Here is a 71,755-nt window from a genome sequence, read left to right as displayed (position 1 = left end):
TAGTGAAGGAAAGGTGTCTGGTTTCCGGAAAGCTCTAAAATTGATTGTGCTGGGGGTATGTTGTCATTATGCCGTGATTCTTTTTCTTCTTTTATTTATCTGCACCATTATCTTTGTTATCCCCTGTTCACCATAATCATCTTCTTCCGGTCTAGGATGATGCATGCTCATGAATTTGGTGCACCCATTCATGTTTTTTAAAACAAAAATTATTGTGCATAGAGTAATAGATTTGAACAAACCTGCCTAACTTTATTTAATATGTAGTTATTTCTTTTAGTTTCTTTAAGGTCACGGATGCTTTTAGGTCGAGGGTGTTCTTTGTCAGTGGTTGTCATTGACCTGCTTTTCTTGAATTTTAATTTCAATTCCAAAGGTGCAAATTGCCAATTTTACATAAAAGAATAATTTATATTAGATGCAAACGTGAGAGAGTACGGATAAATTTTGGGCATGGCATGGGGCAGAGTATTTTTTTTATTGAATCCATATTCTTGGGAATGAAACCTCAACTTAAGGGAGGATTTATTTGTCTATTACTTTTATGAAAACATGGATGTTGCTCACAACTCAAAGGTGGATCTTCTTATTTTTTTTTGTTTTTTAATGAAATCATGAGGTTTCATGATGCCACAACCTGCTAATTTATTATATGTGAAAGTCAATTTGGTATATATAATTACTGGAAAAATAAGCAGTAGGCAGTTTGTCTTTATTCTTTTGTAAATGTGATAAAAGAAAAAGGGATTTTCCTTAACTTTAACCTTCAAATTTCTAATGAGCTGGACAGTTTGAACCAGTCCACATTCACCGTGCTGCATTCAATGTTTTCTATTGTCAACAGAGTCAGTTCTATCACTAAAATTTTTGTTTTTACCATGGCATTATAGGGAAGTCTCGTGTTCCCTTTGATACTGAATTTATGAACATCGCAAAACTGATATTAACACAACCATAACAGCTTTGTTCATCATAGGCGTTAGTGTGTTTTACTTTTGGGATCCTATTGATGACAGAACCCTGGCTGCTTTAATTTTTATGCTGAAAGCCTAATAAAATGCATTCTGTTCATCATATTCACAAAAATATACAATAACTTTTATTTATTTTCCCATTACTTTATATTGTACTACGGTCTCTTGCACATGCACTATTTAACAAATATTTTATCAGTAATCCACCATTTCATTAAAATAGAAAAAAAGAAGTCCCTTAAGTCATGGCCTAGTGGCAGAACTTCAATAAATCCTATACCATGCCCTAAACTGAGTCTATTCATTTTATATCATACTAGGAATTATTCTCTAAATATACCAAATTGGTGATATGCAAATCAGTTTGCACGGGATAACAAGTTGTTTTTCTTATGAAGTTCTTCCACATGTATGTGTTTTAATTCATCAATAACATCATAAAAAGCTTGAAGTTATTTTTTGAGTCAACCAATCTGGTTACTTTCTTGCCATGTTCTAAATATATTTATTGTAGATTACTTTATGTTTACTTAAATTTGTAATGTAATTTATTTTTTCATCAATATGAATGTATAAATCTGTACTCTAGAAGGATCAATTTAAGCTAATTAGTGAATTGTTGGTCTTCCTGATTTGTTACACTTTTTTATACATTTTTTGTTAGGGTGTAGATCCATCAATAAGACCTGAAGTTTGGGAGTTTTTACTAGGTTGTTATACGCTGAGCAGCACTGCTGAGTATCGGAGAAGGTTGAGAGCGGCTAGGAGGTGTGGATCCTTCAATTTCCTTTTACATTTTTCCTCCAATTTTGGGATCTTGTATGATATTTTTCACATAATTAATATTGAATTTACTATCATTAGCCTGGAGTTTCACGACTCAGAACTTACTAAATTCAATCTTTCTATCATCGATGATTGTAACCATATGGTAATGCATGCATAGCTACCTTCCTTTGGCATCTGGTTACTATTTGGGTAACTGTGTCAATGTTTGGAAGTGGTATTTGGAAAATGACTTTGGCATCCAATGGTCATATGGTTTGTTTCAACTAGGGTAGCATCTTTCTGTATTCTTAGTATGCAATTATTATTTATGGACTTCCACAAGAATTTGTCCTTGCAGGGAGCATTATAGGGACCTGATTAAGCAATGCCAAACAATGCATTCAAGTATTGGAACTGGTTCATTGGCATATGTTGTTGGATCCAAAGTAATGGATGTGCGGACTTATTCCAAAGATGGCCGGAAATTACAGGATAATATAGAAGAATCTACTTGTTATGATAATAATGTTGAAGTAGGAAAATGTTATGATAGGAGCAATATCTGTACAGAGGAAGCAAAAGTAAGCCATTGGAATAGCTCAAATGATGGGGTCGAACTAGTTAGTTTGAGAGTCAGCACTGATAATGTAGCATATGATTCTTCTGGTCAACAAAACTCCAGTTCCCCAAAGTCAGGGAGAGAAGATGAGGAATTGGATTATGTAAGTGCCAGTAGTTTTGATTTTCCTCATTTATCTGTCACTGATATGTTTGAAAATAGTGGTAAATATCAGTCAGGCATAGAGCTCAGGGATAAGCTTCCTGTGCCAGAACAATCAATATTTGAAGATGAAAGTATGCATAGCTTTCGAATTAATAACAATGTAGATTTAGTTATTGAATCAAATAGCAAACAACCTCTTGCTACCTTACATCCCATGGACTCTGAAATTGGAATTGCTTCACCTGATGAGGAAGAGCCGGGACTTCTGTCTAAGAATCAAGTTTATCAAGCACAGATGGTAAATCAACTAAAAATATCAGATGTACCTCAGCCAGCAATGATACGATCCTCAATTTCTCAAGCTTGGCCTGTCAGTGAAGAGAGAGTATCAGAATGGCTTTGGACCTTGCATAGGATAGGTACCTAAGTTGTATAGTGTGTTTCCCTCTCCCCCCTAGTTAAACAAGGAGAGAGGTTTATCTTCTCTTTTTGGTGATATCATATATTTTGACCTTATCTTTTTTCTAATTCCTTTTCAGTTGTTGATGTTGTGAGGACTGATAGTCATCTTGAATTCTATGAGGACACGAGAAATTTAGCCAGAATGTCAGATATTCTTGCTGTCTATGCCTGGGTTGATCCTGCTACGGGGTATTGCCAAGGTTGTTATTTCCTTGGTATTTCTTGACTTCTTACCAATGATTCTGTTCTATTTTGTTCTATCAAGAGTCCTGTCACACTGACTCTGGATGCCAACACTTATTTTTTCACTGAATATTTGATTTTAGGTATGAGCGATTTGCTGTCTCCCTTTGTTGTAATCTTTGAGGATAATGCAGATGCATTTTGGTGTTTTGAGATGCTTTTAAGGAGAATGGTATTCACAAATATTGCTAAATTTCAACTATGTAAGTTAGTTTTGTGGTGACTGACTTGTTTTGTTTCACATATCTCCAGAGAGAAAATTTTCAAATGGAAGGCCCAACTAGAGTGTTGAAGCAATTGCGAGCCTTATGGAATATTCTTGAACTGTTAGACAAAGAAATGTTTGCCCACCTTTCGAAAATTGGAGCTGAAAGCCTTCATTTTGCATTTCGTATGTTGCTGGTTCTTTTTCGAAGAGAGTTGTCTTTCAATGAGGCTCTTTCAATGTGGGAGGTTTGTGATTAATGCCCCCCATATCTTCAAAATAGAACCAATTAATTCAATAGCTACTTCTCGGGGAACTACTTTTTTTACTTGCCTGCTTCTACTTCAACAGAAAGTCTAGAGATTATTGGATTACTGGAAAACATTGAAATGATTTTTAAATGTCAATAACGATATATATAGAGGAAGGATTAGTTTACATTGCTATATATTAAACTAACATTGATATAACTCAACGGTTTTTTATCGGATATATATATATATATATATATATATATATATATATATATATATATATATCAAAAGTAAGATAATATACTTTTAAAATATATAAAACATAAACATTCTTTCATTATATGCTTATAGTTGCGCCATTTTTAGAGAATTTGACAAAAGAATTAAATAAGAGGAAATAGACTTTGCATTGACAATGTAAAATAGTTTTGCATGGTCATCCAATTCTAAAAACATGTATGGTAAATTTGTTAACTTTTGCATTAAATTTTTTACATTGTTAGTGTATAAATATTACACTCATAATAATATATTATTACAACTCAAGGGTTGGATTTAATGAAAACTGTAGCGTTTATAGAGTTACTATAGCAGTTTTTGTAACTTGCAGCAAAGTAATTTGATTTGTTCTCTCATATTTATACAGTAAAGGGTATTTAGTAAGAATTATTTGTTATTGTGAAAAAAGAAAACTATAAATGTGGATTGTTAGATCCTATTGAAAGGTCAAAATTAATAGATAAATGAAATGACTTTTTTTAGGTGGCCATGTGCTCAGTAACTCACTTCTAATCTTGACTCTTCATGTATGATTGTATCACACAAATTTATAGTTGCCATTTTCCATCATAACCCAGAGTTCTCTCTTGATACATCCTTTCTCTGTGTGTGTATTTATAAGAATGTTGCCTATATTGTGCCATTTTCTAATGAGCCCTTTTCGATACATCAATGATTTAGTCCATCAATACATGATCAGAATATTCTCGTTTAGTGCAGATGATGTGGGCAGCTGACTTTGATGAATCCTTGGCTTATGACTTAGAAGAGAATTGCCTGGAAGCATTGGAATTACATCTTCCTGGAGACTCGAGCAATGATCTGAGAGAAGTAATTGCAGACAGTGGTGATGCTAGTGTGAAGGGTAGGTCACAGTCAAATCATAATGAAAATGACAACACAAAAGCTAGCTCACATTCAAGTCATGAAAGAACTTGTACCTCTGGATACAGCATCAAATTGAAGTTGTTCTCATCCCATTCCTTTTGTGGATTGGCAAGGAATATCTGGCAAAAAAATGATCGAGCAAAAATGAACAGTATTTCCTCTTCAATGAAAGAAAATAATGAGTTGGCCACATTCTGCGTTGCAGCAATTCTGGTTTTAAACCGCCAGAAGATCCTTCGAGAAACTCACTCCTTTGATGATATAATAAAGGCAGGTGCTTTAATCTTTAGTTTTTTTTATTATTCAGCATTTAATTACTGTTTCAAAATTTATAATTATTTTACCGTTCTTACATTGTCTTCTATTTTATGTTTTTAATGTTTGGTTTTGGGTACCTTTGTTTGGATTGTGGTTTTTGAAAATGTAAAGCTGAAACTGCACGGACTTCTATTTCTGGAAGCTTGTATTCTTCCATGGACTTTGTACCTTCATGACATTTGCAAACTAACTTGTAGAATAATTGCATATCAGTGTTATCATTTAATGATGTCTGTTGTACTCTGTTGAAGAAGGTTAAAGGAGCTTGTTGTACCTATTTGATGACTTTCTTGTCTTGCATCAACTTATACCTGGTTCTGGTGTTACTATATATTACTAAACCCCCTTTCTCAATATATTTGTAGGCTTAAAGAGCCTTTTAGTTCCCATGACTAAAAGGTTGTTTTGTTTTAATTCTCTTACTTTTTTTTTTCTTGTTTGGCCCTTGTCTTTAAGTGATGTTGTGTTTAACATAGATTAGAATACAGGCCAGATGATTAGAGGCTAAAATGAAAAAATTAAGAGGGCCAAAAAAAAACTTATATTATAGTGACCAAAAAGTTATTTTTTTCATTTCTTTTATCATTTCACCATGGTTTGTTTAGCTTATTTTATTGTATCCAATTTTATGTCCTTCTTTTTGTGATTTTCTGTAATCATTTCTCGAAAGTTGAAACAAATTTCTTTAAGTTCTTAAGGAGATCTGTTTTTAACTGTGTTTTCTTTCTCAACCAACATCTTTACTTTTTTTAATGAGATCTGCGTTCAAGTTCTATCTTAGTTTTCCTTCCTCAGGTGGTTCATTAAATTCATATATACAAATTTAATCATTATTGTGCGTTCTCTAACTTTATATAGCAAATTTATATTTCATAGATCTTCAATGACAAGATGCTAAAGATCAATGTGAAAAGATGCATAACAACTGCAATCAAACTCCAAAAGAAATATTTTAACAAGGTAAATCCTAAATTAGTTATGTTCCTCTATGTGCTACTCATAGTATAAGGTATTAACTGTTTTTGCGAACCTTGTATAATTTTTTATTTGGTGAGTGCTTAATCATTGTTTTACTTTGTTGGAGATTCTATATTTATTAGTGATATATGACCGAAATAATGTATTTAAGTAGAAGATATATCTTGCCTCATCAGCTTATTTTTGGATTTGAGTCAGGCATAAGTCCAAATTGTAAGACGGTATTAGTGCATCCTAGTAGTTGTTAGGTCTATCAGTTCATCAGTTATTGAATCATCTGTGTATGTTCAGTTTTGTGAATTTCACACTTGTCAATAAATAGTGTGAAAGAGTGAGTTGGGGATCTTACATTGATTAGTAATATGGAGAAAATAGTATATATATCAGTTTTGTGAATTTCACACTTGTAATATACAATCCATAGTGTGAGGTGTGAGCCGGGGATCTTACATTGATTAGTGATACGGAGAAAATAGCACATATAAGTGGTGGACAACTATTGTCTCCTGCATTAGCTTTTTTGGTTGAGTTAGTCCTAAGCCTGAATTCAAAGATAATCTTTTACGGATAAAAAAGTTTGGAAATATAGCTGGAGTTTGCTAGTCTGGTTCATTTCATGTTGATGCGTTGGGATTCCTGCTTTATTCACTACCAAATGCCTAAAGGAATACTTAACAAATGTATTTATCCTTATATATTTCTAATATTTAGTTTTTGAAATTAAAATTTCATCTCTCGATAGGTAATCAAGAAAATGAATTATGGTGAGGAGAAAGTGGACTAAGGTAATGTCGCCAATATCTTGGGACAGAAGCTCTGAATGACAAAAACTATCTCATGTATATTGCACTGCGATTCCAAATGGGAGTCTGGTGTTAAAACTTTAGTCATTACTTATCCACTTTGGATGGAAGACTTTGCAGCTTGAAGTGGTTTTGCTTTTGGAGGTTCATTCAGCTGCTGTATGTCATTGTCATCATTACTCTCTTTAATGAGGTAAATCAATTTGTTCTGCATCACGTTTTATTAGTTTGATTGACTATTGAAAGTTTCAATTTGATTCATGGACGGTCTTTACCAAGGTATTTCTATAGAGTGCTGCACTCAAAGTTCTCTTCCCTTGGAAATTTGACGAAAGGATTACTAATGTCCAAAAAATATTTTGTCGGGTAACAGCGAATACTTGAGGTATAATTATTACGGAATGAACAAAAGGAGAAATTCATTGTCAGTTTTCATCAAAAGCCACAAATAGGGAATCAAATAAAGGAGAAATGATCTATTTTATTTTTGTATGTGTATGCTGGTGTATCTGTACGTTGTTGCTTCTATTTCTTTAAAATTTATCCGTACTAAATTAAGACTGCGCAATGTAGAAGGTGTTGTTGCCTTTGTTGTTTCTGCCATATGGAGAAAATTGTGATCACTGTTAAAGGGGTTTTAGGACTTAATTTACTTATGTCATATCTTGTAAGGGATTATTTTTTTTTTTCTACGCACTTGTGTGTTTTTGTTGTTTGTAAATAATTTTATTTATAATTGATTCACGCATGCAACATGTCTTTTGGGGATGCACGGACTTCATTTCATTAGCACTGTTGATTACTCAGGAATGGTTTCAGATAATTGATTACTCGAATTTTCAATAGAAATTTGATTTTGGTTAATTTATTTTTAAGGTGTTACAACTGGTTATAAAATTGATCAAAGTGGAATACATGCAGCATACATATGCATACGTTTTTTTAATATTCCTATTTAGCTTTCATTGTCTATTAAGAGTTTCTTGTCTACATTTGGTTTTCCTTATATTGTATTAACATATTCTCTCTACTTTCCCCCTCTTGAAGTCACTGGAAAGAGCGAAAGGGAGCTTTTTCATCACTCTGGTTGCTCCCAGGTTAATCAATTTATATCATGGATAAGTGCACAGGTTATGCAAACAATTTATTTCTTTGAATTTTTGGTTCGACTCATTTCTGGAGAAAATTGTACAGAAGTTTTTTTACTATCCAGAGAATTTGGAGTACGGAAAAAACACACGCATACAAGTAGAAATAGAGGGTGGATGTCGTAGGAAGGATTGTTGTAAGATATGGGAACATGTAGTCAATTTTTGTGGTGGTTTTAATCAACAGAAAGGATTTATGTTTTATGCATGCTGTACGAAGAAGATTTTTTTAGTGAATTGAATTGCTGAAACTCACAAGTTATAAAAGACAAAGAGGGTATTATTCATGTATTATTCTTTACCTTCAAAACACAAACAAATCTGTTTATACTGGGCATATCTTGGTCCACTCTAATCATCCGATTTTGCCTCCTACTTATTTGTGTATCGGCAATTTTTGCGTATTTCACCTTGGTTTCCTGTTAAAACCTTGAAATTCCCCATTTTGTACATTGCTGTAGCAAAATTTTTCCGAAAATCTTCAAATCCCACGGCGAACTCCTCGGTTATCTGTTTAGTGTTATTACCATATAGTAATTGTTGATCAACTCCTAGGACAGCGTTGTTGGATAGGATTCTTCTGTAGTATGACTCTGTGAAGTTGTAATTTGATCCAGACTCTGGGTTTAGGTATACCAGAGGATCTGGCTGTCCCTTCTTCCTTGGCGGGCAAAGTTTTCTAAGTGAATCTAGTAGAGTGGCACTCATGCTTGGATCGGGTTTGCCGGACCCATTGTAGTTGTACAGGCGGTCAACAATGTAGCTACAATGTGTTCTACCCATTGTGTGTGCTCCTGTGTTGATTTGCAGCAGACACATTCATTCCAACCAAAAAATTAGAAACATTATAGTATGTAATTTCTAGTGGAATGTAGGTCTTCCTTACCTAGAAGTGTTGTCATGTGTACTTCGTTCAAGTTCCTCGATTTGAAATAGTCTAGAAGTTTCTGCAGCGAGATGGATGGTGATGGAAGGTCTACCGATGCAGCATCTGATGTACTGCTGCTGTCCTTTCTTCCTGTTAAAACTGGGTAAGAGGGTCCACCTGCCTGTTGACATCAGTCCTCAAATCTGTTACTTTTTCTACCGCTTAAATCTTAGCCCTTCCTTAATGAAGTGGCAAGTGGAAAGTAGACTAGTATGCTTCTATATAGAAGTGGGTGTTCAGAGAGTACCAGATGAACAGCATCTCTGGTGGCGAGGTGAAGTATATCAGCACAAGAGACTTTTCCAGGGCATCGTGATTCGAGAACATCTTTGATCTTGTCAATGACTACAAATCCTCCAAGCCCCCGGTTTTGTGGCGCTTTTTTCTCTGGATTTGGTCCTTCGTCAAGCAGAATAGACGCATCACATCCCTAGGCCACAAAATGTGATTTAAGGTATAGAAGGGGAAAAGGACAAAACCATCCTTTCGTCTGAAAGGTTTGTAAAACAAATCATGCATTACCTAACTGTCATCCTATGCTTCAAACTCTAATTTATTAAACTCCAACGACCTAAATGAACAAAATGATTTGATTATTTTGGACTTTTGACAACACTATCTTCCTATGCCTCCTGGTATATTAGTCAAAGTCTGGCTTTTTTGTTATCCCTGCCTAGATAGTCAGAATTCCGCTACTAAACTAGCAGGCTTTCCTTTGTGTTTGGAAAATTGAGGACTAGGAAAGAAAAATTACAATCAGTATCAGGATAAACAAAGTTAAGAGTACATACAGTGACAAAACAGTCGGAGTAAACCAAGCGGAGGAGCTTTGCCGTAATGCTTCTGTCTCTATCCCAAAACAGTTTAACTTGGTGACGGACATACTCCTCCGCGTAGAGGCATGTATTGGTGATCCTGTAATAATGCCACTTCAAATACGTCGGCGGAGGTTTCACCACTGCTGCGTCTGCCACCCCGTAACACATGGTCGCCACTGCAAAAACTACGAGTGGGAAGGCCACACGCATAGTTCTCTCCATTTTGGGTGAGTCCCACTTCCGGCTTACTCTTGTTCTTTGTATAACACTATTCTTGTTTGTTTGCGGTACTGCCACTAACATATTCCCTCTTGCTGCTTATATAGCACACCGTCACGGTGGCATAACCGACCCCAACATCATAGTGGACTATAAAATAATTAAACAAAATGATATAATTCATAGAATAATGGGTTTCTAATTCGATTTAGAAACAAATTTGAAATCTAATAATCCAAGCATTGCGGCACCGTGTGGCGGAAGAGTGAGGCATGGAGCTGTTCACATGCACCAAGGCGTTTTCAACATCCTTCATTCCTTCTAAAGCTATTTAATGCTCTGACGTGGGTAGTAAGGAACGTGCTTTGCATGTGACCACGACTTCGATTTGGGGTCTAATGGTTCTTTTGTTGATCCAATATTTCCTACAAATCGATAAAACTGCAGTTTTCTAAGTGAACGATGAGTATTGTTATGGATTCAAGATGCGGCATGTGCCATCTGGGTCTTATCTCATCGCAGTCAGCGTGGATCAGGTTAGTTCCATTATTTTTATTATGTTGAAACCACAAACATATGCACTGAATAAATTCCCAATGATCACTGAAACAAAGCAATAATATGCAAATTTTTGGTATTCCTAGTCAAATGGAAACAAAGAGAAGGTAAACGTAGCTTAGTTATTTCATGAATAATAATAATAATAATGGACTTGTTCCTTCGTTAAACATACTTTACGATGCTTGCCTTAATGCAACTTTGTTGTAAAGCTTTTGACTGTTTAATATAGTTGGATCACACATTGGGAGGTGATAAAAGTAAACATGAGGAGGAGAAATAAATACGTTAACATGTGAATTGGGCTATAATTTTCGTATAGGCAAAATAAGCAAAGTTAGAGGTGATTTTTGTCGGCAGGAAAAGAGAAGCGTTTTAGAAATTATAAAACGAGTTTAATTGCAGTTCAGCAGGCGAAAGCAAGCTTAACTAAAGAGGCTTTTAATTTATATGTCAAGTAAATATTACTTCACCTCATAACATTTCCATCGCATAAACGTTTAACTCAGCATGCAACCATTCCTTTTTCTTGTGAATGTTCTCTAAACACCGTGTTGTGACGATGATGAGTAGTATTAAAGCGACGTCGCAGCTTCCAATATGCAACGCTAGAGGTCAAACAAAACTCCGCAAATACTAACACGTCTTCAGTTTAAGTAAGAAGTCTGCTTGAGTGAACATCAAGTTAATTAGTTCGTAATAAAGCTTTTTGATTTTGTTGTAAAATTATTTATCTTTAAATCTCTTTTATTACATTTACTTTCATCTTCAGATGACTTAGGCGTAGAGAAGAGTATTACACTGCAATACTCATACGCATTTAAAAAGAAAATGCCTAGATTTATGTTTGACTAACACTAATGGATTTTGGCCAATAATTTTAAATAATAGTTTCAAATATTCTGATGTTTAATATTATTGCTAAGCTTCTTTTCCTCTACATACTGTACAACCCTAGGCTTTATACGTAGAAAAAAGTATATCCTTCTTGATTACTAATAACACTAAGTCATGTTTTTCCTCCCAAAGAGAGAAGTGTTAAAAGTTGCGAATTTAAGATGGAATTGCGAAAAAGGAGGCTACTTTGTCCCTATTAAGATCCCTCTATGACAAACAATTTTAATTTTCATTATGATATTCATTAAATTCTAATATGCTCATAATTATACTTATAATTGTCACTTCACTCAAACATATAATTATGAAAAATAATTATTGAAGATATGTCAAAATTAAGAAATAATCCTTAGATCCTTTGATGATCATATATATATATATATATATTAAATAGTAAAATATTTATAATTATTTTAAACTTGGATGCTATCTTTGTGATCAAATAACATTAAAGAAATAACATTAAAGTTTTGTTGCTGTTACAGTTGGGTGTTGTTGTTGTATATCCACTCATGCACTGCTATCAATTTCACCATAAGGCTTACTCAAGATCATAATAACTAAATATTAGAGATTCAAAGAATCAATTAAAATATAATATTTGTTTATTAAACATTCAATAAAATAATTTTAAAATTTTTTATTAGAATCTATTAAATATAAAACGTAAATATTATATATCTTAAATTCATAACTGAATTTTATATTTTATATAAATTTTATATAAATATTTTTGTATTTAGAAACGAATAGTTGAATCAGTTAATTAAAATTATTTCAACGTTGGATATACATGTAATAACATATCAGCACACAATAGTATTGTTTGTGATGATGATTATATTTATTTATTTTTTAAGTTTAAGGATGAAATTATATTAAAATTTAAGATAATGACTATATTTAATTTTGCATAGTTTATCCGTTAATCAATTAAATGAAATATTCGTATTGGTAAAGTGGACAGACGGTTGAATGATACCATGATGTGTATATTTGCATCTTTCCAATTAAATTTAATAGTTTCAAACTGTACTTATTTTCATCGAGCGAAACTCTTGAATAAATATTATTGTTATGGTATTATATTGGAGTCCATATTTTCTACTGACTTTTTCTTTTTCTTTTTTTTGTTATTTTGTTGAACATTAAAATACATTGGATTAATATTTTAAATATTTTTTTATATATTTTAAAATATCAAAACTAATGATAATCAATGCATTAGAAATACATAAAAGAGAAACAACAAAAAAAATTCAGAGAATCCAAATCCATTATATTGTTTTTAATATAATCTCATTCTGAATCAGATATAATCTTTTACAAAGAAAATTATTTCTTTTTAATTTTCATGGGGAGTAATATCAACTTAAATCTCACAATTAAAAAATAAATTTTAAATTTTGCTTTTATTGTCTTCATTATAAACTATCAACAAACGTTTTAAAATTTTTGTTTTAGCTGCTAATAAAAAAATTGTTCAATTTTAGTCTTACATTTTTTTTTTGTCTACATGATCGTAATACTATTAAAAAATGATGTAATAATGATATTGATAGTCCACTCGTAAAAAAATAAAGCCCAAACTTTAAAAAAATGCACATGATTATTCGTCAAACGCCAATCTTATAAACAGATAAAATGTGATTGGAAGGGGTGAAATTTTACTATTAGGTCTAAAAACAAAACATGGAGAAAAAATTAGGTACCAAACACACACATGTATTAAACCCAGTTACAAGAAAACGGTGTTCACATTCTGCACAGTTATGGGTTTATATTTGTAAGGCACGTGAACCTTTTTCGTTAACGGACTTTAAAATTCCTTTTTTTTTTCTTTTCCAATTTGTTTTTTCGTTCTCATAGTTTCCATATCATCAAATGACCTTTTTGTCCTTGTCAATTTTGTTTATGTGTTGTGTCATAAAAAAGTTTAATGATAAAAATATTTTTAATTGTATAAATTAAAGGTAAAAATAGTTTTTAAATTATATAATTTGAAAATAAAAATAACTTTAAAATTATATAAAATGTAAAAAATAACTTTGATGTATCTAAAAGTAAAAGAACTTTCAGATTGTAAGTAATTTTATTTTTAAATTACACAATTCAGAAACATTTTTAAGAATAAAGGAGAATTTTCATATTTTTTGAACTTTTTGTCATCTCTTGGGCCAACTTGTTGGGCCGTTTTTTACCATAGGCCCATGACCTTAACCACCGCTAGCAAGGGTGGCACCGCCATTTATTTTAGACATCCATAGAACATTATGTATATAATTATACTTTTTCTGATTAATTTAAATTTCCCTAACAAAATCTTAAATTCAAAGTTCATGAATGAAAAAAAAATTATTAAAAATGTTATAATTCCAACAGAAATTAATTTTTAATAAAGTCAATAAATACTTCATTTAAAGTTAATGAAGTTGTTAATGTTGTAGGATTTGTATAACACGCGACATTTGTTTTATTAACTTAACATGTTATTATGCAGACGCTGCAAATACATTTTCTAATTTTATAAATATATATTTTTTAATTATGAAAAACACTCTGACCCAAACCAATAGAAAAATAACTTTATTATATCCTTTTCAATAATTGTGAAGAAAACGACTTCTCTTATTATTTTTTATTCAATGAACTCAAAAAGTGCCTTTATTTCCGTAATTTTGTTAATTATTATTTCAAAGAAAAAGGGTTTTGCTATGCAAAGCACCATGTCCCAATAAAAGAAACTTAAATTTACCAATTTTATTTTAACGAACCTTTAATTTTAATCCATAGAAATTCATTTCAATAGTTCATTTTGTTAGAAAAAAAAAGGTTTTTAACATTATAAATTAAGTTATAAAAATATGAATTGACCAAAAAAATTCCATAAATTATTTTGTTAAATTATCAATGTTTATCATTCATTGTGTAATATTTAATTACAAATGTAGTTTTAGGGGTTTGAATTGTTGAATGCAATGTAACGTTTTTTCTTAAATCCATTGATGAAATAGTGAATCTACTAAAAAATTGGATTCTTTTACAGTATTTATATTTTAATTCCAGTTTCTAAAAAAAAATTACTTTTTTAATACCATTAACAAAAGAAAGCAAAAAAGAAATGCCATTTCGATAAAAAGAATCTAGACAATATACTACTTTATAAAGTTAAAAGTTAAAGGAAAGATTTTGTAAAATTTAAAACCAAAATAAACAAACATTTATAATGCGATGAAGATTTATTCGGCAAAAGATTCGCCCGACAAATTATTACAAAATAAATGTCAAAAATAAATAATGTCTATTTCTTGTGGAAGTTTATTGATATGAACATTATTACATGGAATAATACTATAAAAATAATTCGTAAAAATAAAATCATTTAATTAAAAGTTTTAATATACAATATTTTATAAAAGCCGTCAAATTAATTTATATTTATGGTTTATTTCATCCTTTTTAAAATAATTTATTTTATTTCTTATATATATACACAATTTTTTTAGTTCTTATAATAAATTTTAAAACAGCATATCTAAAGGCAAATAACTAAAACAATTATTAAGTATAAAAACCAATAAATAAAGTTTGCATATTGATATAAAAGTGAAATGAATAATTAAAGATGAAATCTAGTTGTAATTAATGTTTAAAAAAGTGATTTAAAAATCTTACAAAGAAAGATATTAGTGAGATGCAAAAAGAAGAACAGGAGGGCAAAATTGTAATCGTCTGTGTAGCATGAGAAGTTCGTCCCGTACAAATTCTATGTATAGTGGCCCAGTGGGTAAGGAGTTGCAGAAAATCTTAATTCCTTAAAAGGCAACTTTTTTTCTTTTTTCTTCAATTTTTTTTTCAAAAAAAAAAAAAATAATACCCTCTCTCTCATCTCTCTGCAGTTTCATTCAATTCCGCCTTCAATCAAAACCCCTCTCTGCTTTCGCTCTCTTATCTCTCTCTTCCATTTCCTTTCTTCAATCTCACCACTATCGCTTTCACCTCTTTCTCTCTCTCTGGCTTCGATTTTGATTTTGGTTTTTTTTTTTTCCCCTTTTCGTTTGGGTCGATGGTGTTGGGCGTGTGACGGTAATTGGCGGGAATTAACTGTCAATTCCGATAGGCCATAGGTGGAAAGGTTGAAACTTGAGGCGTTTGAAGAAAAGGGGTTATCGTTTCGTCTTCGATGGCGAACCCATCTGGGAACCATCAAGAACACACGCACGTGTCGTCTTCTGCTCCAGAAACTTCAGGTGCGGCTCTCGCCATGAAGCACAACCCTGGCATCTCCCTCGATTGGACCGCCGAAGAACAAACCATTCTCGAAGATGGACTCTCCAAGTGAGTATATCTTTTTCTTTTGTTTTGTGTTTTATTTGAGTGTTGTTTTTTTTTTGGAGGAGATTGGGGGTGTTTTTTTGTCTTTTCTGTATGCAATTGCTAAATCTTATCTTTGTGGTTTCATATGATTGGAAGTGGGTTTTGATGGCTTTCTTTGCCGAGCTGTGCTTTCTAGACTATCTCAAGTTCATAAACAAATCGAACTCATTTTCCTTTTATAAAACGAGTTGAATGAGCTAATTTCTTCCCCTAGTCTAAACATTAATTGAGTTTAATATTTTAGCCTCAACTCAACTATGTTCCACTTTGTAGTTTTAATTAATTAAGATTTTCTTTTTTTATTATTCTGTCAAATTCAAAAAATTAAGTACTGAATCAAAAATATTATTGCTATTATAATTGCTACTGCTACTACTGCTGCTATTATTATTAATTATAAAAAAAAAAGACAAGCTAACAAGCCTAATTAATGTGAACTTAAAAGCTAAAGCTTGTTGGCAACGAGCCAAAATGCAAGCTGTCTCATGAATTCAGTTAACTGATTTCCAAGTCGACTCATGGATGATCCTTTCAAACTAAGTTTTCAGTTTGAGTCTAAGAGTATAAAAAAATCCTAAACCAATTTGGGATTTTGGTGGCTGTTCAGAGCCTCATTCATAAGATGTTTATATTGTATTTTTAATGTCATCATCTAGTAAATGCCTGCTCACTTTTGTTTACACAAAGATTTACTAGAAACTAGGACAATCAAAAACTGAATTGTGTCATATGCATCTGTGGAGATATCTTCTATAAATCGATACTTGACTCGTTGTGGTTGTGATGGCTATTTGAAATCATAACAACATAGGAAACTGACCTTTTGAAATTAATATTATTTTCAAAATCTTTATCAGTAGTGATATTTAATTATTTGCTTAAATAAAAAAGCTTGATTTTCTATGTACTTAGATTGTACGGTAAATTCTTTTTTGTTGTCGTCCTATTTGATTCCTTCCTTTGGATGAGAAAGTGTGCATTTGTGAAGTTTTATATGGGTAGTTTTAGTCATTAAATTAATGAAGATTCCAAATTTCTCCTCTTAGGTATGCCTCAGAATCCAACATAGTTCGCTATGCGAAGATTGCCCTACAGTTACAGCATAAAACAGTTCGTGATGTAGCACTGCGAGTCAGGTGGATGAATGTAAGTTAAATACTTGTTGGTTGCTGTCTAAGTTGTTTATGACATTCTGAAAACCTGTTCCCCCTAAGTTGATAAGAGTGCTGTTATATCAGGTATAAGCATATATCTATATGTATGTACATCAATTTCTTATCGGTTGGATCATATATCTACAAGGTTGGAGGCTATCACTTATCATGATTCTTTTTTAGAAGATTGCCATAAAAGTGTTCAAAGGTTTAATGAGGGTAGCTCATGCTTGTGCAAATTTCTTGTTTGATGGACACGTCAAAATCTATTCTTAGATTTGTTGTTGCATGATTGATATCAACTGGATATTGGAACTATACATTTATAAATTTGACCAGGTGTTGGCCTGTTATGCACTCCCTCGTGAGTTTTTCATGACCTGTTCTTCAGCTTAGATGAAAGATTCTTAATAAGCATTCTGAACTACGTAAGATACCTGGTCAAATTCTTCAGGACTAACCATAATTTTGCTTTTGTAAAGAAAAACGTCAGTGATGACTGGATCCACCATTAGCATGGTGTGAGATACCTTTTTTGATAAGTTCTTAAAGACTGATTGCTCCCCACCCTTTATATAATGCAAAAAGAAATAAAAAAGCTTACTGTTATTTTTGGGATTGCTTTATACTCAGTGTCTGTGATCACTTATTATAATGACTTTTATTTTTCATTTTCACGCAGAAGAAAGAAAATAGCAAGAGAAGGAAGGATGATCATAATTTAACTCGGAAAAGTAAAGATAAAAAGGTACTGCTTTCATTAATTGGATACTCTTATAATTATTGTATTAATTTTTAGATTGTTTTGTGTTCCACTCTTATGCATGCCTAAAGAGATGCCTTTTTAAATGTCTTCTTGTAATATATGAATATTGGTTGTGTTTAAACCTGTCTATGTGGGTGAATATATCCAATACTTGGTGCCTTATGCTTGCTCATGCTGGGATCCTGGGACTCCTAATTTCAAGTTTCAAAATATACATATTTAAGTAAGAAATTTGTCTTTAATAACCTATTTTTATGGTAAATTCTCTTGATAGTCTTTAGATTGGTTCATCCTCTTGTTATGTGGATCAAGAGCTTACGTCTGGACACTTGCTTCTGTAGATTGCTTATAACTGTTGAAAAGGCCTTTCCTTAGTTCATATAATGTATCCTACAAATCATCTCTTCTCCAGAGACTGGCCTTCTATTTTCATTTCATTTTCTCCTTGTATTATTTTTCTAAAAGCAAATGAAGACAAACTTTTAGAATTCATATGCAAGCATATACACTTCATTACAAATTATTAGTTATTATTTTATTTTTTTGTGTGGTGAGACAATTATCACGCTTTTGAAATTTGTGAAGATAATAAACTTATCTAGAAGCTCCTTTTCTCAGAAAGCTAAAGAGCACAAAAAGAAGCTTTGCTGCATGTCATGATAACAAAGTGATATAGTCCACTTCTTTTTACATAACATTGTTAGCTTCTGTGACAATAATATCCCCTATTTTCCAAATCTGAATATCCAAAATTATTTAAGCAGTAGGTATTCTTGCACCTTCTATTGCCGGATTTCTTGAAGTTTCATTTCCAAGGAGAAAATGTTGCATGAATGTTTCATATGGAATTTGAGTCTGCTTTCAGTGTGTTCCTTTTAAACGCGTGATGATTGCTCAACCAATTGATGGTTATTATTATTGTTTAAGTTTTGGAATAGACTGTTTATTGTATGTGTTAAATTTTCTAACCAGGAATAATATTGAATGTGATTTTGTCTCCTCATTTCTTTTACTCTTCAAATTAGGTGATAATTTAGCATCACGGATGTTTGAAATACTAGGAAAAGTGGAACAAAAGAAAAGTAAAAAGGAAGAAAGCTAACTAAGTGTCATTGGGTTTGTGAAATACTGGAAACACTAGGCTCTTTCTTTATTGTTTATATTAATGTTCAATCGGACTTTAGATGCTTAGCGAGTTATATCTGGTTTCCAGGAAAGGGTTTCTGATCCTGCAGTAAAGTCATCTAACTTTGCTGCTCGGTCCAATGTCTCTCCTTATGCTCCACCAATGATTACAATGGACAACGATGATGGCATCTCTTATACAGGTTCAGTATCTTAGTCTAATACCTTGTGAATTTTTTCATAGATTTGGATGTGGTGATTTGCACCATGCAAAGATGACAATGCAGGCTTCTATGCCTCAATGTCTTACAGGAACTTCTTTCACCTTTGAAAAATTTAGTGTACTCACTTTGTTTCTTTAAACGTTCAAACTTCTGTTTTTGAATTTGGATTTCTTTTTTCAGCAATTGGTGGTCCCACCGGTGAGCTATTAGAGCAAAATGCACAGGCCTTGAATCAAATCTCCACAAATCTTTCTGCTTTCCAGGTGAGTTGACAACAATTTTAACTGATTTTCCCTATTTTGTGGGGACAAGACCACCTGACTATAAATTGAATTTCTGAGTCAGACTTCTTATGAATGCTTTTGTATTCACTGTGTGGCTGTGGGTGTTGGGCAGTTTATTTTTTCCTAGCTCTCTTTTGACATTTTCTCTGCACACCCTTCTTTTAAATTCATTTCATTCTGGTCTTTCAATTCATTTTTGTGTTTTCTTATCTTCGTCAAGAATTCTAAGATCTAGGATGTTGTCAGAGGCACTGGGAGCCATATTTATGGTTTCTTCAATTATAAATTTAACGGCAATAAAACAAAGGGAAAATAGATATGAACAATTATATACTTCAGTTATTTTCTAATTTTATCACATTCAATATATATTTTGTTCAAGTGTTATCACACAAATGGATAACTGAAGCAACATTTATAAACCTGCCTTAATTCTGAAGGCAATATCACAGAATTAAGTTAAATACCAAATACAGAGAATGAAGTATTAATATCTTATATTAGCAGAGTGATAACAACATTTCTATGGTCCCCGAAAATTTCTCGTGTTTGTTGTTTCATATCTTGTGTTAATTTAATCAACAATCTAGCATGATTGGTGTTCTAGTTTTTATTTTTGGATCCGTAAATGGTGTTCTAGTTTATTGCTGTTGGAAACGGTTCCATTATAAGGGGTATTTTTTGTGGTTTTAAAGCTAACCTGGAGATGATTTTTGTTTCCAGGTACAGGAGAACATCAATCTTTTCTGCCAAACTAGAGACAACATCCTTAAAATTGTGAACGAGTGAGTTGTATTTTTTTTTTGGTTCTTTTCTATGTTTATTCTATTTGTAAGTGCTTTATTTGTTTCTCTTTTTATATTGCGGTCTATGAATGCTAGCTTGTCCTTTCCTATTTTGAGTATAAAGAATTTATAATCCAAAGTTGGCATTTTAATGAAAGGAACAAAGAATTATTTGAGTGTAATTTTGACTTTAGTGGATTTTGATTTTTGATGTTAAAAGCTTAGTATTTATGTGTTTTCAGGTTAAATGATTCACCAGAGGTGATGAAGCAAATGCCACCTCTTCCTGTGAAAGTGAATGAAGAGCTAGCCAATTCCATACTTCCAAGAACAGCTCTCCCTCCACAATCATCATAAACATTCATTGCATATTTCTACCTGCAATAACTTCCAAACGCCAATCAACTTCACCCAATATTTACTTTTGGAAAAAAGAGAAAGCAAGAATGAATAATTATTGTTGATAATCATCAAGTTGAATTAGTTTCAAAATAATTTTATTTTATTTTATTTTTCTAATGTTGGTTTCCCTGCTTTTTGTTCCCTTGTTGGCCTAACTTAGCTGTACTATAGGAATTATTTAGTATTCTTGGTATTAATTGAGTTAAATTTAGGTAATTAGGTCAATAAGCTGTGGTATAATTTTATTTATCGTTCGTTATTTCTGTGGGTACATTTCATTATGCATATTTCATTATATTCTTGTTAATAATGGTGTTTTATGAGGGTCGTTTATGAAATTAATAAATATAGGATTGTATTACAAATTATGTTGCTATTGTTTTTACCGTTGTATTAAATGATAAATAGTTTTAACAGATTCTCTTTCACATTTTGAATACGTGAAGTGTCGTTTTCTGGTGTTATAATTAATACATGGGGACATGGCAGAAAGTTGAATTGTGCAGTCAAATGCGTATTGTCAGGTACTTTCTGGCAACCTTGGAATGGCGGTGCTCGCTGGGGAATCACCATCACCCACATATTTATTCTTCTTCTTTTAATATATGCTCTAGGGGTTTTCTTTCTGCACCACCATGGGGTGTGAAATACACAATTAATGCCCAATCTGTCCGTTAATTATATGTTTTAAATATTAAATTAATTAGGTAAGCAGTAATTATATTTATTAGATAAGCACTTCCAAGTCATTTTAACGGAAAGGCCCTTGGATTCCTCTCTTTAGCTTTTTTTTCTTCTTTCAATAGCGATGTTTTTAATTTTTTCACATGATTGAATTTTGTTTTTATTTTTATTTATAACAATATATAAAGATAATTTACTTTTTTTATCCATATTTTAAAATATCAATTTTATCCTTTAAAATATAATTATTTATTAAATTTTTGATATATTTTACTTTATTTATCAATGATTATTCTTTCATATTTTTGATATATTTCACTTTATTTAATAAATATAATTTTATTTTATATATTAATTTAATAATATTATAATATTATCACATACTAATATAATATCACACATATTTAAAAGTTATATATAAACAAATGTATACACTGATAACGTTTTTGTTTACATTGATAATTGTTAATGTGTAGTAGATTTCGAAATTTAATTAGTAAAAGTTTCAATAGAATTTCGAAATACATAACAAAAACATATTAAGCGCTGATTTATGAAATCTAATTTAAAAAAAATAAGAAAAATATATTAAGAGCTGATTTATGAAATGTAGTTTAAAAAAAATATCAGATTTTGAAATTTAGTTCAGCGGTTTAACCATCTACTAAATTTCAAAATTTGATTAAAGATTCTCTCAAATCTTAATATTCAGGTAAGGATTTTTTCAAATTTCAAAATTAACAAAATAAAAATTATATCAAATTTGGAAATTCAGCCAGTAAAAGAAAAAAAAAAGTTAAATCCGTGTGGTGAAATCCGTTAAAAACTTAATTTGTGGAGTTATTTTTAATTTCATCTTTATCATTTATTTAGTATTATTTAAATATGAGCCTTTCAACTCATGTTATAATATAAATATTTCTAAATTAAAAGGATGATGTTTTGATTTTCATGTTTGACTAATGTGTTTAATATTATTTATTAAATTTTTACATAAAAACATATTAATGTCTAAATTATTGTTTCAAAAAATTAAATTATTATGAGGATGAATTTTACATTAATATCGCCTTAGAAATTAATGTAAAATATTTTGCACAGAATATGTTTCTATTATTGTTTTATTAAACAAAGAGTATAAAACAACCTTTATGATACTTTTAAATCTTCAGATACACATGCAGAGAGAAGTAATTAAATATCTTAACGTAAAAAATATCTATCAAAATAAAAATTTTATTAAAAAGAATAATAAATTATAAAAAAATTTGCATACCGATTGTTCTATCAACATTTACGTTACAATCTTGTTTATCAAAAAATATAAAAAGAAAGAAAATAGTTTAAGAGATTTGGTTAAAAAATTTGGTAAGATTAGATCATAAAATAATGTGTCTGTTATACTATTTTCACATATATTTTTATATTTTATTTATCTATTTATCAGTTATTAGTTTTATTTTATTTCTTTTCGATCAAATATTAATCTTTCATATTTTTTTAGATAATAATTTGAATAAAATACTCTTTATATCATTAAATTATTTTAATCGTTTATAATAATCTAAAAAAGAGTTACTAAATTGTTTCAATTTAAATATCTTTTTCGTCATCATTGTCGTAGTGTTTGTTGTGGATGGTCCTTATTTTGACCGAATGTTTAAAATGGTCCTCATCTTCGCAATTCGTGTTTTATGTGGTCCTTTACTGTAACGCCTTTTAAATCAGTAACAGAGCACTGTACATGTGTCACTGTTCATATTAGGGTGTGTTACATGTACTGTACATGTGTGGTAATTAGATAGTTGAGGATAAATAAGTGAGTTAGGGTTTTAATAAGGAATGTTTGGGCAGTTCGTGAGTTTTGGCAATCTTGTTCCTCCATTCCCAATTGGTGTTGCTGCAATCTTCTTCTTCCTGCAATCCCATTATATAGGTATGTCACGGTCCCAATCTTTCTCCTTTACCTGTGGTTGTAATCGTTGGAGGAGGCAACCGTGTTGTATCACTTCGTGTACTGTTGGTGGTTCAACGAGAAATGGATTAACCTCGATTTGTAGCTGCGGAGAGATGGCAACTTTGAGGATAGAAAGAACTCCAAAGAATATTTATTTTTGTGTTAATAACAAATTAGTTTTAATTTTTGGTTTATTGATATACAGAGTGGTGGTTCCAATAATGTGGGCTGCAACTTTTTCAAATGGTGGTGTTGATGAAAAGGATGTCATCATCATGACACAAAGGAGGCAAATTAATAATTTGGAGAAGTCAATGAAGGTTGCTGAGAAGAGGCTACAATTAGTAATAGAGTTCACTTGTGTTGTTATTGTATTGTTCGTACTGTCATCGTGTGTAATCTTTTAAAGTCTAATATGTTTTGTACTATTGTTAAATGAAGAAATGAATTAGTTTGGTTATGTTGATATTAGTCCCAACCTATTCAAAATGACATCTTAATTTTGAGCATTGAAGTAAGTGATATTGATCTAAGCTTGGGAAAAATTAAATTGATCTAAGTCTGGAAGAAGTTAAATTCATAACATTAGTTCATCCTCATCAAAATGCACTACATCAATGTTTGGCAAAAGTGAAATTGAACGAAATTTAAGGAAATTTAAAATACATATAATTGCCTACATGGCCTCCTCCAAAAATACATCAGAAATTCCAAAAAAAAAATAACTAAGACGTTTGTAGTTGCTATCATGACCTCCTCATAATATGTAATTTCATCCTAAACTGCTGAGATGGTTCGTCTGGTGCTGGTAGTGATGTTGCTGAACTCTCCACTTCATTCCTTGGTGGTTGAATTGTTTGAGTTTCAGCAGTTGGTGCATTCTCAGCAGTTTGGGCATCTGGTGCAGTCTCAGCAGGTGTTGCAGTCTGCTCATCCACATTCTCAGCAGTTTGGGCATCTGGTGCAGTCTCAGCAGGTGTTGCAGTCTGCTCATCCACAGGCTTATCTGGACAATTGTTCCTGTTATGTCCAATCTAACGGCATATGCTACATTTTTTTCTATGACCTTCTTTGTTGATTTGTGTGTTATCCTTTCTCAACTCCCACTCTTCCAAGCTTCTTTTTTTCTTGGATTTTTCTGGTAAGATCCTCTTATGTGGTGGATGGACGTCAGAGTAGGGAGTTCTTTCCCATAAGACTTCACCATTGATTGGAAAAATAATGGATTGATATATTTCTTCGTAGATAGATCTCCTAAAGCAGATTGGTATGAAGTCTTCAACATTGACATTGATGAAATTCATGTCATGGCAGCAAGGGATAGCAGTCAGAAGTCATTTCCTGCAGTTGCAATGTTGAGCATCCACATTCACTGTGTACTTATCTCCAACCATGGATATGTGCCTCACTTCAAATAGTTTTTCTCCTGACTAGCTGCAAATATCATTACACATATCAACATATCAGTACACGAATAGATTGATTGTGTTAAAAAAGACAAAAACCTAACCTTGGGATCCAATATTTGGTTAACTCCTTTTCCTTATGTAGTCTGTCAAGGACCTTGGGACAGATGTTTCCTTCAAAAGTTGTAACCTTTTTTCTCTTGGTGGCCCACCTTTTCATTAAATAAACTTTGATTTCCTCGAGCATGGTGATTATGGGTTTGCCTCTTGCATCCACTATGACACTATTAAAAGCTTCAGTCATATTGTTGACAATTGTGTCGCATATGACTCGACCACTAAATCTAGACTTGGATCAGAACTTGCATGAATAATAGCGTCAGTATTGATATCAAGTATTTGTACAGAAATTAGGTATTTGTACATAAATTAGGTATTTGTACAGTAGAGATACCTTGGAGGTATAACAATAAGGTATCTGTAAGCATCAATATTGAGGTCTTTAATTGTTAACATCACTCTTTCCCAAGTTGCTGGGTGTGTGCTCCTAGCAGCCTTCCACATGACTATCTTTAATTTTATGGCTAGAGAATCTTTTTCTGAAATTTGCATACCTGTGTTCACCCGTACTTGATTACTGTTTGCTCTGTCACAGAATATTTTTTCTGCTCTGCAGACATATTATTACTCATTCATCCTGCTGTTGATTGCCTTGTCATTGTGCTTTGAATTCGAACCATATCCATTTGTTTGGAGTAAATTCCTGTTGATCTTTGAAGCTGACTTGCAAGCTGCATTAGGATATTTTTTTTGAAAGCTACATCACCATTTCTTGTTTTCTGTGATTAGGCTCGAGTGTGTCTCTTATCATATTTTTGCAGTCTCTATGTTAAATATTGATTCCTGGTGTTGTGGTGATTTTGACCATACCAATGATTTTGACCATACCAATTGTCTTGAATCAGCTTTGGTGTATTCTTCCAGTGTTATTTCATATAGTATTTTTGTTGACTGTTTGACTGGCAGTTTTAAAGGTATAGCAGTTAATTCCATGTTCAATTCTATTCTGCCTTGGCCAATTTGTTTTGCACTGATTCTTTTAGTTTCTGTCTAATTGGCCAACTTGAGTGCTTCAGACTCCCATCCATATTTCTATGTTAATGCACTGGGTTATATTTGATTCACAGCGCTGCCTTGATTTTGCCTTCATTTGAGGTTGCAAACTATTTCATATTCTTGATTTTGCCTTCATTTGAGGTTGCAAACTATTTCATATTGAATGGTGTTTGCTGATTATTAGTGCACTGCACTGCCTTATCGTTTCTTGGTTTGTCTTTCAATTTTTTTTTTGTGGTTGAGTCATTTGCTTTAAACATGACTGTGCTGTTGCTAGTTGATTTGAAGTGAAATTAAAATTCTTTGAGCTGTGAATTGTAGCAAGATTATAAGATCAGTGTGACTTAGCTCTTGTAACAAGAGTCCATGATTCACTTATATGCAGAGCAGTGTTGTGTTATGTATTCTTATGTTTTCATTTAATTAATTTTTGTTTTAATTATTTTTTATCGCTGTTTTATTAGGTTTTGTCATGTCAGGCGACCAACCTCAACCTCAACCTCAACCTCCCCCATTCCATGTAGATGTTGCTATCCATTAACAACTTCTTTCGTATGTTCGGGAACTATCAGTTGAGATAGAGCGGTTGCGTAAACGTGCACATGAGCGGGATACAGAATATGCTGAGGTACAACAACACAACATTTAAACGAAGTCATTCAACAGCTGAACATTGCAAATGAGGAGAAACACGAGATGGATCGGCAGAGAATGAAGCGAAGGGATGCCATTCAGATATAAGTAAGCTTCAGAAATAATCTTCGGAATGAATCTCTGCGCACGTGATCTCTTCCCACAATATCCTTCTGAGTAACATTTTTGAATCATTGTTGATAATCCCTCGGGAGAAGTGTACAGGATAGAGGATACATGTATAGTTTTTGTGACAAAAGTTGCTGAATAAATCACTCAGACAAACTTTCAACGAGTGCTAATGTTTTGAATTAGTTGTATCTTTATGCCTTGAACCAGTACTAGTTGCTGTTTGCTCTGTCACATAATCATTTTTCTGCTCTGCAGACATATTATTGTTAATTCACATTCTGTTGTTGGTTGTCATTGCTGTATTACTGTGCTTTGAATTCGAACCATAGAATAAGAATGAAACAATAGTTAGTTTTGCTTTGGCACACCAGTTTATAAAAAGAAACAATATGGTTAAGAATTTATTATCTGAGCATATATTTGAAACATTTGATATTCGTAGTAATGTCATATATTTGAAACATTTTTGGAGCATATATGGTTAATAAACAATAAGGTCATATAATATTCTAAATAATGTATCCGTAGTAAGGATATATATTTGAAGCAATCACATTATCTAACTTTATACATGCAACATACTTATTATATGGTATACATTATACTTATTTTAGTTTAGTTGTATTCATTTATCTAACGATAGAAAACATTTTCAAAACACTTTTGCCTTCCTTTCTCTTTTCTATTTACAAATGATATTTTAAAAATTATTTATTAATATTAATATCTTTTACGACATATTTACATAAATTTATATCAAGTGTGAATATTTTGAACATTTTAATATTAATTCCTTTCTATTTTAAAAATAAATGTATAACAATAAATTTTTAATATTAATATCATTATTAAAAATTATGAAAGAAGTTAATCAACATTCAAGTTTAATATTAATTATATTAATTTCTCTAAAAATATAAATGTTAGATGGTGAAAAAAAATGTAAATAGTAAACAATTTAAAACTACAAATAATAGACCACGTAAAAAAATATAAAAAATAGATTTGCCTAGTAGTAAAGTTTTTATGTTTTAGCACAAATTCATCTTTTAAACTCTTATTTATAAACTTTGCTTTGAAATAACAAATTGTAAATTGTACAATTAACTTAGTAAGTGATTTTAGTTGAAAATACAATTGCATTAAATACAGTAAATATTTATTTTTAATCTAGTAACGATGTTATTATTCAATTATTTATTTATTGTCTTACACCATATTTTAATTAGTATTATTATTATTATTATAATAGTGCTAACATGTTATTATATTATTATTGAGTATTATTATGAATTATAACATATTATTATATTATTAACAACCAGCAAATCTTTTGAACTCTTTATTTTTAAGACTTTGTTCTCAAATATTATATTATTTATTTATTGTTTTATATCATATATTTATTTTTTATTATTTTTAATTATAATTACTCACATATTTTCATTAATTCTTTTTAATTATATATAGGTGATTTATTATTATTTAAATTATCTTATTTATTTAAAACATAAATTTAAAATTTAAAATAAACATACAATCTTCCTGTGTGATTGAATAATGAAGTGAAGATTTATAAATGAATGCAAATAAATATAAATAATAAGTAACCAATAAATGGATAAATCAATCAATAAATGAACGGTAAATATATAAAAAATAATGACATTTTGAAATTCTGAAGTAACCATATAATTCCTTCCTAAACTCTAAATTTTAAAGACTCAAATGATAAGGTCCAACTAATTCATTGAATAAATTGAATAGATATGTCTGTGTCATTTGTTAGTATTTCAATTATGTTAATACTTATTTAAAATTCAGAAAAAAGTGATTTAGAAATTCAGAAACAATGATTACATAACATTTAATACAATAATAAATAAATATAAATAATAATTAAAAATAAATAAATAAATAAATAAATAAATGAAGTTTGTAAAATAAATAAATAAAAGACTTAAATTATAAAACTATCCTTTTGGATGACTCCTTATAATTTTAGCAGCTTAAAACTAATAAAAATTGGAAGTTTCATCATAGTTCCAAAACAGATAATCCAATGTACACAATATATTAATATAGTCTTCTCAGAAAATATGACTATACAAAATATCACTTATACACTTAAACTAAACTAATAAACTCTATACTTAAACTGACCAGGGTTAAAGCTCTCACTGGAAACCTCCTCCTTGACCTAAAACGATGGCTCCTTATCCTCAAGAAGTGCTTTTGACACTGCAACCACATCTTCTCCCACCGAATAGGTGATCATCGCAAAAGAAAACATACAACACAAGACAGGAACCCAAAAAGCAAGGGTAAGCTAATCTAATTAAAGGAATCATGCAGTTCAATTATAAACAGAAATCATGCAATCTTTCTCATTATCACCAGAATCATATAGACCACCAAAAACACATCACATATACATGACTCTAGACTCAATATCCGGATTATGTAAGCGACATTGGATCTCTTGGTGGCTTGCACCTATGACTCGTTTATCACTTTTCATTCCGATATAATATACATGTTTTATTTAAAAATTTTAACATTAATGTGATGTTATATTTATTTTATATGAGATTATATTACATCGTATACATACATTTTACTTTAACAAAGACACGTGTATATGCATTTTATTTAATGTAATATATATGTGTTGATATCTACATGTTTTTTTATTTAAAAGATTCACATCAATTTTATGCTATATTTATTTTGTACAAGACCATATTACATCATATGCCTACATTTTACTCAAGCAATGACATGTGCATACACATCTCATTTTAATATAATATACATGTGTTTATATTTAAAATTTTTATTAGTTTCATGTTGTATTTGTTTTGTATGGGACCAGATTACACAATATGCCTACATTTTACTTAAACAACCATGGAACACACATTTTATTTGAATATTATCCACATGTGTTTTTATTTAAAACTTTTAACATCAATTTCATGTTGTATATATTTTGTACGGGATCATATTACATAATATGCCTACATTTTACCTTAATAAAGACCGGTGCATGCACATCTCATTTAAATATAACATGCAAGTGTTTACATGTACATGTGTTTCTATTAAGAAATTTTTAAGTTAATTTTATGTTTTATTTAATTTATACGAGACTATATTACACAATATGCCTATATTTTTTTTAAGGACTCGTCGATATGCATTTTATTTTAATATAATATAAATGTATTTATATCAACACATGTTTCTATTTAAAAATTTTAACATAAATTTCGTGATTAATTTCATGTTATATATATATATATATAATTTTTTTAGGAGACCATATTATATAATATACCTCCATTTTACTTTAATAATGACTCATGTTTAAACATTTCATCTTAATATAACATGCAAGTGTTTATATATAAATATATTTATATTTAAAAATTTTAACATTAATCTTATGTTCTATTTGATTTATTAAAATAACATCCATACAAAAATTTTAATATTAATCTTATACTTTTTACATTGGTACTGTTTCTTTTGATTAATTAAACTAAAATCAAATTTTTATACTTCATTACATAAGTTATATAAGTTATATATTTAAATAATAAATTAATCGTTTTAAATAATTAAACAAATAATATTAATTATTTAAATAATTGATTAATATATAACAACGATGCATGGATATCTTACCAGTCGAATAACTACATATCTATCCAATTAAATAAATACGCAGTACGATTAGTGGTAGGATAAAATATATATATATATATATATATATATATATATATATATATATATTAACAAATATAAACACTCTCACATTTATGTTCGTATTTTTTAATTTTTGTAAAAAATTAAATTAAAATTAATAAAAAATATATAACTAATTTTTACAATAATTATTAAAAGTTAGTTAAAAAAATAAAATATATATACAAAAGAGAATTTTAAAATAACCGAAGAAGTTTTTAAAATAATCGTTAAGGAGAGAGTATTAGAATAACCATAAACTATTTATAAAATAATAATTAAAGATATAAGTAAAAATATAAAATACAGATAGAAAATAAATAACTCTCTTTTGTATATTATTATAGACTACATTCAAAATAACTATTTGGGAAATAATGTAGAATTCACAAATAACGGTTAAACGGGCCATATATTCCACTAAACAGTTAAACGGTTATGTATTTTTGGGCTTAATCCATTAATATTAAGCGGGACCCATTTTAGTGAAAAATATGAATGTCATTTAATCACTTCTGGCGGGATAGGTAGGGAAAATTTTAACCTAGGGTTTGGTTTATAAACCCTAAAGAGGAGATTCTGAAACTCTAGTACGAGAGCAAAATCGACTGGCCAAGATCGAGGTTTCGAGGAGGCAATCACAGCGAATTTCATCAGGGTAATTTATCCTATTACGATTAGATTCACCGATTCTTTTAGCATTGTGTATCTTTCTGTGATCGATTTGCATTTTAAGAGTTTATATTCTCGATTTTTCATTTCTTAATAACGATTCCTCAACGCCCAACTTGGATTTCGTATAGTACAATCTCTAGTATATAGGTAAGATTGTGATTATGAATCCGACACAATTTGTTTATAGTACAGGTTAAGCCATTTTTCTTGTGTAGTTCTTGCAGTAGAAGAGATTAGAATAATTAGAGATGTACTTTAATTTGTAAAATGTTTGATTTGGATTGCATCTGCATGGTGTAGCATGTTCCTTTTGTTTTATGGTTAGGATCATTCATATATTTTAGGGGAAAGTTCTTTTGCCTGAGATGGGTGGAATACTTGAATTTGATCACTTTTTGGTGTAAGGTGAAAATTGGGTTTGGGTTTCACCTTAAGAAAATTGGGTAGTGCTTGTTCATGGGTTAAAACTTTTTAAATATTTCCAATTGTGAAGTATTTGTTCATTCTTGTAACAAGAGTCCCTGATTCATTCACTTAGGAGTATATGTAAAGCAGTGTTATGTATTCTTATGTTTTTATTTAATTAATTTTTGTTTTAATTATTTTGTTTTTATTTATTAGGTTTTGATCATGTCAGGCATAAATGTTGGTCAACTCTTGGTTGAGATAGAGCAGTTACGACAACGTGTACAAGAACTAGAAACAGAAAATAAGCAGATACAACATGATCTAGGCGAGTTTATTCAACAACTAAACGATGCTCGTGAGGAACATATAAACTACAAAAATTCTAGTCGGGATGAATTTGACCGACAGGTGGACATATTAGCGCGTAAACTTTTTCCCTCGTAACCTTTTCCCTTTTTTCTGTTTTTAATAATCCCCTTTGGAGGACGGAGGATATCCATGCAACATCACTTTTTTTTTTTTTTTTATCGCTTTCTCCATTTTTCTCATAAATATCTTTTTATAATAATAATTACTTATTTTTATATCCTCTTTTAAAGTTTACTCATAAAATTTATGTGTACCTAATCTAATTTATTAAGGAGGAGATTATGATGATATAACTTAATAAGTTTTATTTTACTCATAATGTGGGTAGATAATAAAGTCATAATTATATCTCATTTTACTCTTTTGATTATAGTGCAGAGTAATAGAAACAGTTACACGAATCTTTTATATGATATAAGGGAGTCATGGTTCACGAATACCTATATCTTATTCATGTTACAAATAATCTTCTTATTGGACTTGACTTCCGAATATCTATATATTAACATTTTGCCTGCATGTTTAATTTATTTATTAACTTAATTTTGTGTGTGATGGAGATATTTTAGTATGTGAGCAGAAATAACTCCGTATCTCCTTGATCGATTTGCATTTTAAGAAATAAAATTTACACTCTTGTTTCTTTCAATTTCTTACGCCCAACTTGGATTTAGTACTGTACAATCTTTGTGATTATGAATCTGAAACAATTTTTTATAATACAGGTCAAGCCATTTTGCTTGTGTAGTTCTTTCAGCAATTAGAATAATTAGAGATGCCCTTCAATTTGTAAAATGATTTGATTTGTAGTGCACTTTTAGCTTAGTGGACCAATACCATAGTCTTTGTCATAGTTTTTTTTGCATGTTCCCTACTTGTATGAAACGAATTGGTATTGTGGTCGCTAATTCCGCTTTCACGTTAGTTTGTGATGCTTGGTATGTTACTATATATATCCTTTGATGAATAGTATATATTTTTTAATTGTATTTTAAGACTACTTTTGCTAGTGGTGGGATAACCATACACAAACCATTATATTTACCTTAATTTATAGTAGCGGAACTTGAACAAAATATTCAGGGGTGTCAAATTAGATTTTTTCATATTTATTATATATAACTCTAAGAATGTTAGATAATTGTTTTTCATTGTCTTTAATTCTTGGATTCTCATGAAAGTTTTCATGTTTAATGGATATAGATGCATTTTTTTCATCTTCATCACAAGCATTTCTTTTGAAAAAAAATAAAATCTTTTACTCTTCATCATAATTTTTTTAATATAAACTTGTCTCATCTTGCCTATTTTGGAAAAAATAATTTTATCACCGTCTAGTAGTACATAATAGACAAATTTATCACATGTAAAAGGAAAACAAATTTTTTTAAAAAAAGGTACAAAATAAAATTATTCAAAAGAAAAAATTGATCAGTCCAAAATATTACTTAACTCCTTAATTTTACTATGTTGCATTTTTATTTTAAAACGATGAAAAATGGAGGATGGAGATTGATATAAAAAGGGAGAGGTGAGAAAAAGGTGGAGATACAAAAGAAAAAAGAAAAAGATAAAAGACTATGAGGTTTTAAGAAAAAAAATAAAAAAATAATATAAATAATATAAATAATATATATAATTTAAAAAATATATAAAAAATATTGGGGGAGCCATGGCTCCCCTATGTATATAAGAAGGTCTGCCTGTGATTGTGTGAGGTGCAGTACATGCAATTGCTTATATTTCGATGTTTTGCATGGAAAAATATGATATATTATGTGATTTGTTTGATGTGAGGGTTCTATTATAGCAGAGCTAAAATGATTTTAGCATTTACAAATTGTTGTTGTTTTTTTTTTCTTATATGAGATTGTTTGTGTTAAATTGTCCACACCCGATTTCTTTCTTTCGGAAAGATAAAATGATTTTACAAAAAATAAAAAAAAAATAATAATAATAAAAAAGTAAGAATAAGTGAAATAGAGTTTATAAAATGAAAATTGATTGATTAACGCAATTTATGCTAAAAGATGATAAAAAAAAAAGAAAGATCCAAAGTTGATAGCCCAAGACTTATTTACTTCATCAGACATTGTTTTTACCCAATTCCTAAGGCTTTCTTCACTTCCTAAGATGGATTTGTGAGAGAGGGAGGGAATGAGTTTAAGTGAATTTGAGAATGAAGGGTATGTTATTTTTTTTAAGGGATTTGGAGGTGATTATAAATGAATTAGTAGTAAAGTTTGTGAGAGTTAGTGAGTGATTTGATTGATATGATTGATTAAAAAAATTGTTTTAATATATTTAAAAGAGAGTTTACCATTTTGTCCTTATGTAATAAGTAGTATAAATTTGTATTTGTATGAGTTTAATCAATTTTTAAATTTTTTATTTAATGCTACACTTTAAATAAATAATTTACAAAAATTAGTAAGATAAATTATTTATTTTTATAATATTGAAATAAATTTTACCAAGCAATTGTGAATATCATTTTATTTGAAATTAAAAAATTAGTATGGAACACCCACTACAAAAAAATTATCATTTAGTGGAGGGTATTTTGGGAAGGTTTTAAAAATCCTCCACAAATTAATATAGTTTAGGATAATCTTGTAAGCCCTCTAGAATGACAATAATAACAGGGGGTTTAATATTTTTGTAGAGAGGTTTAAGACCTCCGCAAATATTAAAGTTTTCATTTCCCCCCTCTGTTTCATTTTCAGTTTCCCTCTCATCTATCTCTCTCAGCGATTTCGTCTCGCGTTTTCACACAAAATAGTTTCACTCACAAATTTTATTTCAGAACCCTAGAAATAGTTCAAGGTTTCCTTACTTCGATCAAAAAGTTTTCAACTGTCCAACTGGAGTGGTAGGCGGTGAAGACGTGGTGGTGGAAGGTCGTTGAAGTGGTTGGGGTGTTCGGCCCTGAAGACGCGTTGGGCTCATGACTTCGGTGTTAGAGTTGTTGGCTCTGACGGGCATTGCAAGGGCGAGGGCGTTGGTCCTGTGAAATAATCTGGTAACTTCACGAAACCCTTATATTTACATAGGTTTATTGATCATCTGAAAGTTTATTTGGGTAATAATTTGATGGTGATGTATTTTGTGACTGGGGATATTTTTGCTACCCATTACTTGTTTGATGAAATTCCTAGGCTGAATAGTGTTTTGGAATTTGATTATCTTTTGAAAGTGTGCTAATCTGTGACCAAAATTTGCATTCCCACCTTTAAATTGGGGGAATGCACTTCACTTCAGCCTTCTCACTATTACATAAGTCTGCCACTTTTAGTTGGTGTCGGCATACATTTTAGTTTTGCTTTGTCTTGCTTGATTTAAATTATCTAGAACAAGAAGTGTCTATGATGTTTTGATTTTTAAAAAAATTTCTGGTTGCTTAAGTATCTATAACAGTAGTTATATTGTTATGCTTTATTTGTTAACGAAGGTGTTTTGATTGTAATTACCATATTTTGCTGGAGAGAAAATGCAACAACATTCAAATTGTTTTAGGTTATCTGTTACAGGATGAAGGAAATAATTTGGCATTAACCTCTTTGTATGCATTGGACTCAACAATTTCACAACGGAAAACATAATTAACTTGAGAATATGAGAAGCCTTCATGGACAAAGCGGTTATTGCTTAATGATAAATTGTTGTGTTCCAAAATCAGGTTGGTATAACTTGGCATGTTATTATGTTGAGTTGGAATTTAAAAGAGAAGAAATTGATCCCTTTTTTACATGTTTGTCCCAAAAATATCACATTCTACATGATTTTCAGTTATTAAGAAGCCTTGTAGCCGATTCCTTTGCCTCTGGATAAGATACCTTTTAACACCACTTTTATTATGCTTCACTTTTCTTGAAGGTACAATATGGATTAAACGATTGTTTTTTTATTATCTCAGATTGGAACTCTATCTTTCTACTCGCATGGAAGAGGCAAATGAGTTGTGTCAAAACTAGAGAATAATGAGAACAAGTCACATACTGCTTCAGCTAAGTTTATCATATTTGTAAATTTCCCTCATGATATTGTCTCCGTTTATCATATTTAGTTGATTTTCTTTAGCATATTTTACTATCATGAGAAAACTGATCTTAATTCTGCTGTGTACAAAAGAAGAGGTACAAATACTTTTACATCTTAATCTTTCTTCATTACAGGATGGTAGAATAAGGAATACAGGAGCTATGCTAATTTGTGACATTCTTCTAAATTTCTCTTTATAGATTGGTATGTAGAATTGGATTTATCATTTTCATTAAAATGGCTAGGTTTTTTTTAGCAGAATATAATTAGTCTACTATCTTTTTTCCTTGGAAAAATATTATTAAATTCATTCCCGAAGGGAAGTTCAATAACAGAGCTATAAACAAGACTAGTTATTTATATTTTGAGTTATAAGAACACTACTTTTAGCGTAATGTGGTTTCTATTTGCATCATGCTTGAATATAACATGTATATATTCTTTTCTTTTAACTAGGCCCTTGGTCATTCGAGCAATTCAAGTTCAAGTTCACACATTGACAGAGATAGTGAACATGGTACATCGAATATTAACTAATGCTTTGTAAAATTGTTAATTTTTTTACTGTGTACTATAATATCAATTATAATGACCTATATAATGCAATATTTCATAGACAATAATTACTGTCATATTTGAAGGTTATTGAACTAGAATTTTGCTGTGGAAAATGACATGCCAGTGAATTTATGCACTTGTTCAAAATTATGATGCATTATAATTGTAATTATTTTTTTATAGGTGATGAACTTTATATATTAGTCTACTGGATTCAAACCTGCAAGCATTTGGAGCAACAACAAATAGGATTAATGTGAAAGAAGAAAATTCGTTTTCCGAACCAAGTTTATTATATTTAGAACATTATGTTATTTTTTTTCTCGACATGATGTATTTTCTGTTTTTATATTTACATTGTAATTGTCAATATTTTATCAAATCATCAATGAAATTAATTTTAGTTAACTTTTTGTGTACTTTATGCATTTTTATATTATATTTATTTTTTATTATAAAAATAATTTCATTAAATTAATAAAATATAAATGTAGGTGAGTAATTACAAATAAAGGAGGTTTTAAACCTCCACAAAATAATAGTGACCAATAGAAGAGGTTAAAACCTTCCACAAAACAACCTCTGTAATATAATTCGGATACCAGGGGTTGTTAAAAATCTCTGCAAATAATTTGTCGCAACTCTAATTGTAGAGGTTTAAAAAAACCCCCGCAAATTAATTTGTGGAGGGCAAAAACTCTCGCGGATTGAAAAAAAAAACCTCTACTAAATGATAATTTTTTTGTAGTGACCACCATTGTACAATCAATGTGATTTGAAGAGCAATAATATTTATAAGTGGCAATTAAGTCGGTTTAAAAAGTTTAACACAATCAAATACAAATAAATTTACTGAAATTCAAATGAAAAGAATCTTACGATACAATTATGCGACTAAATAATCTTAATCATCTAATTTGTGAAGAATTAAGTTGACATTGAAATTCACTTCTGTCATGTGATGGTTCATATCAAGAGTCAAGTTTGATAAATTATCTTCTATTCGTTGAACACGTCCTTGCATATCTTCTATTCCTTGCATTCTATTTTGCAAGTCTTGCACCCCATCCCACATTTGATGGATGATTTCAGAATTTGAGTGGAGGGGAAGTTCTTCAAAACCACCATCAGAGTGGTTGGTTCCGAGAACTAGGTGGTCATGCACATGATTTTGTGGTTGTGCTTGCCCTTCATCATCATTATTTGCACGATCATGATGTCATACACCATCGACATTAGCAATATTAATCTCTTCAAAGAACGTGTCGAAAAATGTTGTCTCTTCCCGATGGTTGTATTTGCATCTGGAGAAAAATCTATTCCACTGTATTGCATAATTTGGGTGATCAACACACCATATGGAAGAGGAGTATCACTGGCCTTGCACTTAAGCATGTGTTGCATTATATGATGAGGCCAATTAATGGATATGTTATTTTTAAGCAACCACATCATTAAAATTCCTTCTTGCAACAATTTAGCAAAATTAGTCATACGTGGTGTCAAAATATGCATTACCAGATAATGTAGTAGTCTGTCATTTACGTTAATAGAACCGACAATCCTGGCACGTTCACCCTACATGTTCGGTCTCAACATGGAAGCCAATGCCATGTCTCGGTCGAAATGAATGTCTTCTGGTATATCTGTAAAGCTTATCTTTCGACCTTCATACTTCAAATGGACAATGTTGTACCAATGATCTGGTTTAAGTTTAATTCTCTTATTGTTAACCTCACTCTGTAGGTATCCATTGGCTGAGATCCTAAAGTTTGAATAGAAAACTTTGATGAGATCCGAATAGAATGGTCGGTCCATAGCTACAAAGTCCACGAGGCCTTGAAATACCAAGTGATGATGGAAATAAAGACCGGATGTAGTAAAGGAATCATAATTCATTATTTTGGGCTCAACAATTCTTCTTATGTAAAATTCATGTGCATAGTGTTCCATTTGATGAAGATCGTTGAAGAAACGTCGTTGATCTAAGACATCAACCACTGTATGTCTTTTTGGTGGTGGAGGTTCCATGTCTGTTGCCGATTCTTTGTCTTTTCGACTTTTAGATCTTCTTTTCGATGATGATGACGCCATTAAATAGTGTCTTGAAATCATAAATAAGAAATAAAAACATAGTCATACATAAGAAAACAAATGAAACCACACACCAAACATAAAGTACTTAATCATAACAAATTACATCATAACATACTTCATAAGTGAAATAGTTCATCATAACATGAAACGACATAACATACTCCATAATGAAGAAGTATTTGATACAATCAAAACATGATAACATAGGCGAGACTCTAACAAGGTAAATGAAAACATAATAATATGATAACATAGTCCAAAGTCATTGCAAAATGATAACATAAAAAGATGATAATAGAGTCCAAACTAACATAGTCTTTGGATCAAACATGGATATCAATTACTGCCCATCATCATGTTCCATAAATTATTCCATCGCAGATTGTTGGGCATTCCCATTAACTTTTTGGTTGCCACAGGGTTGGTACATAGGAAATCATAGCACTGCTCCATAATTTTAGGCTCCGGTATATTCATCCCACTAAGCATTTCCCAGATATCACTCTCGATGTATTGGAATGTTCCATTGCGATGCATCATCTCCACTTGCTCTATCAGAATATCATTGCGCTTTTCAAACGCTATGACTTGTCTTTCCGCCATCATGGAAATTTTCTCAAAATGAGAGTTCCCAGACCCCATTACATCCATGAATCCATCAAGCCTTGTAGTAAGCTTGTCAAATTGTGAGTCCAATAATCCACCATGGGAGCTTTGCGCTTCGACCCATGTGATGTTGACGTCCCTCCAGAGGGGACTGATGGCAGTGATTGAGTTGGGTCGGGACTATACTCATCCATATAAGGGGGTGGAGGTGGAAGGTGGTAATCAACACCTTCAAAGCTAGGAGCATCAGGTATGTACTCATTCTCATCGTTGAGATCAACCTCCAAACGAGATTGTTGCCTTTTGCGTCATGCTTGTCTTACCGTGCGGACTCCACCACCTGTTGCTCTATCGGCTGCCCAAAGTTCCTCCATTAGATCATAGTGTCTAATGTTAGTGACCCTCCATTTAGCCGCAGATGGTGTCACCTGCATTGATAAATTCCAGGATATGTTAAAATAATTTGTGTATATCATTGAAAACAATCAAAGTAAGTATTTAATTACCTTGATCAAGTCTTCTCAAACTTCCTCTTCAGCTTCAAACCGCATGGATAATGAACTCCATGCAAATCCACTAAGTGAACTGAACAAATCATGAACCTCACGCCATTTTTCCTTGAGCACTTTTTGTCTATTCTTTACATTATTTTTTGTCATTGAGGCAAACCCCAATTGGTTAAGATTAGTCACGATATTGTTGTATGCTTGGGTTGTCCAGCTACCGTCAACCATGTTCCCCAATCGGGCTTCTTCGATCATCGCATTCAAGAGCTTTTCGTCCATGTCTTCAGTCCATTTTATAAATTCCCGTGACCCGGTGCCGGAATCGGTACCAACACTCTTTCCCTTGTTCATGTTCTCACCTAAGTAAAAAAAAATAATACTAATGATATGAAATTAAAAAAATTTGATAATGAAGCCAAAATTTTTGTCATTAAATAAAGCAAAGTCAGTCAACAAAATTAAGTACATGAAACTAACAATTATTGTAATCTCGCCACATTTGTTCTGCTAATTCATCCCTAAAATTACAACCAATCCGATAATCATCTTCACGTGTTTGAGCAGTATTGGTCTCTACATGGTCTTCCATCATCTCTCGGTCAACCTCATCAATTAGCGCATCGTCATTGTCTATCCCACGAAGGAAGTTGTGCAGGATGCAACAAGCTAAAACAATGTCGGTCATTGTCTCCAAAGAATAATGAGGTTCACTTCCACTTGCTATAATGGAGAATTTTTTCTTCAAAACACCAAATATTCTTTCAGTGACGTTTCGTAGTGATGAATGGTGATGGTTAAATAGTTCACGTGGATTTTGTGGCCCTCTTCGTGTGAATTCTTTAAAGTGATATCTTACACCTCTATACGGAGTCATTGTTGCTCTTTTAAGCATGATCCAACATCCCCGAGATAGTACTTTCCTATACGAATGATAACATTTTAGATTTCTAGGACTCACAAGTACAAAAAATAAAATAAACACCAACCTTCAGGTATGATCAAGGGATCATCTCGAACTACAACATCTTTTAAAATTCTTGAATCAGATGTTGTCCCTTTCCAACCAACTAAAAAATAAGTAAATCTCATATCGAAGTCACATGTAGACATCTTATGTTTCAAAACATATTAATGTCTTGAAATCATTGTGTTCAAAAACACTAAATTATTATGAGGATGAATTCTGCGTTAATATCGCTTTCGAAATTAAAGTACAATATTTTCCACAAGAATATACTTCTATTATTGTTTTATTGAGCAAAGAGTATAAAACAACCTTTATAATATTTTTAAATCGTCATATAGACATGTAGAGAGAAGTAATTAAATATCTTAACGTAAAAAAAAATGTCTATCAAAATAAAAGTTTAATTAAAAAAAATTATAAAATTTTCTGCATACCACTGTTCTATCAACATTTACGTTACAATTTTGTTTCTCAAAATATATAAAAAGAAAGAAATTAATTTAAGGGTTTTGATTAAAAAAATTGGTAAAATTAAATTATAAAATAATGTGTCTGTTATACTATTCTCGTATATATTTTTATATTTTATTTATCTATTTATCAGTCATTAGTTTTATTTTATTTCTTTTCAACCAAACAATTGTTGTATTAATTCATCTTCCATATGTTCTTAAATAATAATTTGAATAAAATACTCTTTATATCATTAAATAATTTAATGGTTTATAATAATCTAAAAAAGATGTACTCAATTGTTTCAATTTAAATATATATAAATACGTGATTTAAAAGCTTTTATTTTTCGATTATTATATTAGTTATTAGGTCATCTACATCATACGTCTTTTTACCGGATAATGCAATATAGGACTCATTCCAGAGTTGAAAGCCCATATTAGAATGCACAGACTTCCTTATAATAAAGGGTAAAATAGTAAATTTAATGAGGATTAAGGAGGAAAGTATGGGGTGTGAAGAGAAATATCCTGCTTGTAGTTTTCATCGGTTTTTATATTTGCTTCTTGCACCCACCCCTGCTTGTCACCGTTGGGTTCGGCTTTTTTTATCTCACTATTTCCATATATTCAGGAAAAAGTTTTAATTCTTTTTTTACTTTTGCTTAGGTAAGAAGAAAGTAAGCCTGCCAAGTCCATCATACACAATTTTATTTAGTCACATTTATTCAACTATTTTATACTATATTAGAAACATTTTGTAAATTAATTCAGATTATACAAATTATAAATTAAATAAAATTTAGTATAATTTGTAAAATAATAGTTATATTTATAAAAATTAAAATACATTATTTTTTAAACATGTTAATGTATTGTGATTTATATACGATACTTTTATATTCATTTAAAATTTAGTAATATGATTAAAACTTTAAAAATATATACAATATTTTTATTATTCTTTTTAATTTTTAAAAATGGAACAAAATAAGCTGTTAGTTTAATATATAATTAGACCAGATTAAAAAATTATAGATTGCTAAGAGAGTGTACTGCCACCCATATAATCTTTTTAAATAATTCATTAGGTTAGATTGAGTCAGAGCCATATTTTTCACTCCAAAAATCAAATTATCTTTAATTTTTATCAGATAAAACTTCTAACAGTTGACAAGAAATTAACTTGGCTTAAAAATATACTTGGGTTATTATGTTTTTACAAAGTTGAGATTTTTGTATTTTTTTAATTACATTTATTTATATACTGTATAGTTATTACTTGAAAGGGTTTCGATTTTGCTGAATATGAGTCGGTTGCGGTGGGGCTTGTGTGTAGTTGAAGCAGGTTTTGGTGTGAAGGGTTGTGGTTAAAGTTTGGACATTATTTTGGTCTTAAATTACCAATTAATTTTGCCTAACGTGTCCACAAGTTTCAAGAGTTACCAATTCGTAACAAAAACTATTCAAATTCTTATTTTAATAAAAACAAATACTTTTAACTTCTTAGATACTTTTATGAAACAAATCAAATCTTAAAGTCCTACCTAACGTTATTATTTCAAAAATATCCTTACAAATAAATCTATATACTAATTATATATATATATATATATATATATTTTTTTTTTTTTTTCTTTTCAATTTTATCCTTTAAATATGTATTTTTTAAATTAAAATAATTTTTATCAATTTTATCTTTCAAATAATCGTTTTTTCTAATTTAACGATTTTGACATTATATTTAAACAATAATTTTTAATTAAAAATTATTTACAAAATAAATAATAACTCTTTATGATTAAATCATAAAAATGTTTTTTATTTAAATTTATGATTATAATAATAAAAATATTATTATTAATTTTATTATGATAAAAAAAGCAAATACACATGTCTATGTATCTTTATTAATATATATATATATATATATATATATATATAAAAGAAAGTATCTAAAAAATTATGAAAATTTTAGTAATTTAAAGAGAATAATACTATGACAAAATATATATTGACATAAATATAAAATTGGAGATTGAGTGGATATCTATATTTATCCTCATTTCTATACCAATGTCTACTTCTTGGGAATCAAAATAAAAAACATTAATCATAATTCTAAAGCTAACTATACAAAAAGATGTAATAATTGATGATATCTTATCTTAAACATTGCCTTATTTATAAGGACAAAAACGAAATTCCAAAAACAAATATTTCTCTTAAACTTAAGAGTCCTATGGTCCCATTATTTTCCATTAAAAGTTTTGAACAAAGAAATTTGTATTGCTCATGTAAGATAGGTTGAGGTAACTAGTCGAATTTGAACACGTCCAACAAAATATAGAATTTCAATTTTAAAGTTTAGAGCAAAACGTATCCATACCCTCTAATATTTTATCGAATCACATTGAAATTCTAGTCCTCTTCTAACTCTTTAAAAAAATATAATTAGTATTCTGTGAAAAGAAAAAAATTTAATTTGATCTCCAAATAAGTTTAAATGCATCAATTAGAAGTGGATACCATACTTATTTAACAGATACTTTTTTTCACAAGAGACATAATTTAAAAAAAATATATTTATTTTAAAGAATCACAGTCTCACATTTTTACGTCAATTAGAAGTGGATACCATACTTATTTAACAGATACTTTTTTTTGCAAGAGACATAATTTAAAAAAAAAAATATTTATTTTAAAGAATCACAGTCTCACATCTTTACGTTCTAAAAGCATTTCTTAATAAAACAGACCACTATAACAGTTAAAAAAACTGTAAATGTATATTATCGTAATATATTCTAAATTGAAAACTGAACAAAATTTATCCATCTGCAAAAATCCATAAAAAGTTAAAAACTTTAGTTTCCATTGAGTTTAATTTTCATTCTAGAAACGGAATTAAAACATTATTTTTCTCATCTGTTTCGTTTTTGTCCACAATCAAACCGACAAAAGAAACAAAAAGGTTATTGTAGTATCAAGTTTCTTAGCGTTTAAGAATGGAACTAGAAATACAAGAACACATAGAGATGTGGATATAAAGCAGAAGCCGTGGAAATCACTTTGATTCATTCTTTGTTTAAAAAATTTATCTTTCATGGTTGCATAAACCATCTTCCACTTTGCTACAGCTCAAATATAAAAACAAATAAAAAACACAATAAAGGTCCAAAGCAAACACGGCCTCCACAATTGCATTAATAATTTAAAATAAAACTAAATATGTTTTTTTCCCTTAACTTTTTAAAATTAATCTATTAAATTAATTTAGTCTTTCGTCTTTCAAAATACGTAAATTTAATTATTTTAATCAAATTTTGTTGAATTTATTTGATATTTCAAACGTGTTTCATAATAATATTTAACTTAACATTCAAACAAAAATTTGTCAAACAGTATAAATAATTTAAATACAATCTTGAAATGTGTACAAAAATCAAATAAATCCAACAAAATTTGATTAAAATGACTAGATTCACATATTTCGAACGATAAAATACTAAATTAATCTAAAATTTTAAAATAAACTAATTTCAAAATTTAATAAACCAAAAACATATTTAACTCTTTAAAATAAATAATAAATAATAAATAATAATAATAATAATCTATCACACAACACAAGGTGAGTTGAAGTGTTGAGGTTGTCCATAGATACTTCCATTTTTTTTTTCCTTTCACTTTTCCTAGATTTGGGTCCAGTTACCAATCAAAAGTACTGCCCACGTCATCATTGGTGTCTGTTTCATACCTTATTTTTTTATTTTTATTTTTATTTGTTGAATGAATGAATAGTCATAGTTTATTTATATTCAGAGAACCTGTATATAGAGAAATTATAAACAGTTTTATTGTTGCCGTTCTTGACCCTTGATCATGGAGGGAACCAAAACAGTGCACTTTATTAGGGAGGCTTTTTCTTCCTTCAATACAAATAAATGCAGCCCTTTCAGTTTGAATTCTTCTCCATGGGTTTTAATTCTTGACTTTTAAAACACTGCTTTTTATTTCTATAGTTTTTAAATATTGACCCTTTTACAAGAGGAAAATATTTCGATTTTGGAGCTAAAGTTTGGGTAATAATTTAAAAGGGTAAATAATCGTCTCCAGCAAATATTAATATATTTCAATTTTAGTATAAGATGAAAAACACAATATTAATATAATAATTTTAATTTTATTAATTTTGTTTGAAGTCTATTAGCTTTTAATGTAAATAAATGTGTTTCATCTTAATACTTATCACATACGTCGTTTATTAAATGAAGAATTAAAGTTAAGATGTAATTAACTTCCAAAAGAATTATTAAAAATATTTTAAATTTATATAGAGCTTTAATTACATAATATTAATCTTAATTTTCTATTTAATATACATGTGTGTGCGCGCGTGTGAGAGTGAGAGAGAGAATTATTAAAAATCAAATACATATTTAATTACTTTAAGTATTAATAATATTCAAATAAAATTAATGAAATTTAAATTGTTTTTTTAATAAAATTGTAATTTTTATCGTATTAAAAGTTACATATTTCAATATTTATTATAATTTATTTCATTAAATTAAAAATATATATATCAATATTGATTATACTAACTTAATTATTTATCTTAGACACAAACTATTAACTTTAAGAATCCCATATAACAATCGTATTTGATTTTTTAAGGATGAAACAAGTCGTTAATTCTAGAGATTTGTCTTCACTTCCCGGATCCCAACGCAGAAAGTTCGGGATATTACACACGATTTTGGTTAATACAAAAATAAAATTTAATTAAAGACTTTAATTAGTTTTATTATGGGTGTAAATTTTTATATATGGTTAATCAATTAAAATCACGCGTAGTTTAACTTTTAAAATAATTGCCAATATAAGGTGGTTTACGATGAGAAGATACTATAAATAAATATCGTCGTTATTTAAAGATTTTCACACTAACATACTTTACAATTAAACTCTCTCTATCAGAAATATTTACTCAACATCTTATGATATTTTCAATGAAAAGTTATATCATTAAGTTTTTAACTTTTTCCTTAAAGTAATCTTTAACATCCAAATTGGTATAATTACCTATTTGAATTTATAGTTATTAAAAAAAGTGATCTTTAATTAACAAATTATATTCCGAATTTCATTTCCTCACAGAACATCAGAATAAAATAAAAGATAATAATACTATGACTTTCATCTTTTGACTCTCATTTTTTATTTTTTGACGTAGTTTAGTGTGAGTCATTAATTAATATATCATTATCTTTTTTTATGTAAGTTAAAAAATGGAAGTAATAATATAATTTTCCTAAAATAAAAAAGCAGTGAATAAAGAAGAAGAAGAAAAGCGTGTGTGCAACGGTGATATCAGGTGCCATGCCATGGTACCTTGACTAGAAAGTCATGGCTTTTCAATCTTTTGACTTTGTGTGGGAAAACAAATAGAAAACAAGGTTTGGGTCTAAACGCATTATTTTTCAGGTTCGTAGTTTAGACAAACAACAGTATCATTCGGTAATACATGTCACATATTTTCAATGCTTAATTCGAAGTAGTTGTGTGTCAGGTCAGAGGTGGATTAGGTACAAAATTTTGACGCTAAAACTTGTCACTTTCTGCAACTTTAGATAAGTGTTTGACACGATTTTCTTCACCCTTCTGAATTCACTAACCCATTTTTAATAATAGTTATAGAAAAAGTTCTCTAATCTTATTGCTTATTAGGTAATTACTTTCATACATGATCAATGAAGGTACCACGATGGGTGAAAAGTTAACGTGTAAGCTGAAAAAAACTTTAATAAAGGGGTGAAAAGAATGATCCAATTGATCCATAAACATTTGGCTAAAGAAACCAACCCTTCCACGCTCTTATTTTGTTTTTTTCTGTGTTGAGAATTAGTTAAAGAGAGACATCAAAGATCTCATAGTGTTTCTGTTGAGGTTGGATTTGGCTTGTTCCTCCTTTAGAATACCATTTGACTATTCTGAATTTCTTCGTGCTTATATATAAACACTTCTCTGCACCCAAATGTGGCCATTCGAGCAGAAGCTGTTTGTGTTAAAGAAGATTGAGAAAGGAAGATTATATGCACTTTTCATGTGCGATGTGCAGTTCTGCCAATAAAAGGATTATGCAGTGAAACTTCTTGCAGGGTCTTGGAGAGAATTTGCAGCACCTTTCCTAGCTCAGATTATCGAGTAAGTTATTTGGAATTGATCACATGCACTTCCACAGTCAAAAAATGTTCTTTCCTTGTACCCAACTCATTCTGTGTCAAAGGAAAACTTTTAAAAGTTCTTAGCAATTACACCACAGAAAACTGCTACACCTTCACTGCACGTGAAGGAGATTGCTTCTTCTGTGTATCTAACATCTAACATGCATATACATATATAACATCATGAACCATGAACCGTTAGAAACTACTTTCCTCTACGTTGAGTTGGTCCCGTATGTTTTATTTCTGGTTCAGTTACAGAACAAAATGCACAGAGTTGAATTTAAGGAGAATAATATGTGAACATTTCTTTGTTCTTGATTTTGCAGGTTAAAGATGGTCAAAGCTAGCAGCAACAACACCCTGGTGTCTGTTATAGTTATTGTAGCCTTGATTTTCCCAGAAGTAGTACATTCACAAGCCCTCTCACCTAGTGATTCTGTTGCAGGTAACATTTGGTTTCATCACAGATTCAATATATCGCTTCAGATTTTTTCAAATTGCCATGCACTTGGGGTTATTCGAGTTTACATTGATCTGAAAAGGATTAGGGATGTATGAACTTGTTAATGTTAATGGTATGATTGAAAAATCAGTTCCTTGTCAAATCTCATGAATTGTCCAATTGGGTAAGAATTAAATAACGTACACGACTGATAAACCTAAGGTGGAAAGCAACAACCTTAATTTGAGGGCAATACATCTTAGGTAAAAATCAAATGGAATTCCGTCTCTGTGATATGAATATGATATTCTTTAACGTTTTGCACCATTTATTATGTTGTCCTTCACGCATTAAAAAGCCATTAGAGCAGGTCACGCATTATCTATTTAATTTTGTATAAGACCAAATTAAGTGACTGATAGATATAAGTGACAGATTCCACTTGTTTAATTTTTTGCTATTAGCTGTGTCATTGACAGTGAGAGTTATTATGTTTATGCTTGATGCAGATAATGTGTCAGATACCATTACACAATCGGATAATACCATCAGAGTGGACCCTTTAGATCATTTCGAGAAATACAGAGGAGGGTTTAACATCACCAACAAGCACTATTGGAGTGTAAATCTCTCACCCTTTTTCCATGAATGTGATTTGTAGCATCAAAGATGTTGTTAACATGTTAACATTTTTGCAGTCGGTGATCTTCACTGGAGTATATGGATATGCAATTGGGGTGCTCTGCATTTTGTGTGGAATTGTGTATGGAATCTTTTCGGTAATAACCTTGGTTTGCCAAAGAAATGACAGAAGAAGGGTTAAGAAGGTCTTTCCCTGTAATTACAAGAGTTGTGATCCTTCAATTCCTTTGGCTATATTACTCACTACTTTTGCTATGTAAGTGATTCACCCCTTTCTCTCTAGCCTAAGTAACTATGTTATTTCTGAATAGAAGCATTTTCTTAAATAGCTACCAATGCAGAAAATGTTGGAGCAGTAGCTGCCGTGAGAACTCTAAAAACCTTGAAATTGACCTTTTTTTAAACTTTAGGCAAGAACTATATAGTCTTCCAAATTGAAACGGAATTGTCTTTAGCTTCAATTTTGTACACACTAGTTGGTTATCTAAAACCACAACATGAACACAATGGAAATAGATTCAAAGAAAGGCATGAACTGTGTTAATCAGTACCATAAATTTAGTTTTGAAAGTAATAACGAAAACAACATGGCTCTTGTTTTTGCAGAGCTGCAACTGGGCTAGTTCTTGCTGGGAGTGCAAGATTCCATTCTGAAGCTAAGAATGCTGTTAATATTATAATCAAGACAGCGAATGAGGCATCAGAAACGATACAAAACACAACAGGAGCGTTAAAAGACATGGAAAGTAACTTTATGGAAGCCAATGTCACTGCTGAGACATCCGTTGATATTGACTCCACTACTGAGAAACTTGATGATGCATCTGCAAACATTGAAAAGCAAGCCAGAAAGAATAGGCGCCTTATTAACAAGGGCTTGAAACTAGTGTAAGATTCCCCTCTATCTCTCCTATTCCAATCATATGTAAAATCAATAATGCATTTCGTGGCAATAAGGGAAATCTTTTGATTGCAGTTTTGTAACTACCACAGTGATTATAAGCATCAACTTGGTTGCTGTAATAGCTCTGTCAGGTATTTTCAGTTGTTCTATATGTTTAACATTAATGACTTGTATCTTTAGATTAATGAAAAATTGAAATCTCTACATCATATTTTTATTTTCTACAGATTATACATGATTCTCATAAAATGTTGGAAATTTTTGTGAACAGTTTCTGGAGTACTGAGGTTACGGCGGGCACTATACATGTAAGCAAGCTAAACTGTATTAGCTTGAAGTTATAGAAGCAAGTGTATTCATTTTTACATGTATCTTTTGTGTTGCAGATCTAAGATTTTGTTTTATAGTTTTCCTCTTCTTTTTTCACAGGCTTGTAATATTATGCTGGTTGATGACAGTGATATGCTGGCTACTCTTTGGGGTCTATTTCTTCTTAGAAAAGTAAATCGAAGTCCTTTCTTAATTACATAGGTTTTTCAACAGCGTAAATCCTTTTACTGCAATAGATATGTTTTAAGGTGGAAGTTAGAGTTAAATATTAAGAGTTCTTCTTTGTTACAGATTTTCTGGTGATGCATGCACAGCTCTTAACAACTTTCAAGAAAATCCCTATAACAACAGCCTAAGCTCACTCCTTCCTTGTGATGAATTGCTCTCGGCAAAATCAGTTCTATCTGATGTTAGTGCGGGGATCTACGACCTTGTTAATAAGGTAACTTCTGCAAAATCACAATTCACAAATGACACAACCAATCGACATAATAGTAGCATAAACTGAACCTTCTACTCATATAAATAAGAGTAAACATGAACTTGTTCCCTCAAATGACACAACCAATCAATTGGTAAAAAACAAGTCTAGTTCTTAAAATAAAGATTGTTGGTCTATTATTTGAATAATGTTGGTGTTCAATCCAACGTAGCCAGCTCATGAAGGAAGAGTAATGTTCTGGTTTTGGTCATTGTCAGGTGAATGCAAACATATCAGCCATGCAGGCAACATCAGATATGAATCTTGCTCATGTTTGCAACCCTTTCTCAGCTCCACCAAACTACTTATACCAGCCCGAGAACTGCCCTGCTAACACTATAAGAATAGGAGACATCCCAAAGGTAACATTTTCTTCATGAGTTCTATTTCTTCTTTTGATTATTGTTAAAAAGTGGACTTTAAGTCTAACTCAATCCCACAAAATTGATTTGTAAGGTGAATTTGCATCCACTTATATAATATGAATTGACCTTATTTCTAGCCAATCTAGAACTTCCAACACATTCCCCACACATAGGTATATATATCTCATGCATGAGACTAGACATCAATGAGTAGTCCGATAGTGGCTCGATAGCAGATAAAAACAGTAGACCTAACAAACATCACATAATTTCACCTTAAAAGTTGGTTTTGTGGGTTAAACTAGGCTTAAAATCTAATTCTTAACACTTTGAAGACCAAGATATACTAACACCACCGTTTCCTGTGAAGGCATTGAAACCATTCACTTGTCCGGATGCCATTGATGGAAGCTGTGACAGTTTGTATTACATTAGCGGCAGGGAATACACGAGAGTTGAGGCTTACACAAATTCAATTCAGGACGTGCTGAATGTGTATCCTAGTGTGGAACACTTGTTGGAATGCAAACTAGTAAAAGAAGCATTCTCTGAAGTCCTTTTCAACCACTGCAAGCCTTTGAAGAAATTTGCTGAGATGGTATGGCTAGGAATGCTGTTTCTTGCAGTGTTCATGGTGTTGCTAATTCTGCTGTGGACTATAAAAACTCGTCATGAGCATCGTTATAATCTTTCAGATGGTTCTGTGGAGCCTCATTTTGCACCAACCAAAGCCTTGGAATCAGGAACAGTTAAAGAGATCGTGATTTGACAGCATCTGAATTTATCAATAGTGAATTGTTTTATTAAAGATTTGATCCAAAAGAAGTTAGGAACAGGTTACTGGAATGCAAATGCGCAAGCAGCTTCCGATACAACAGTTGTAGCATGTACATAGCCAATACATACACAAGTCAAAAGATGAACCGAAGGTGTCCGAAATTTGCCTTTGGGTGATATATTTTTCACACAACTTTTGTTTAGAAGAGAATATGCACTTTGGGGAACAACCCCAACCAAATACTCTACCGATGTACAAAAATCATCCAACAATAGATGAATCAATATTTTTGTCCATTTGATTAGGTTTTCAGATCATATGAATCTAAGTCCTGTTATGTAATTAGGATGTTTTTAAGAATGACAACAAAATTTCCTACAATTGTTTGTAACTGTTTTAAGAATACAAAAAGAGTCAGTTTTATTAAGATTATCTACTTTTCTTTTCTTCCTAAATGTAAATTAATTTATTTAATTTGGATTATCTAATTTTCATATACTTACAATTTTCATAGTCAAATCGTCTTTCTTTCACTTTTTTTTCTTTTAGCTCAATGAATCTTTTTTCTTTTTAAACTCTAATACTTTCTTTTTATCTTTTTCCTTTCTTATTTTTTAATTACTCCCTTTCATCGAATTTGGCCAAAGAAGTCTTCATTCCCCAGAGACCCACGTTGGAATCTAAAGCGACGTCGTTCCAATTAACGTATACCCTTCTTTTTCATTCCTTCAGACGGGATAATTATGCTTATACACGGTTTAAAAATTAATTTTGAATCGTAAATTTAAGTAATATATATTTTAAGTATACAATCTAAACAGTCAAAAAATTTTAATTTAAGATATATTTTTAAATTACACAACTAAAAAAAAAGATTGTATAATTTATAATACATTTTTAAATTTTACAATTCAAAAATATATTGTAACGGAACAATTCAAAGTAAATATTACAAGACTTCTTAAATTTTGTGAAATTGACATTCTAGAAAATTTTTGGATCATTCAATCTTCTGGATTGAAGCTAGAATCCTGAAACCCATGAAGTGATATTTTTGACGTTTGTCTGGATATATTCACTTGTAGGAAGAAAACAAGGGGGTGGGAAAAGTAATTAGTTTACTGGACAAACAAAATTTGGTCCAGCTTGCAATCTGGTGTTGAACATGCGATTTGTAATTGACAATTACTTTTGCAAATCCATGATTTCCACTTTCACCTTCATTGGAGTTGGAAAGATCTAAAATATCTCTCTTAAATTTTGGATCATGAAATTCAGAAATATTTTCCAAATTATATAATCTTAAATATATATATTTTCAGACAAAAAAATATCATAAATTGTATAATTTGAAAATATTTTCTACATTATATAATTCAAAATATATGTTTAAATTTTAAAATTTTGTAATTTGTTATGTATTTTCAAATTATACAATGTATTCAAATGCATAATGTTATTCTATATTCTAAAATGTATTCAAATTAGATAATTCAGAATATATTTTTTGAATTTTATAATTCAAAATGCATTTTCTTAATCTGAAATTCCAAATTTCATAATATATGATTACAAATTTCATAATTTAAAAATATACTATAAATTGTTTTGCCTATAACGTATTTCTGGATTAAACAAAGGATTGTATCAGAATTACATAATCAAAAATGCATTTTTGAAAATAGGTAATGTAAAATATATACCTAAGTTGTATGATTCAAAAAAATCTTTCCTTAAAATATGTAATCCAAATTTGAATTTAAAAATGTATTATAGATATAAAATATTTAGGGTTTAAGATTTCAAAATGTATTATAAATCTATGATGTATTATGGATGTATAAGTATATTATATTTGTTAATGAAATTATACATGTATAATATACTTCTGAATTGCGAAATTCAAAATAGATTTACATGCAATTTAAAATGTTTTCCGCCCTTCCAGAAACAATGAAGAAGGTAGACTTGGTAAGAGAAGTAATAAAATAATTCCATGAAATTCAACCCATAGTCATCAATGTAATACAGTAGTAACGATAGAATTGAGCGGAAAATGGACAAGAAAAGTAGTGTTTCCGGTGAAAATGGTGATGGGTGTTCGTTTCCGGTGAAGCTCGGTGATTGTTTAGAAGAACTTGTTAGGTTCAGTTTCAGTTCTTGCACTCACCATCTCAATCTTTCTTCCCAATTCTGCTCCACCCTTCTCAAAGATGACCCAACATACCCATCATCCTCACACTCACAATCACAACCAGATGGTACTTGCATACTATTGTGTTTCGTGTGTTTTCTGTTAAAGATGTTTTCTTTATGTGTGTATCCTCGAATAACCGTCCAAATTCTTGAGTGAAACAGTCAACACAACTTATATGCATCTTTTAACTGTTTTTGCAGATTCTTTGGAAGGAGTGCCACCGTATCCCTTGTACAAGCGTCTGGCTTCAGCTCTGTTGAGGTGTATTGATTCTGGAACGTTTTGTAGGACTGGCAGCAATTTAGCCATGGGCCATGAATTTGAAGATTCTTCCATACAGCAGAAACAACGAGAGTGGCAAAAATTGATTCTGGAGAAGGGGTTTGAAATTGTAAATGTAAATAGTGCTGTGTTAACTGATTCATTTCTCCACTTTGTTGAATGCATAAGCTTGTTTCAGTATTGTGTTTCGTTTCCACAGGTTTTGAAGGGTGTTTCCTTTGAACTCCACGTCCAAGAGCCTTTCTTTTCACAGCTAACCGGTATTTGTCAGTCTGTACTTTATTTGAATATGTTGTTCTATGTAATGAGGACGGGAAATTATGTGCTTTTGCTGAACTGTGTTGCTTGGTAGAAAAAATTTATCTATTGACACTTAAAGAAAGAATAAAAACTGCACCCAAAGTACCTTGATTTTAAGAACAGGACATTCTCATTCCTACTGCAATATATGTGTACAAAGTCTTATGGAGTATGGTATTATTTCTTGCAGATGGCCTAAAAACAATTGAAGGGAGGTGTGCTAGTGGGAAGTGCAATAGGTTCAATTTATTTACTTTTAATTAAAAATATGTTCTTAGATATGCACAACTGTAATCTTATTCAATAATTCATCATGGAGTCACATTTCCTCCACTATAGAAGAGTGGCACACTATCATGCACGTGATTCTAATCGAGTTAGTGCTAGACCACCAAATTAAATGTTGCGTTCTGAATTTTGGAACTGAGTCTTCTAGATGTAAAATACATATGGAAGGCCATTTTACTTTTAATTTTTTTTTCTTTAGCGTTTTAACCCCAAATTTGGTTTCTAGGATTAAATCAGGAAATCTGATTCTCTTTAACAAGTCTGTGGTGTTCGAAGTTCAGGTACTGCTTTTGTGTGGTTAATAATTTGCTTCATTCTGTAATGGTTTTTCTTTGCATTTCTCTCTTAACTGCATTAATGCTTTGCTGTGCAGGGAGTAAGACGGTATCCAACATTCTTTGCCATGTTAGAGGCAGAAAGCCTTGACAAAGTTCTTCCAGGAGTTGAAAGTGGGGAAGAAGGTACTGAATATCCTTCTTATAGACAAAGAAGGGGAATTGGATTGTGTATCTACTAGACAAATAGCCATTCTAAGAGTTATTCAACTCCAAATGAACTAACTAAGTACTCGAAGTGGTTATTTGTTCTCAAAATTGTGTTTATAATCCCGAAAGTTTTTAAGATGAAAGAACCACCATTTAATCTGTCTTAGCTTAATCATTTCCAGATTTATATGGATTCTTCCAGAATAACACTTGGATAGCATTACAGGTGTAAAAGTCTACCGGAGGTTCTACACAGAGGAGCAGGAACGTGAAAATGGTGTTCTTGCAATCATTGTTTCAAAATTCACCCCTCAACCCTACGATTCTTTGGCTAGCTTATTCTGTGTGGGTTCAATTTCCTTTGATACCATATTAAATTTCCTCTTATTGAATTTGAAAATCATCTATAACTCCTTTAAAAAGGCTGCTTCCACTTTGTTGTATGCATGATTAATTATTGGTTTGATGTTGTCTTTGATTTGCGAAAGTTGAATACTAAACCTATGATCATAGTATTTATTTCATATGGAGAATAACAATGGTTAACTTAATAATTAGTAATTATTCACTGATCTGTTGCATAGGAGGGACAGAAGCAGTACCATGGCTGCTGATGCATTCCTACTTACATGTGTTCATGGTAATACTCAAATGTTCTCGTATAAAAATTCTTTAGTATAGTTTCTGACTATTGCGTTGTCCTACTTTTGTATAGGGATTAAGCTATGAGGGTGTTCAAGGCCTTCTAGGTCTGATGCAGACCACAGGAACAATTTCTGACGCACTACCTCCGCCAATATCAACTCTATTAGCCTCTTTTAATATACCCTGCACTCCAAATGTAAGAACTTGAAGAACAATGAGTGATAAGATTCTGGAGAACTTTTCACTGTTTTCCCTATAATAAGTTTTTGTAGTCTCTATAGGACGATGCTATTGATGCTCTAAGTCAAATTTTATATGTGCACTTATATGATCATTATTCAGGAAAATGGCTTGAGTCATGGAGCTCGTGCGTTGGCCAAGCATGCTTGTAGGAGTGCCAGTAGTTATTGGGGTTCTCTAAATGGAAACGGTAAGGGTTCTTTTTTTTGAAATAAAATATTTTTAGATATATGTTTGTGTTTTCCTTTTGATTTCGATGCATTGGTTGTCTATGTTTGTTGGCTCATGGAATCTGTTTCCGATGGAATTTGATAAGGTTTAAAACTGGAACTTAATGGAATTACAGCGTACACTCAAATTTGGTAGATGAACTTTCCAACCAGCCTTATTCAAGGCTCTTCTCTGAAAAAACAATTCTCAGCTCTGATTACCAGAATAACAAAATAAGCATGAAACACTGTTAATCATATTGGGAAAACTCCTCAACCGAAGGAATGATAATAAGACACAACATTGGTTCGACACCTCTTGCCTCTATGACTATTTAAACATCTCAAGAAGATTGCAAGTTTTGTCAAACTTGAAAACCTTCTCATTTCACAAGAGACTCTCCACTTAAGTGACCTCACACTTGTGGATTCCTCACTCTTCTCTTGAATTTGAATGCATTAACTCTTCATGAGACTGCCTACTCTTCACATTCCCAAGACCCTTGAAAATTCACATCTCTTGTAATACGAGCCTTGAATGAATTTCATAATCGAACCACCTCTTAATCCTTCTTTATTTCTAACAAAACGTAATTCCTATCGTCAAAAAGAAAAACAACACATACCTTCTGTAACTACACCACATACAAATAAATAACTGCTACATAATTATCCTACTATATTATTTCCCTACGGCTACCCTACATAACTGCGCCACATTCAATTAGTTAACTACAACAAAATCCATGTTTTGAGCTTGACATCTTGACTTTGGGCTCAAACAAAATTTGTCTGAAGATTTTATCTGAGTTAGCTTCACTATGTTTGCTGGAATGTTTAGTGAACGTATTAATAGTGTGCACTGCTTTCAAATAACTTGATCACGTTTTCACTGATCCTGTCTTTTTCAATGTTCTTCTAGATTCTAATAAAAATAGGCTTGCAAAGGATGCCATTAACCGCTTAATAGCACATTGTTGTTGGCTGAATGTGCATATTGTCCCACCGCATGGAGTTGTCTTTGAAATAAGGGTTGCCGATGGATATGGTGCCCGCTGGAATGAAGATGGAAGTAAGGTGTGTGGATACCCACTAAGTTCTGGTATTTATCTGCTTCCATATTGGTTAATGCATGACATACCGTCCTATCTTGTCTCATAATTTGAAGTATGACAACATGTTCAACCTTAAGCATTTTGATGTAACTACTGTTAGACTCATCTAATATTCAATGCTGGGAGTAAGGTTTAAACCTGGAGAAAAGTTTGTACTTTTCAAGCAGGATTCGTTTTTATCAAGCACTTGTCAATTAAAATAAAATTCTCAACCTAATTCTTTTCAATGTTTTTTGTTTTTTTTTTTTTTGTATTTTCAGTTTATTGGATTTTTAGAGCCTTACATGCAAGATGGTCACTCAAAGGGATGGAAGCACTAGTTATGCTAGCTAGACAACAGCAACTGCAGCTTTGTAATTGAACGTCACAAATTTTCCTCTTTTATCTTTTGATGGAGCTGTGTTATGGTACAGTATTTGTTTTTTATCTCTTGACTATAGTTAACACTCTAGTCTGTATCTCAGAGTAATCTACTTAAGGAGACTTCTGTATATAGATAGATGATTTAGTCAGTATAAATGCTACTTGTTTCATCTTGTACTTTTCAGAAGAAGTGTCTGTTTAGCCCAACTTGATCATTAAAAGATGCTGACAATTTCCATTATGACTCCTTTTTATTGGGTCCGTAAGCTCCTTTTTATCTTTATCCATATGACTTCTAGTAGTTTTGGGTCCTTGACATTGCCATATTGGGGCTTCATGGTCGGTTTCATATCTTGTGTCTTTTATTCCTTTTCTTGTCGGCGTTTACATGAGCACATGTTGTGAAACATTTCAAACAACTAAAGCCATCATTTCACTTGGTAGAGGTGGCTAAATAGATGAATTTTCATTAAGCTCCACCAAAATCAAAAAATTTACAACCCCTCTCTAAAAAACATAATACAAACAGTGTTTGTTTATTACACAGAACCTTTGATTTCCAGTTAACTATTTTTCTGGGAATGGGATTCATGGAAATAGATGTATAAATTGTATTTGACTATTATTCAACTTTCTTAATAATAATATATTCACTGTTAATTTCTTTGAGAAAGTTCAGTAAAGGTGGGAAATTATATTTCTTTATTCATACATTGGCATTGCCAAGAATTGTTTTATTTTTAAGTAGTACATGAACTGTGCATAAAAAGAATTGGTGCTGGTTGTGGTGGCAATCACTAAGGTATATTTGTTTTTGACGTTGAAATGTTAAATCATTAGTTCATCCCAATCCATCAAGACACTAAATGAGAAGACCATGGCCTATGTTTGAAGCATTGGCATAACAACAGCTGGAAGCTATGAATGTGCTGTTCCAAACCTATCACAATCATTACCTTTAACTCTGCCATGGCTCACATCCATTGTCCTGCCACTCCAGTGAATTACAGTTATACACGAGACACCACCTTCTGTTTCCTACAACTCTGCATAGGGTTGCACGGTTGTTGTAGTACAACTTGGGAGGTAACTAGGTTGTAGTTGTCTCTCTTTGTTTGCATGTATTTATGTATATTTGCGTGTCTAACAAGCATGTTAGTGTGAGGTAAGTTAAACTGTCTCTAGTACTCTAGCTCCATGCATATAGACATCTGAATGAGGCATGAAATCGATGTCTTCTATTCTAAAATTATGACACTTTAGTGTCCTATTTGGTCATTTTTAAATGGAGATTCTAGGAAATAATAAAAAAGAAACAAAATAAAACAAAAACTTTGTAGTGAAATTAGAAAACCTTGGACTTAAGGTAATTCTTGTGTAGGAAGAATCCATAGGAAAAAAAGAAAATTAGATTTGGAGACATATCCCATTCTTGGATGTATCAATCAATGTGTGAGAGAAGTTAGTGGAGGCATGTAACGTCAGCCTCCTCAAAGTGCTGCCTCCATCTGCCAAATTTTGAAACAAGTCATGTGACTCCAATTTTCCATCAGCTTATTATGAAATTATTGCTTGCATATGAAGCTAGAAGAGTTTGATAAGATATATTAAAGGCGTGTTTGATAAGAGTTATTTTCAAAAATATTTTCTTTCTTTGTATTAGTTCTGTGATGAAGCACATGGATCACTGCAAATTAATAGGAATAAAAGATGAGTTTTGGGTGATCAAAATATTTATTCATGGAATGTAAAGTACTGATCTTTTTGAATTCTGTCATTTATTTACAAAATGATAAGAATTTCAAGATTGAATCTTTGATCACATGCTAAAGTCCTGATTTATGAAAACAACTTGTCGGGAGTGATCTTATCTGCATAATTACCTTTGAAGATTTATTACAACTTGTAGATCACAATTGAATCACATGGATCATCATTTTTCTGTCCATAGTTAATCTTGTCGGCTGGCAAAAACATTTAGAAATTTGTATGAGATCAACTGTTGCATAAGATCTTCAAAGAATGTGCAGTTAGTTCATGACAGTTGATGAACATGAAATACATTTTGAGAAAAAGTTTTCATGCAGAAGCAACAATTTTTTTTTTTTGTGTAAATTTGTTTGTCCCTTGTTGTGTCACTAGAATTAAAGATACAAATTTACTGATAACAAGATTGATTAACTGAGAAAAACAATTTCCAGACCCTTGAATTAGCTATAATCATTCTTGTTAGAGATGTGACAATAATTAAGTTTAATTAGTCTACAATTAAATAGTGAATGACGAAATTATATCATCAATATTACGTAGAAAACTGGAATTTGAGAAGGTTAAGTTGAAAAATCATGTCAGAAAGTATGGTCCTTCATAAATTTGTGACATAACTTTATATCCAGTGGAATGTGATGAATAAGGCGACACATGTAGTGGACAAGGAAAAGTTGGAAAATCATGGACCACCATCAATAGGATCGCCCATAAACCTTTTTAACAAAGTTAAATAATTATTAAGAAAGGGATGAGCCTATAGCAAAGACATTTTCTCCAATGATTAGATGGAATGCTGGTAGCAAGACCTTTTCTCAACCTTGTCTTCTTGCCTAATCATTGGTGGGGAATAACTTCCATTTGATACCATTTAATTTTCAGCTATTGTTAATTCCAACTTAATCTAAACACGCAAGGATGCTAATTAAAGTTCCTTATTAATTATACATCACTAAAAAAAGCTTGTATTTATCGACTGTCATTATCCGTAGATAATTACAAAAATTCATTAAAAATCATGGATTTTGATAGACAAAAATTCATCAATAAAAATGCAGTTGATAATATTTATCGACAGAAAATGAAATCTTTGAATAATTATCGACAGTTATATTCTTCTATAATTACATTCTTTTTTTGCATTTATCAATGATCAGTCTCTAAAGTTCTCTACTGTACTGTCTCTAAAACAGATAAATTCTATAAGTATTTTTTAAAGTATTAAGCATCCATCATTTTAGTCCTTATGCTAATGTATTTTGAGAAAGTTTAGGGACTCATTTAGCAAGAATTTTTATACTTCTGTATGACTAATGCAGATCTTTTAAACTGTAGAGACTAGTTAATTAAAACACTTCAAAAGAGAGGTCAATAATTTCAGATGGTTATTCTTCCAATTACTTTTTATCAGAGTTTTTTAAAACAGGAGATAATTTTTTATGTTGTAAAGCTTAATAATTTTAGTGTATGTCTCCTAAAGTTTACAGTTGAAGCTTTTGAAAAGTATCTAAGTTCAGTACATAAAGAAACAACACATGCCCTCTTGTCTGTCTTTTGGCTTTTGATATTTAGTAAAAGGTTATGCAGAAAAAATTATGCAGCAATAACTTATTTGGTGTTCTAGACAGTAGAATTAAGAGGATCAAAAGATGACAACATGCCTTAATCGGGAGCATTGGTCATGGATGACAACATATACATGAATTTTGGAAGCATATTTTTCTTGATTAATTTTTTGTGCATGCAATAATTTAATTTCATAAATCTGAACTTTACAAGGTGACATATACCTTCAAGATGCTAATTAATCAATGCAGGAGGAAGGTCATCATCAGGCATCTCTGTCGTTATCATCATCTTCTTATGCATAATTTTGTTAATTAGTAAGCAATTGACAATACATACATATTTGAAAGGAAAACTTAATAGTTTTTTCTAGAAAAAGAGATTAATACGAAGTCAACAGAGTTTAAAATATCTAATAAGATGAAGTGGCATAATAAAATGTTATATATAGTATTTATCTATAGCCTTTATCATCATGTATTTGTTTGCATTCAGTAAAGAAATATGGTGTTTGTTATTTTTCTTTTAGAATGATCTGATTGCCTTATCGAGTGATTGAGGATTCCTAACCCACATATTTTATATGTTGGAATTTATGTTCTATCCCTTCCAAACCAACTTGGGATTAAACTAGACACTACCATCATAATGAATTGATGGATTCCTTTCTTCTGCCATGTAGATCTTTCCCATCTTAATTTTTATGCATGTCATACTACTAAAAAAAAAACTTAAATTTCTTGTTAATTTTGTTTTGAATTTTTTTTCGTAGGAAATATTACAAATTTTGTTGTAAAAAAAATTACAAGAAATTGTTACCAATTTTTTTGTAAAATATTTTATATAAAACACTATTCACAATAAATTTTGTAGGAAATACTCGCAAATTTTATAATTTTGTGAAAAATAATTACCCACAAAAGAATTATCTGTCAATTAAGATTCTTATAAAAAATGGCACAAAAAAATCTTTTCTTGCGAATGTTTTTAACAAATTTACAAAAAAAAAATTCATCATGAAAATTTCTAATAATGAATTACTATTACTTCAACATATTTGATTAATTTATGCAAATTGCTCGTAGATTCGTGATTATTTTAATATATTTCTTTTTATTATTGCCTGAAGTTAATTTCTCTCCATTAATGGATATACTCAGGTCATTTAATTAGTAGAGTTTTATTAGTTAATGTTTTATATAACGACCAGTTAATAATCTAAACATCGGTTACTTTATATAGTTTTAATTATCATCAGGTCGAATTAATAGCGATCAATAGCAGCCAGCTTTGTCAGTATTGTCGCTCACATAATTTCTGTTTTGTTTTCCTTTCTAAATCTGAAAAATGATTTTAACATTATCTGCACAACTCTACTATACAAAACTATAGTGATAGTTTATATCACTTCATCCATCAAACATTATTTGAATTTGTTCGTATAATCTATGATTCAATCATTAAGCTTCTTTGCTTAATTTCTTTCAAAGAAGATATATAAGATAAGTGTTCTATAATGTTTTGTGATTTCATATAGTTATACCTAATTAATATCTACTTTTTTTAGAATGTATATAACTTTCTTATTTTACATTTATAAAAAAAAATAGCTTAAATAAAATAACAAAAACAAAGCACTTTTTCAAACGATAGTCAATTAAACTGTCAAATATTATGTAAAAAATTTAAAATAAGTTTACTTTCAATCAAACTAATGGCTTAATGTTTTAATCCTTATAAATATTTCATTATTATTTTTGTTCTCTGAATTTTTTTCTCAATTAGCATCATTAATTATTTAATAGAAAATCTTGATGTGAGAGTAAAAAAAACACATCTGACAAGAGAAAAAAAAGAAAAAAAACAAATAAAAAGAGTATTAAGCTAATGTCAAATATAACAATCGCGATTAAATATAAGAAAAGGACAATGATTACTAAATTTTGATAAATTTTTTTTTAATACAAAGTATCAGTTTTCTAAATAATTTCGAAATATTAAAATTAAGAAAATAAAAAAATAAAAAATCACTTAAAATTTTTTATCTAAAATTAAAAGAAAAAATTATCCAAATTTAATAATAATCATAATATATATATATATATATATATATATATATATATATATATATATATATATATATATATATATACATAACCGCAGCTTAAAAATAATGACACCTGCTGAAAGTCAAAAAAGAAGAAAACAGTTGCCACATCTATTATTGAAATTATTTCCCAGGGAAAAGGTAAAAAATCAAACAACATGTGTATACAAAAATTCTCTCACCCAGGTAACGACCACATAGTCCTTGTACTTGAACAACATATATACCAAGTATATTTATGATCACAATTATATATAGAGAGAGAGAGAGAAAGAAGCAAAGTGATTAAAATAGTAGGAAAGAAGAGATGAGAAGTTGTGACAAGGACCCTGTATATAATTTCCAAATCACGGTTTTGTGTTCGCCATTTCAACACAAAAGAGATTGGAATTAGCTTCTCTTCACCTTTTTCAGTTCAAAGGGCATTTCAATAATCAAACAACCTCAACGACTAGTCCATTGTTGTCCACAATCGATTCCTTCCTAGAAAAATTACACATCAATATGCACTTAAGTCCTTACACCACCACTCCAAAGAAGCCATCACCACATTCCAACACCCACCACCACCACCACCGCCACCACAACAACCACCACCACCACCATAGCAACAACATTGTTGATGAGGCTGCAGCGTTAGATAACACCAACATGCATCGCAGCAACCAGAGCCACACATCCACAAGTCGTTCTTCGGACTCGAGTGAGCCGAACGAAGATGGCAAATGGGCACCGAAGCTTCTGAGAGAGTGTGCAAAAGCGATATCAGAGAGAGATTCCACGAAAACGCACCATCTTTTGTGGATGCTGAACGAGCTTGCTTCGCCCTACGGTGACTGCGATCAAAAGCTCGCGTCTTACTTCTTGCAAGCCTTGTTCTGCAGAGCCACCGAGTCCGGCGAGAGATGCTACAAGACGCTCTCCTCCGTGGCGGAGAAGAACCACACGTTCGATTCCGCGAGGAGGTTGATTCTCAAGTTCCAGGAGGTGAGCCCTTGGACCACGTTCGGACACGTGGCCTCCAACGGGGCCATCTTGGAGGCCTTGGAGGGAGAGCCCAAGCTCCACATCATCGATCTCAGCAACACGCTTTGCACGCAGTGGCCCACTTTGTTGGAGGCTCTGGCCACGCGAAACGACGAAACGCCGCACCTGAAACTCACCGTGGTGGCGCTTGCGGGGTCGGTGATGAAGGAGGTTGGTCAACGGATGGAGAAGTTCGCGAGGCTCATGGGCGTGCCCTTTGAATTCAACGTGATCACCGGCTTGAGGGATCTCACGAAAGAAGGGTTGGGGGTTCAGGAGGACGAAGCCGTCGCCGTGAACTGCGTCGGGGCGCTGAGAAGAGTGGAGGTTGAAGAGAGGGAAAACTTGATTCGCGTGTTGAAGTCTCTTGGCCCTAAAGTGGTGACCGTGGTGGAGGAAGAAGCTGATTTTTGCAGCTCCGGGGAGGATTTCGTAAAGTGCTTCGAGGAGTGTCTGAAGTTCTACTCTCTCTATTTCGAGATGTTGGAGGAGAGTTTTCCTCCGACCAGCAACGAGAGGTTGATGTTGGAGAGGGAGTGTTCGAGGAGCATAGTTAGGGTTTTGGCATGCTGTGGTGGTGGTGGTGGCGGTGATGACATGGAAGACGACGGAGAAGAGTTTGAGTGTTGTGAGAGGAGGGAGAGAGGAACACAGTGGTGTGAGAGGCTGAGGAATGCATTTTCGCCGGTGGGTTTCAGCGATGATGTGGTTGATGATGTGAAAGCGTTGCTGAAGAGGTACCAACCAGGGTGGTCACTGGTGGTTTCTCAGGGTGATGATCATCTCTCAGGGATTTACTTGACATGGAAGGAGGAACCAGTGGTTTGGGCTTCAGCATGGAAACCCTAGAATATCATATCATATCATACTCACTGAATCAATGAATCAATGAATCTATGAATCAATGAATGAATCATTGAATCAATGAATGAATGAATGAATCTCACTGTATATCTATATGATTATTATATATATCTATATATATCTGTGTTTTGTAACGATTACTACGTAGGAAGGTAGAGAAAACCTTGTTAAAAACCAAGGGATTGAAGAGAAACACAGTGGAAAATAAGGTGCATGATTGTGAGGATATATAGCAATAGGAAGTGGAGTTTATAGGAATGGATTTTTCTTGTGATTCTTGCATGCTTTGTAATCTTTGTGGTGTCCAAAAGAGGAAGCTTTTTTGCTTGGGAGTTTGTGTTGTTAGACTTTAAGACTTTTGGTAGAATCAAGTTGAATTCATTGCTTTTGGTTGTTCTTGTTTGAAGGTGTTTGCACTTGTGCTCTTTTTATGAATTCCATGCCATGCTATGCTTATTCCTTCTCCTTTTCTTTTTCTTTCAGTCTGCATTGGTACACCATGTCAGATTTCATCCCCATCAATAATGCTCTCTGTACAAATTATATATATATATATATATATATATATATATATATATAAAGAAAATGATAATATGACTCTATTTTTTTATTTTCATCCTTTATTTTCTGATAAAATTTAATGTAAATAATTGATTAATGTACTGCTATCTTTATTTAAAAAAAATAAATGATTTATATAAAATCATATCAAGAAATAAAAGATAAAAGTAAAAAAATAGAATCAAAATATAATTTAACTTTGTATATATACACACACACGAGAAAGAAGAAAGAAAAAGAAAGAAAAGAAAAATGAATTTTCTGTCAGAAATTTTGTCCATGGAACTGCATTGGTGTTCATATCTATAAGTACAATAATACTGATGGAAAATACATATGTAGCTTAATCTGAAGTCACATATAATACCATAAACACATCAATTTCTTTTTCACACTCATATTATAGATACTATATATGGCTTACAAAAATTAACATATTTGTCCTATTTTTGGTGGATCACGAATTTTTTTAATGGCAAAATAGGGAATGTATAATTTTTGATAAATAAGTTAATTTTAACTTATGGAAATTTTAATATTATTCCATTTTTTATACATTATTTAAATTTTATTCCGAACGAGTTTTGTTAATATGGATACAAATTAAAAGTATTTTTCAGAGTTTATATCTACTTAAAAATATAAAGAAAAGTAGTAAAGAGTACTCTTATTATCTTACAAATTTTTTAATCTTTGTATCCAAAATAGACTCAGTTTTTATTTCCATTTTCAAGTAATACACCATTTAATGAGTAAATAAAAACTCTTATTGCTTTGTATTTCTTCTTATTAAAACTTACAAAAAAAATCATTTATTAACGCTTAGAGGTTAATTACTTGTATATTATATAACTTCTATCTCACAAAAATTAAGTATGACGTATCATTCTACAAGAAAACTCTACAGAAATCGATACATCTCAATGTAAATATAACACATTTATTATTATATAGTTTATATAAAGTTAATATTATATAATAATTTAATTCTCATTAGACAAATATTTTATTAACAAAACTATTTCCTAAAGCTATTTTTTCATCATTTTATTTATTATAGTTACAATAAAGGGGAAAATAGTTTTAATATATCTTGTTAATAAATAAGATGATAAAAATATAATGAATATCAACATGTCTAATAGATTATATATTCAATCCTACTAACACGATCTTTTGTCATAAAAGTTAGTTCTCTCATATACGCATAGTGGAATCTTTAAATTTGCACTTGTTAATGTTATAAAAATGAAAAGGAACAAAATACAAAAATTTGACTATTTTATTGAAAAAATATTACATTTTTTAAAGTATTAATCATAAAAGAATGTTTTCCACTAGTTAAACTTTTCATATATGGGAATCAGGAATCCTAAGAATATGTGATTTTTTGAAATTACTAATATTTAGTTGGTTGGTAAATTTTTGTAAATAATATTTACATAACTTTTCTAAAATTAAATTCCCATATGCATTATTATTCAAAATGTTAAATTCTTTATTATTTCAAAACAATTTAGTAAGAAAATACAATACATTTTTAGAGTATACTTTTATTTAACACAAAAAAGTTATGTATTCATACCTCTTATAAAAATTATTTTATGGAAGAAAATGACCAAAATCATTTTTGAGAATGATTTTTTATTTATTTTTAAAATCTAAATTAAACATGAATTTTTTTTACAACTATATAAAATTATTGTAACATCCTATTACACTACAATATATATATATATATATATATATATATATATATATATATATATATATATATATATATATATCAAAACATCACGTTCAGAGTGACTAATCAACATGACCAATTAGATAGGATTAGTTTGTCAAAGTACTCCACTCAATGACACTTTTGAAAAATCAAACTTAATTGAGATAATCAGTTCAGGTAAAGGACATAATTAACTTTTAACTACAATGTGCTAGTTGTTATTATTCTTTTACAATTAATTAATGTTCATCTTTATTAATTATATTAATATTAATTATTAAGATAAAACTTGATTTTTTTTTGTCCTGAGCAAAAAGAGTACATTACATTACAATTTTTTTTCCGATGAAATGGAATTATTGTGGACCAAAAATTTGTTAAGTGCAATAAGTTTTTTGATATTTTAATTTAGTCTCCCAACTAAAGTTTTAGGGGAATTTAAAAAAAAAAAAAAGTTAAAATTCAAGCAAACCCCGAACACGTATGCCTATTGCTATTAGATTTAGTTCAATATCACATGATTTACTATGTAAGATAAGGTTGATGACTTTATATATATTGGAATTAATTTCATTTCTAGATCATGTGAAATTTTCAACAAATTGTTTTCTAACTAAATAATTGATCCTTCTTTGTTTTGCTAAGATCACACTTTAGATTATCACTATTTAGTTGATTTTGGTTCTAAGAAAAATTGATCGAGAAAGATAGTTGTCTATTTAAAATAGCATTTAAATTATATTTCTAATTAATATAAGACATTTTACGAGTAAAAAATACTATAAATTTAAGTATAAGTTTAAAAATCTTATATTTGAATATAAACAAATGAGAAAGTTGAGTGATATGTAAAAAAAATCATAAACCTATAATTTTAAAGTTATTGTCACATATTTTTATTGATGTTGAATTTTTATAATTCAATTTATGTGATTAAAACCCAATATTAAGTTTTGTGTGGGAAGTAAAGTCATATATCCTATATAAACAACTAATATTTTATTAGTGGCTAATCTCTCTTCTACCCTTCAAATTATTCTAAAATCTTACACTAATGAGAAGATAATCATAATCATCATACTACAATAATTAATTATAGGCTTAATATCAATTGTGGTCTCAATATTTATAATAAAAATTTAATGTTTTCCAACGTGATTTCAATATTAATTAAAAAGAGTCTATTTGGTATTTATGTTAGATAGATAATGATGATTTCACAAAATTATATATATATATATATATATATATATATATATATATATATATATATATATATATATATAAACATATTTATATCATTCTGTCAAGTCATTAGGTTGATTCTTTTAATAAATATTGCAACAAAATTAAGTCAAAAAGTTTGAAGAAAATCAAAAGTAATATTGAATAAATATAGAGGCAAAAAGTATTAAACTTAATAATAATATTAAATGATACTAATAAGATTAGAGAGTAGTTTTGAATACTTTAAATCAATAAAGAGACATGACAATAACTTTAAATTTATATGCTTATGATTTTTTTACATATCACTCAACTTTTTCATTTATTTATATTCAATATAAGATTTTCAACTTAAACTTAAATTCCTATTACTTCCTACCTCTTAAAATGTCTTATATTAATTAGAAATAGAGTTTGAATGCTCTTTTAAATAGACTACTATCTTCCTTGAACAATTTTTTTTTTTTTGAAACCAAAACTAAGTAGTGATAATCTAAAGTGTGATGTTAGCAAAACAAACAAGGGTCAATTATTTAGTTAGAAAACAATTAGTTGAAAATTTCATCAACCTCATTTTACATAGTGAGATTGAACTAAATATAAACTCTCTCTATCATAATATAGACATATATAGATCCCATAACAAGATAAAAAAAAATGTTGAATGAGTGTATCTTGTTGAGGCTTTAGGTTTAAAGAAGCAAGTTGGTGAAAAGAGAGAAATGAATGAATGAGTTAAGTGGGAAACACGGAATGGTACATGTGCCATAATTTTCAAAAGTGATGTTTAGGAATGGGAGGTAGAATGAAAAAAAGAAGAAGAAGAGGGGACCCATGAGAGGGTTTTGGTGCAGTGATTTGATTTGAATAGCATATTTGCTTTAATCACTCACCACTTCCCATGCCTTGCTTTTTAGTTTCTATAGCCCAACATTGCGTAGTGGCAAGCAACTTTATGGATTTAGATTGGACTTGTTGGTACTATTAGTACTCTTTTATACGTTACTTGCTTATCACACCCTCTCAATAACACTCTTTTCTTGGTTTCTCCCTCTCGTACTCATGCATATATACATGCACAACAATGCAAACGCTACATAACCTTCTTTTCCATTCTTTCTCATCAATTGCAACCCTAAACACAATAGTATATTTGTCGCTGCATATATAACCCTCTTTATTCCCTTTTCCAAAACTTGATTATTACAAATGTTCAATTTTAGACACTCATGCTGAATGGTTATATTTTTATGTTATGGTTATGGTCATGATTATTGAGAGATTGTGATTATATATATATATATATATATATATATATATATATATATATATATATATATATATATATATATATATAACACATTAGTTTTACATATATAAGACTTTGACACAATTTTTACATCAAAACTTTAAAATAATGATGTTATGGATCTTTATTTTTATATAATGTTTAACTTTGTCTATTCTATTTAATATAAAATTTTTAACTCACACTTGAACTATTCCTAATACATGTGATATATTATGGATGCAATATGTGGCGGTAGTATTTAACAAATAATATAACTTATCATAAGAACTATCATTTACTTATATTATGAAAACAAACATAAATTATTGAGGTGTTAATCGTTTTAAAATTAATAGTAAAATTATTTATAAACATTTTACGTTTAATTGGTTCTGATATAAAATTATTTATAAACGTTATACGTTTATAAAAAAAAAAAAAAACTTAACACTAAAAGAGTTAGATTAAACTAATAACATATTTTTTTATTGAATAACTACCGATCTACAGGAACAAGAATTAAATAAATACTTAGCATGATTAGTTGTAGGAGAAATTTTATATTTATTTTTATAAATATGTTATAAATAACTATTTGGGTCACAGAATCCATTAACAACAGTTAAACGGGTCACATGTTTTTGGGCTTAATCCATTAAGTGAGGCCATTTTAGTGAAGGATATGAATGTCATTTAATCAACACTTCTGGCGGAAATAGGTAGGGAAATTTCTAACCTAGGGTTTGGTTTATAAACCCTAAAGAGGTGGATTCTGAAACTCTAGTGCTAAAGCAAAGTCGACGGGCCAAGATCGAGGCTTCCCGAGGAGGCAATCGCAGTCAATTTTATTATGGTAATTTTTTCTATTTCGATTAGCTTCGCCTATTCTCGTAGAATTGTGCAGTATCCTCTCCGATTTGCATTTTACAAAGTATTGTGCAATTATCTTGTAGCATTGTGCAGTATTGTGCAGTATACTCTCGATTTGCATATTACGAAGGAAAAAACAAAGGCTTTTACACTTTTACATTTTCGTTTTTCAATTCAGCCAACGCCCAACTTGGATTGGATTTATTATAGTACAATCTCTAATATATTAGTAAAATTATGATTTAGGAAACTGAAACAATTTTTATAGTAAGGTAAAGCCATTTTTCTGGTCTAAGTAGAGATTAGAATAATTAGGGATGCCTTTAATTTATAAAATGTTTGATTCGGATCCCATCTCCATGGGAAATAATACAAATAGCAGAAGCTTGAGTCTTTAACTGAATCAGACTACAATGTGATCCATGTAGATGACTGAAATAGTTGTATAAAGCCTTGTTGTTATTCTTTTGTTTAGTTTTGATGTTTTTTCAAAGTGTTGTGGGTTTTACTATCATGGTTCGGTTATTGTCTCTATGGTTTTCTAGTGTATTTTGGTAGTTGATGCTGACATGTGGTGTTTGGTGTTTTGTGCAGCCGAAACAGATTCATGAGATTAAAGACTTCCTCCTCACTGCGAGGAGGAAGGATGCACGCTCTGTGAAAATCAAGAGGAGCAAAGATGTGGTAAAGTTCAAGGTTCGCTGCTCCAGGTACCTGTACACCCTATGTGTGTTTGACTCTGAGAAGGCTGATAAGTTGAAGCAATCCCTTCCTCCAGGTTTGTTACTCAACTATTTCTGCTGATATTTTTATACTTCTATAGTGCTGTATGTTAGTTGTTAGCATGCGTATATGCAAATTTTTAGGTAGGAGAATTTTGTAAAAGGTATATTTTTGTTTAGGCTTTAATTTGAATGGTTCTTCAAGATGGAAAAAATACAGGATAAATTGTAATAGTATTATGGCCAAGAAAATGAAACAAGTTACATTGCATGTCACACCTGGGTCTTGTTTTTTTCTTAATTTTGGATGAAGTGCTCTGTGTAAGTGGTGATTTTACATGTATATGATTTACCTTTGCAGGTTTAAGTGTGCAAGATGTGTGATTCTGACTGCCGTTGATGAAGATCAGGTTTTGCTTTGGTTTTGGAGATTCATAGTTAGTAAAACGGCTGATTTTGATTTTGTTTTTCTGTTCCTTTTGGGATAATATGTGTAAGACAGATTCAATTATGTGGTTAGTTGATTACACCTTTTCAATTTGACGTCAAAACTTATGGGTCATTTCTGCATACTGGTTTTTGGCTGAACTGTAGTGTAGAGTAGTATCCAACTATCTGACTATCTTTATCTACAGTTCTATGGATAAAAAAAAACATATTTTGGTTATCTAATGCTAAATTCACCTCATTCTGAAACAGTAGTTATCTGCAAGAAAATTAATAATAGAAATAGTAAGGGAATGAAGATAGTTTTTTATCTATTCTTCCAATTGCCATGTCTCAGT

The 71,755-nt window shown here is 30.6% G+C and overlaps 7 protein-coding genes, 1 long non-coding RNA gene and 3 pseudogenes across 15 annotated transcripts in view; 7 read left to right on the top strand and 4 right to left on the bottom strand.

Annotated features, from left to right (window-relative positions):
• Positions 1–8,248, top strand: part of LOC114185141 (rab GTPase-activating protein 22-like) — a 9,521-nt gene extending 1,273 nt beyond the window's left edge. For 3 of the 6 annotated variants that reach the window (XM_085673724.1, XM_085673722.1, XM_085673725.1), the window contains 10 exons: positions 1–55; positions 1,639–1,742; positions 2,101–2,885; positions 3,006–3,143; positions 3,255–3,343; positions 3,424–3,624; positions 4,630–5,067; positions 5,992–6,075; positions 6,836–7,089; positions 7,944–8,248. The exon at positions 1–55 is cut by the window's left edge and continues 44 nt beyond it. In XM_085673724.1, the coding sequence (XP_085529850.1) occupies positions 1–55; positions 1,639–1,742; positions 2,101–2,885; positions 3,006–3,143; positions 3,255–3,343; positions 3,424–3,624; positions 4,630–5,067; positions 5,992–6,075; positions 6,836–6,877 (1,936 nt within the window). In that variant the 3' untranslated portion in view covers positions 6,878–7,089; positions 7,944–8,248. The other 3 variants (XM_028072686.2, XM_085673726.1, XM_085673723.1) reach the window with 3 other exon arrangements.
• A 55-nt stretch (positions 8,249–8,303) lies between these two features.
• On the bottom strand, positions 8,304–10,098 carry LOC114185143 (putative peroxidase 26). The gene is made up of 4 exons (XM_028072693.2): positions 9,764–10,098; positions 9,220–9,402; positions 8,931–9,093; positions 8,304–8,838 (listed from the first exon to the last, which is right to left on the bottom strand). The coding sequence occupies exons 1-4, from the start codon at positions 10,091–10,093 to the stop codon at positions 8,417–8,419; spliced, it is 1,098 nt and encodes a 365-aa protein (XP_027928494.1). The 5' UTR covers positions 10,094–10,098; the 3' UTR covers positions 8,304–8,416.
• A 5,161-nt stretch (positions 10,099–15,259) lies between these two features.
• Positions 15,260–20,698, top strand: LOC114183180 (uncharacterized). The gene is made up of 7 exons (XM_028070102.2): positions 15,260–15,802; positions 16,888–16,987; positions 17,678–17,743; positions 18,975–19,089; positions 19,291–19,373; positions 20,118–20,179; positions 20,422–20,698. The coding sequence occupies exons 1-7, from the start codon at positions 15,648–15,650 to the stop codon at positions 20,534–20,536; spliced, it is 696 nt and encodes a 231-aa protein (XP_027925903.1). The 5' UTR covers positions 15,260–15,647; the 3' UTR covers positions 20,537–20,698.
• A 10,079-nt stretch (positions 20,699–30,777) lies between these two features.
• LOC114186014 (uncharacterized) lies at positions 30,778–31,930 on the top strand. Its single transcript, XR_003604958.2, has 2 exons — positions 30,778–30,917; positions 31,556–31,930. It is a non-coding gene; the product is annotated as an uncharacterized LOC114186014 (long non-coding RNA).
• Positions 31,931–37,214: 5,284 nt separating this feature from the next.
• Positions 37,215–38,404, bottom strand: LOC146886546 (uncharacterized; annotated as a pseudogene).
• Positions 38,405–38,743: 339 nt separating this feature from the next.
• Positions 38,744–39,870, bottom strand: LOC146886545 (uncharacterized; annotated as a pseudogene).
• Positions 39,871–39,991: 121 nt separating this feature from the next.
• LOC146886544 (uncharacterized) lies at positions 39,992–40,393 on the bottom strand. The gene has a single exon (XM_085673501.1). The coding sequence runs from the start codon at positions 40,391–40,393 to the stop codon at positions 39,992–39,994; it is 402 nt and encodes a 133-aa protein (XP_085529627.1).
• Positions 40,394–46,780: 6,387 nt separating this feature from the next.
• On the top strand, positions 46,781–51,548 carry LOC114183598 (uncharacterized). Its single transcript, XM_028070677.2, has 11 exons — positions 46,781–47,151; positions 47,501–47,619; positions 48,126–48,238; positions 48,315–48,514; positions 48,865–49,146; positions 49,235–49,293; positions 49,434–49,470; positions 49,592–49,663; positions 49,784–49,934; positions 50,192–50,335; positions 50,709–51,548. Exons 2-11 carry the CDS (start codon positions 47,508–47,510, stop codon positions 51,105–51,107), a joined length of 1,569 nt encoding a protein of 522 aa, XP_027926478.1. The 5' UTR covers positions 46,781–47,151; positions 47,501–47,507; the 3' UTR covers positions 51,108–51,548.
• A 1,526-nt stretch (positions 51,549–53,074) lies between these two features.
• Positions 53,075–57,481, top strand: LOC114183748 (RNA-binding ASCH domain protein). Of its 3 annotated transcripts, none has more exons than XM_085673215.1 (11): positions 53,075–53,377; positions 53,514–53,710; positions 53,795–53,855; positions 54,086–54,134; positions 54,410–54,464; positions 54,557–54,644; positions 54,895–55,013; positions 55,384–55,509; positions 55,656–55,743; positions 56,685–56,864; positions 57,138–57,481. In XM_085673215.1, exons 1-11 carry the CDS (start codon positions 53,173–53,175, stop codon positions 57,236–57,238), a joined length of 1,269 nt encoding a protein of 422 aa, XP_085529341.1. In that variant the 5' UTR covers positions 53,075–53,172; the 3' UTR covers positions 57,239–57,481. The 3 variants fall into 3 exon arrangements, with proteins under 3 accessions (XP_085529341.1, XP_085529340.1, XP_027926679.1); XM_028070878.2 differs by having other exon boundaries at positions 53,081–53,377; positions 56,685–56,839; XM_085673214.1 differs by having other exon boundaries at positions 53,077–53,377; positions 53,514–53,855; positions 56,685–56,839.
• Positions 57,482–62,930: 5,449 nt separating this feature from the next.
• Positions 62,931–65,031, top strand: LOC114183709 (protein SHORT-ROOT pseudogene; annotated as a pseudogene).
• Positions 65,032–70,069: 5,038 nt separating this feature from the next.
• LOC114184076 (Ribosomal L38e protein family) lies at positions 70,070–71,540 on the top strand. Its single transcript, XM_028071316.2, has 3 exons — positions 70,070–70,231; positions 70,843–71,026; positions 71,332–71,540. Exons 1-3 carry the CDS (start codon positions 70,229–70,231, stop codon positions 71,352–71,354), a joined length of 210 nt encoding a protein of 69 aa, XP_027927117.1. The 5' UTR covers positions 70,070–70,228; the 3' UTR covers positions 71,355–71,540.
• Positions 71,541–71,755: the final 215 nt, after the last annotated feature.

The sequence above is a fragment of the Vigna unguiculata genome, chromosome 5 (assembly GCF_037176805.1).
Source record: "Vigna unguiculata cultivar grain cowpea cultivar isolate G323 ecotype 2 chromosome 5, ASM3717680v1, whole genome shotgun sequence".
Classification (NCBI taxonomy): Eukaryota; Viridiplantae; Streptophyta; class Magnoliopsida; order Fabales; family Fabaceae; genus Vigna; species Vigna unguiculata.
This window is presented reverse-complemented; position numbering and strand designations above follow the sequence as displayed.

Coding starts and splice junctions, on each gene's coding strand:
- LOC114184076 (XM_028071316.2), top strand. Junction 71,027..71,331: donor GAAGCAATCCCTTCCTCCAG/GTTTGTTACTCA, acceptor TTACCTTTGCAG/GTTTAAGTGTGCAAGATGTG.
- LOC146886544 (XM_085673501.1), bottom strand. CDS start 40,393: ATGACTCCGTATAGAGGTGTAAGATATCACTTTAAAGAATTCACACGA.
- LOC114185143 (XM_028072693.2), bottom strand. CDS start 10,093: ATGTTAGTGGCAGTACCGCAAACAAACAAGAATAGTGTTATACAAAGA. Junction 9,403..9,763: donor ACTCCGACTGTTTTGTCACT/GTATGTACTCTT, acceptor TTTGTGGCCTAG/GGATGTGATGCGTCTATTCT. Junction 9,094..9,219: donor CCAGAGATGCTGTTCATCTG/GTACTCTCTGAA, acceptor TGATGTCAACAG/GCAGGTGGACCCTCTTACCC.
- LOC114183748 (XM_085673214.1), top strand. CDS start 53,173: ATGGACAAGAAAAGTAGTGTTTCCGGTGAAAATGGTGATGGGTGTTCG. Junction 53,856..54,085: donor TTTCTTTTCACAGCTAACCG/GTATTTGTCAGT, acceptor TATTTCTTGCAG/ATGGCCTAAAAACAATTGAA. Junction 54,645..54,894: donor AGTTGAAAGTGGGGAAGAAG/GTACTGAATATC, acceptor ATAGCATTACAG/GTGTAAAAGTCTACCGGAGG.
- LOC114183598 (XM_028070677.2), top strand. CDS start 47,508: ATGGTCAAAGCTAGCAGCAACAACACCCTGGTGTCTGTTATAGTTATT. Junction 49,471..49,591: donor TTACGGCGGGCACTATACAT/GTAAGCAAGCTA, acceptor CTTTTTTCACAG/GCTTGTAATATTATGCTGGT. Junction 49,664..49,783: donor GTCTATTTCTTCTTAGAAAA/GTAAATCGAAGT, acceptor TCTTTGTTACAG/ATTTTCTGGTGATGCATGCA.
- LOC114183180 (XM_028070102.2), top strand. CDS start 15,648: ATGGCGAACCCATCTGGGAACCATCAAGAACACACGCACGTGTCGTCT. Junction 15,803..16,887: donor CTCGAAGATGGACTCTCCAA/GTGAGTATATCT, acceptor TTCTCCTCTTAG/GTATGCCTCAGAATCCAACA. Junction 16,988..17,677: donor TGCGAGTCAGGTGGATGAAT/GTAAGTTAAATA, acceptor ATTTTCACGCAG/AAGAAAGAAAATAGCAAGAG.